Source organism: Chaetodon trifascialis, chromosome 15, assembly GCF_039877785.1.
Source record: "Chaetodon trifascialis isolate fChaTrf1 chromosome 15, fChaTrf1.hap1, whole genome shotgun sequence".
NCBI lineage: Eukaryota > Metazoa > Chordata > Actinopteri > Chaetodontiformes > Chaetodontidae > Chaetodon > Chaetodon trifascialis.
This window is the reverse complement of record NC_092070.1, coordinates 8,721,997-8,784,299: the sequence shown is the minus strand read 5'-3', so window position 1 is coordinate 8,784,299 and position 62,303 is coordinate 8,721,997. Positions and strand designations below refer to the sequence as shown.

Sequence of the window (62,303 nt, the reverse complement as noted above, 5' to 3'; positions counted from 1 at the left end):
GTACAGTACATGAATGTGGATCTGATGACACTTCTGCTACTGCTGTAACACATCCTCACACTGTCTCATTCACTGCCTGTGCCTGCAGGACCTCATCCCTCATGTTCATCTTACCTCTGCTAAGGGTCGGTTGTCGATTGCTGCAGCCAGCTAAAGTGAATTATCCATTAGCTGAACAGATTATGCTGCAAAAGTGTACACCGATTGAGTCACTGGATGCCATGAAGATGTGCTTTTGTTGCTGAGTTTTTGTCAACGTCACAACAATAGCAATATTTTTCTGATCCTGGCAACAATCTGATACGTGATTATTTATTATTTGCATTATTCGTTGCATTGCAGAATTGTTTCAAGAGGCAGACTTGTATTAAAGCAGAAATAATAGGGCTTTATTTCAAGTGAGAGTAGAAGATCATTAGTCATCATCACATGTTTAGGCTTTTGCTCTTGCTGTTAGAAGCTGTGTTGCTGTGTTGTGCTGGCAACCATTACACACAAATGGAAAATATGAAATATGGCAGGAACAGTCAAAAGGTTTTTTCATAATGGAGTGAAACCAATGACAGCGCACACAAACAAAGCAAATATAAATAAAAATTCACAGCAACATTACAGATATTTCACACATGGCAACAAGGACGTAAAATAACCTCTGATGCTTATGATGGAGGTAAATGGTCAGATAAAAATGGGCTTTAAGCTTCGGTGGACCAAAAATCAAAACAAGCAGTGCTGCATGCATATGGATTGGATCTGTGTCCGGTCGTGATAAAGAGTGTTTAACTGATATACATGAAAACAAAGCAAATACATTTTTTTTTTTTTCACTTACCAAGTGGTAACATACATATAAAATACAGTTATGTTTAGGAGATGAGGGACAGAAATGACACAGTAAACCATAAAGACCAAAGAGAGATGAGAGATTAGAAAAACAGATTAACAGTCAAAAACTCTGGAAAGAAACATGATTTAACATAAAATACAGCTTGTTGCTTCTCTTTTTCATGTGTGAGCTGCAGTTATTAGTAAGGACAAGGCACATTTTAGACTTAATATTAGGCTGTGTTAAAACTTTCCATGCTCAATTTCTGGCAGCTGTTTCTCAGTATTGACATTTTCCACACGGAAATTATCCCAGAACTTTTTCTTAGAAGTTACACCACCACAATCAAAAGATTTGACATTTGATATTGAATACTGTTCTATGTACACACTTTGAATGACACATTAAGGAAAAGAAAAGGCAGTAGTGCAGACTTTCAGTGGAGATAATAATGGCAAAAGCAAAGGACCATGTTAACACAATCAATTGTTTAAACAATGAAAAAGCTTCTATCATTGATTCTATGATAAACTGCGACCATTAAAATCGACTATCCAAGTATAAATATGTCTTTTATCATGAATGTTCTTTGTGAATACATCAAATACAACTGAAAATCAACACACTCATCAGTGCCATTGTGAAAAAGACAGAAGTAGCTCTTGACACCAATACAATTTTAAGCAATTTGCAATAAATCACATTGGAAGTGTTGACAGCTAATTAGTGACAAAATATAAGGTAGTTCTGAGTGTCACGTTGGGAGAAACATCTGTACAATCTGTTTCTTCTTTACAAGTTTTGGTCTCAAAACTTTGGTTGTTTCACAAATATCTCAAATCTGTATGCATCAATATACACGTGTACATTTGTCATTTCAAGTACATAACAGAAACAATCCTGATAACAGCCGGTCATCACAACAATTGTTTTTTTGTTTTTTTTTTTACTAAAAATACATTTCACTCGACAAATCCTCAACATGGTTTTATGGCATTTATCCTGCACACATGTTCAGTGTGTGTACAAAAGGCATTTTAAGTGAACACAGTGGAATGATTTGAATTTATTAGGCACGAGTTAGTGCCTCAGAAACCAACAGTAGTTATCAGTACTTGTGCTGATTTTCAAAAGCAATACAAAACTGACTTCTGTTTGGTAAAAGGTCAGCCTTGCCTGAGAAGTGAATGTGCCACAGCCAAGAACAGTGGCACTCCACACTTCTGGTTCGAAAAAACATTTCATATAGAATCAATTTGGCTACCTCTCGTCACACCCTTCTCTATAGGTAAAGGTCTTCCTAATTCTCACTGTGTACCACGGTCCCTGTTGCCACTGACCCCTTGTGTCTTGTGGAAGAGGGGTGTAGACTACAGGGTGCCTCCTCTGATACACGTGGGGTCACCAAACTGACAGGGACATGATCCTTCACCACTTACGAACACTGCTTTGCAGCTGTAAACGTAACCTGGAACTCTGCGGTGGTGGGTGGGTGTTTTTTTGTCTGCGCTACTACACTACTACACTACTACACTGTGTGCTCCAAATAATCAACCACGCCTCAAAAGCACCACGCTCCAAGCTCATCCTTGAGCTGTGACAGCATTTCTGCCTCTGGGCGAGAGTAGGATGGGGTGTGTCCCCTCCTGCCTCCCCAGCCGACTCCCCCAGTGCCTGCCCACTCCCCCTGGCCTAGACCACTTTCACCATCGTTACCACCAACACTGCTGTTGTTGCTGCTGCTCCTTGGGTCTGACATGGGGGCTGAACCTGCACCAGTGCCCTCTGTTCTTGTTATCTGTCATGGCCGCGACAGCGTTGTGTAGACGGGCTGTTCCCAGTGCGTAGGGCTGTGAGACTGCGGTACATTGGCTGGGTCAGTGATGGCAGTGTACAGGGGCCTCTGAGAGGGCCCCATGTAAGAGAAGGCGGAGTACAACCCCGAGGTCTGGCTGGAGTGGGCATAGTATGACCCTGAGGTCTGGTGGTCAGCATATTCAGCAAACTGAGCCCTGGAGGCCAGTGAGGGGAAGGCAGAACTGTAGTGAGGAAGGCTGAGGGGCGTATAGGTGACATGGGAACCGGCTGAGGCTGCCTCTGCGAAGTGACCCCCAGCACCTCCGGCCTCACTCTTGATCTGGGCCTTGGAGGGATCTGAGCCCAGAGGGGAGCCATGATGTTGCTGCGGCTGCTGCTGCTTGGAGAGCCAGGCTGCTGAGTGTCCACTGGCTGCTGCCAGAGCTGAGGAGATGCCGTAAGTGTAAGGAGAGGCTGGAGAGGATGTTGCAGCTGCTACTGCCCCAGCACTCTGCCCAACCCCCGGGTGCCCATTGGGGGGGAGGTACTGGTCAAACTCATTGACATCAAAAGGTTCCATGTTGACCATCACCTCATGGCTCATCTCACCAATGTCCACATTACCAAAGTCAATGTGAGGTTTCCCAGATCCCGGAGCACCTGAGCTTCCCTCTGCTCCCATGGTGCCACGGGAGACCCCATTCCCAGCACCTTCCCGTTTCCCATCCCCTGCCTTACCAGACTGAGGCTCGGTCTTGGGGGTGGTGGGAGGTGTGGGAGGACTGTGACTCTGACCTGTGGAGACACAAGACAAGATATAGTTACTGTAGTTTTCTTGGCATATTGAAGCAGTTGTCTCAGTGTGCCACACTCTCCAGTTCTATCCAGACTAATCTAATATGGTCTAGGACAGTGGGGTAGTGGTAGGGAGCAGGCAGCACACCTGCAGCATGAGGGTGATGCCCCTCTGCCAGAGGGGTCTGAGCTCCCCCACTGTGGACCACTTCCAGGTGCAGGCCCTTGTAGTGGGATTGGCTGTGGCTGACCTCACCCTCCGAATGGCCGTCTGCCTCACTTCCTGACCCGGAGCCAGGCTTTCCATTCTTGCGACGGCGCGGCTGGTATTTGTAGTCAGGATAGTCCTTCTTGTGCTGTTTCCTCAGCCTCTCTGCCTCCTCGATAAAGGGTCGCTTGTCGTTCTCATTAAGAAGCCTTGGACAAAAAGAAGGTAACTAGGTTTGATAGGTTTGTTTAAGGTGTGAAGAACAGAAGAAAAGTCTCAGCACTCAATCAGAATTTGGCCACACTGCTAGTTTTTGGCTCTTGTTACATGATGCATGAAACATGATGATGCAAAAAGCGCGGCAAAATGTTGGTAGCCATCTGAGAACTTTCAGAGCATGTGTTACATGAAGGCTAAATGTACATTCAGAAGATTTATGAAGGCTTAATATTCTGGAGTCAAGAAGTCAAGAGTCTGGATTAATGTGCATAAAAGAATATCAGCACACAGTATATGGGTCAAAATTATCTCTCACAGAAATGCTTTGCAGCATACTTTCCAGGAATAAGTTTGTTCCATTTTCAGCGCATTTATGCTTTATTCATTACATCTGTGCAGCTGCATCTAATGTCATGCCTGCTGGACAGTAATGAAGTAATAAAGGCCAAAGATGCATCCTGTCTGCAAACAAGAAACTGAGCTCCTTATTACTACTGCAGGCAGCAATGGCATGAGAAACCCCTGACCTTCCTCAGCCTCTCTGCTCATCATGTTTCTGGGCCAATTAACCAATCATGCCTGTACCAAGGTCAAGTCTTGATCTAATTCATGTTCACTCCCCACAAGGTTAATAAATTTAACCTTTCTGACCTTCTTGTCAACAAGAAGTGAGTGTTCTGTGTGAGAAAATAGAAACTGGGTAGATGGTCTGATAAAACTTTGAACTTAAGGAACCGCAGAGGTTCTGTGCTCAACAGGCAGCGATGTTGACAGCTAGCTATCTAACAGAGCAGAAGGTTTTTAGGAGGCAAACCACAAAAATTCACTTTACTGTGGCTGACCCGGGAATATTAGCAAGCTTCAACCACACTTTACATACTGTACACAAACAGATGTATTGAGTAAGAGGAGCGGGGGCAATATAAAATAAGAAATTACAATTAAAATAACCAAAATAAACCTAAATAATAGCACAATACTTTTACATTTGTAGGTTGAAGGTTTAAATATGAGCGGGCAGGCGCACAGTAACTACATACAAATGCTTCTTAACTGGCAAGCTGTGTCTATAGGTGGACATTTAGACAATGTGGCAGAGGTCTGGGGCAGCCATGTCTCCTAAAACACATCACATTTGTGGCAGTACACATTTACAGCAACTATATATTTTGCAGAAAGCATCGTGCCACACATCAAGTTGCTTGAGGCAAAGGTGTCACATTTTCTCATGAACAAGGTCACAATTATGTCCTTGTTCATAAGCAAATAAAAACCAAGTTAAACCAAGTGGTCTGAAAAAAGACATGCACGAGTTACATAATTATCAGAATATCAGGCAAAACCAAAAAGATGCTGGATAAAACAAAATGAAGCAGTGTGCTTGAACATTTCTATCTTCAAAATCCATCTACAAGTTCACAACATCCTAAACCAACCTCGTTTCTTGCCTGAAGTAAAATCCATGGAAGAGTGATGATTCAGAAAACAAAGGACAATGAAGAAGAAATTATGGGGAATTTGAGCACAGGATGCAAAAACATCAGCTGACTGGGTTTGAGTGATACTGTTTTGCAAGTCAGACCACAGAAAACTAAGCCGTTTTTTATATTACAGGGGAACTACTACCCATTTGCCTTTATCTGCCTCGAAACGTTCAGCTCTTGTCCTGTCCTGAACCCTAACAATAAACTCTGGCCCCCTTTTTTGTAATGATGTTTGTGCAAATGTGGTTGTTGAAAGCTAAATATTCATCATGGAAATTTGTATTTAGTCTGTCAACACCCCGCCAGCTGCTGCAGGCCTACTGCGAGTGTGAGCACAGTCAGAGCACGGCAGTGGCTTGACTTTCAGCCCTGAACTATCCACAGAAGTGGCCTCCTCACCTCCACAGCTTCCCCAGTGTCTTGCTGAGTTCCGCGTTGTGGAGGTGCGGGTGTTGGTCGGCCAGTTTCCTCCGCGCCGCCTGCGCCCACACCATGAAGGCGTTCATGGGCCTCTTCACGTGCGGCTTGTTCTTGCTTCCGGAGTTCACGCGCACCGGCATTGGCACGAGGGTCCAGTCGTAGCAGTTGAGCACCTGGCTTACCGCGTCGCGGATTTCCGCGGGGAAGCGTTCGTCCTCGTCGTCGGATTTGATGGAGGAGCAGCCCGCCGTGGTGTCGTCCAGACCCACCAGGTGCGCCTGCTGCTGCCGGTGTAGAGGCGAGTCCCCCCCGCCAGTCGCACCGGAGGAATGACTCGGTGACAGGGAGCGACTGTCGTCCGACATCCCGGGACTGAGCTCAACCTCCGACAAGCTCTGCTCCTCTCTGGACATCTCTCTACACACACAAGCCTCCAGGTGCGCAGGTGATAAAAGGCCTGTTCCTAAAATGCTTAGCTCTGCCTGTCGGGTCCTTGTTGTTGTCTGTCCCTACAGTGACGCACGGTTTGCGGGTGACTGCTGTCTGATCTTTGGCCACCTCTAAGTTATAATATAAACTGCCAGTCTGTCTCTACTCTGAGCCTCCGTTGCAAAACTCTGTGAGGGTTCCACATTAAAGTTCTTTCCATCCGCGTTGTTGGTATCATAGGCGGCTCAGTGCGCACCTTGGACCCCAGTTTACCTGCTAACGCACAACTGTCTGCGCCAAACTCTCCCGGTCTCACTTCCCTCCTGACTTCCCCTTCACTCTCTCCTCCGTTTGTCCCACGATTGAAATCCAACTGCAAGGACCTGAAACAGCAGAGAGATGAGTCACTTCAACAGACCAGAGGTACAATGTCAGTCCGTGCTTTCTTCATGAGAACTTCACCAACACCTGTCGGCCTATTGTCTGTATCCACACAGAGGAGGTGCTGTAATCTGGTTAGTTATGCCAAGTCAAGACCTCTCTATGAGGGAAATTTGTGTTTGACATTACATAATTTCTTTCCGTTGTCACAGTAATAAAACCTTAAACACTCAGCCTGAAAGGATTGCCCCACCCCAATTTTTCTCAATGAAACCGTCCTCCTGTGGGCCCTCTCCAGCCAAATCCCCCCCTTTTTTTAAGGTACTTTTTATCATCACATCACTCAGACAGTAAGTTGCACACTACACGCCATGCTTCACGTGAAATAATTTTCTCCGCATTTCTCCCATCCTCGGTCTGTCGATCCTCCGCGGCAGACCAGGAGCGGTGGGCTGCCAGCCGACGCCGGCGCCCGGGGACCAGTTCACCTTCGTCACCATTGGTCAGGTGGTGATCTTCTTGCATGTTTTTAGTGGGGGTTATTAAGCAGGAAACCCCGGGTGAACACGGGGAGAACATGCAAACTCCACACAGAAAGGCGATCACCAGTATAAAGGGTACCTCAAGTGATTCCTTGAGGCTAAATGTATTCAATATTGGAGACATTTTCATGGAAGGGAATCCTAACTTCATATTCATCAAAGTGTGAGATACAAATATAAGCTAAAATAGTCTCATTGGTGCACCTGGGGTCCATTCAATATGTATTTACCTCATGGAACTGAACTTTATCAGAAAGCCTAAGATTTGCCATAATATCCTCAAGATTCAAAATGGAATTCTTATTGTCGTTTATCCTGAAAGTGGATCTGCATGCCCAGTGTCAGGCTCAATGAAAATAACTATATATATGTATATGTATACACACATGTAAGTATATGGACCTCTGTTAAGCTCCTGTATAGCACAGGATGCCCCCAATCCCCCACCCCCTCCCAAACAAGCTACTGTTTAAGGTTTTGCAGTTATTCCAAGCTCCCCTGAGAGAAAGTGTTGGAATGATATGAGGCCGCAGCAGCACAGACCTTGGATTTATACTCCGCACTTCTTGGATAAACATGGCCAGGCGCTGGAAATATAAACCCCGTGTGCGTGCGTGTCAGTACGCGTGTGTGCATTGGACACAGTCTGTTTGTTGAACAGTGCCAGGTCTATCGGCGGGAGCAAAATGTGTCCTTGTTTTGTCCATTAAATCAACACCCTGCCTCGAACTTCACGTCCTAAATCAGCGAACTTCCCGTGAACCAGCGACCCACAGCCCGCTGGTTTGTGTACTGCCTCGATATCACATTGCGGGATAATTAGTGATGTCGCTTATGTGACATTTTGAAGTAGCTTTGTCAAGACATGGAATATTCCCAGTTAACACTCAGGTTACCTCGCCTTTATATTTTATACTTAAGACGCGTTCACTGAGCATGTACAAGTGCCGTCTGTCATCCAGGTCATGGTTATCCAAGACGGGTTGACACTAAGGCAGCTGGATTTGGTTGTAGATACTTGAAAATCTGTGTAAGTGTATAAATGCCTTTCTGATACAATTTAAGTATATTAACCTCTAGTTAGACCGCCTTTTTCTGAGTACCTCTGCTGGTCATCGACTGTTCTTTTACTAACCTACAGAATGCTTTTTAACTGATAGATAATGTTTAAAATGGTATTTTGCTCTGTTGGCTGACTGCACTTAAATTACAGACTATATGTCCTGTGGCTCTTGATCAAAGTTGGACATGTTCTGAAAACCAGCTTTTAATTAACGTCACAGTGGATGCCAGGAATCGTCTCCATTTTCAGCAGAGGGTCATGTAAAAGCTTTACCATCTGTTCGAGGCGCATTAATAATGATATTCGCCTGCCACCTGGTCTGCCAGGCCACCTCACAGACACGTCTCCAAAGCGTCCCCGCTGCAGAGACACCGTGCGTAAACACCGCGCGTAAGGCTCCAAACGCCTCATTGCGCACGTGTTGCCAGTTTGGAGGACACACTCTTGTTACTCTAATAAAATAAAGGAAAGAGCGATGATCAAGAATCACTTGACTGGGTGGTGATCATTTCCTTTGGTCACTGACAACATTAATCGCAAAGCATTTTATTGATAGCTTATTTTTACTACATGTGTCATGCACCAACTTCACCAAAGCAAATTCCTCGTATGTGTAAAATCGTTCTTGGCAATAAAGGCTTTTCTTATTCTGATTCTTAAACAGATAGCGCCTCAAATTAGGAACAAACAAGCGTCACATAAGTCATCTGCAGCAGCCTGCAGCGACCAATGTATTTGATTTATTGTCTAATAATATACAGTAGGCCATTATATATTAATTGTTTTCGACACAGGCCTCAAATCACGCTTCTTATTAATTTACATTACTGAGCACATTTACTGCTCGGCTGTGTGAACTCATTATCACCGCTTGACTTGCCAGTAACTTGGCCTTAATTTGCTTGTTTGGAAACTTTTTTCTTCCCCCAGTTGGTTTTACAATAGCTCTTATTTACAGTGTCATCTAGTCCACACAGCTCCAAAACAACAGTAAATATAGGACAAACCAACGCAACATGTATTTAAACCAAGAGCACTGTAATCTAACGATGGAATTTATACAAATTAATTGTTTAGAAACCCACACACACATAAAAAAGATGTCGAGGGGGCTACGTTGCCAATATTTTGCGTTGAGCTGGTTCGACTTCTAAAAACGTCTCCTTTCTTTATAAACTCTTTGAGCATCTTTCTTTTCTTACTATGAAAAATGCTCAGTGCCTCCTCAGTAAGTCGAACAGAGACAGGTTGAACTTTCAATTCTGTGTCGAGAGAGTCCAAACAAATGATGATCAACGATCAGTAAAAATCAGTTCCACCATGACAGAGGTTATGTTCATCATCATCATCATCATCATCATCATCATCATCATCATCATCATCATCATCATCACCCTTGCTAAAAGGAGTCAGAAATAGCTCTTGGGATGTTTTTGTGCTGAAAATAAATTGTGTTACAGCACTGTTCTCACACATGCATTTGAAATGCCCCAAATGTTACACTATTAAAGTTTCAGAACGAAAAAAAAAAAAAAAAAAGATCCTGAAACAGTCGTTAATAATCATCATGCAACGTTAACGGTTATCAGAGCTGAGATCACATCATCTAAATCTGAGTCGGCCGACGAGAAGAAGTAATCAAATCGCAGAGTCAGAGCAGCCACCAGCAGCAGAGAGGAAAGAGTTGGAAATGCTGAGCGCCTTACTTCAGTAATGAGAAAAGGAGGTCGCCGGTTTAGCACGAGAATCCGTGAGTTCCCGAGTTTCCAAAGTGACGCTCGCTCCCCAGCCCCCTCGCTCGCGCTGCCCGAGTATGAATGCCTGCTCTGTGTGTCGGTACCGGGGCTTAAAGAGCTCCTTGTATGAGGCTGAGAGGAAAAAAAATAAAAAGATACTGGGGGGGACAAATCTTAAAGGAGCAGCAAAACTGCACAGACGAAGGCTCGGAGATCTCTGATTGGTTGAATTAACATCTCTCTCTCTCTCTCTCTCTCTCTCTCTCTCTCTCTCTCTCTCTCTCTCTCTCTCTCTCTCTCTCTCTCTCTCATAAAAAAAAACAACTCACATCAACAACAAAAAACAAACAAACAAACATAGGAATAGGTTTTGTTACTCTCAAAGGAATAAAAGTTGATTACCGCCAGATGCAAGCGTGCGTAATTTTGCGCACGGAATTTTGCGCAAGGATTTACACAAGATTTTCATGTTCTGAAGCGTTTACATGGGGGATGTGTTGTTGCTTTATGGTGAGCTACATGTCATACTGCCACATCTGGTTATACAGGCCTTGATTTGGTGTGAACGTGAAAAGGAGTCCAGCTAACGATATCTGCGACTTTTCAGAGAGCGAAATGACAATTTCATTTTTGCGGGCTCCCTCCAGCGAATTTGGCCTATTAATATTCAAACTGTGCACGAATCCAGGACCGAAGTTCAAATAAAAAATGAAGAACAAAATTAAATCAAGTGTGTGTGTTGGAGTGTACAATTCATCACGAGTATGATATTTGACGAATCTGACGCAGTTTAATTTGAGATTTGAGAACACGCTCGGAGGCTTGGAGGGGGAAGGCTGTGGCTCACAAACAGATAAATGCCCGTTTGTTTTGACTGAACGTCCAGTTAGATCAAAGTTACTGAGTGCTGCTGAAGGTATGAAATGGTTTTATATTCACCGCCACATCACAGGTGTAGACAACATTCAGAGGCCCTTAACAAGGCTGCGTGGCGGGGACAGTGCACCTCTTCATGCCCATGTGTGACTTTTCTAATTGCATCAGCGCCTCTAACTGAGAGCCACAGTGCGCGCCTTTAAAACCAAGTGTTGGTGGAAACGCAGAAAGCGGAGACTGGCGGGGAGACAAACACGAGCGCTGTTCTTCTCAACAATGACCCCTTGTATCCCCGCCATGCGACACACTGGCACCCAATCCAAAAATCACCGCTTTTTTCCTTATCCATTAATGTTGACTGTGATAAGGGAACCCTAACCATGAGTGCATCTCTCTGTCTGTTTCTCTGCCCCTTTCATCCCCCTCTACCGCCTTTCTTTGCGTCCTTTGTTTTATCTCAGGTGAATTGTAATCATGTGATCAAAACGAGCACCCTCTTCCCCCTTAAATGAAAAAAAAAGGAAGAAAGAAAGAAAAAAAAGTGGGGAACAAAAAGCAGTTCTGTGCAAATGAAAAAAGAAAAGAAAAGGAGAAAAAAGCTTGTGTCTTCTCTTCTTCTGCCACTCTTTGTCCGCGTCTCAACAAACCGACATATAGAGAAAAATGCTCCAGGAGCGCGGGGACTCAGCCCGGGCAGCTGTGGTGGGACTGTGCGGCTCCTGGAGCTTTAAACCAGGGACCTTGTGAGAGCCACTCCGGGGATTTGTGTCCCGCTGTGGAGCGGAGGATTTGCGGCCCTACCTCGGTTTGACGTGAGTGTTTGTTTTGGACTGTGTGGGCGCAAATGATGAGGGAGAATTAACCAAGGCCCAACAAAGATTCGTGAGAGCAAAAATGTCAATTAATGTAACACGTGACTATGGCGACGGCTTGTTTGAGACAAATATGCTGGGTGATGACATGAGGCACAAACTGGGTCGAATTTAATGTTCCGGCCAGAATTTAGATACATCTGGCGCTGCGAGAAAATACGCCAGCGTGCTCCCCCCCAGTAAACATGTTGTTAAAACTACAGAAGACATAATTTATTCTTGTTTCTTAAATCCCTAAAATGTGAAAAATTAAGCTTTAATGCGGTTCAGCCTGCGCACTTCACAAATTGAATTAAGCGAAGAGAGACGTTTAGAAAAACTGCAGATTTTGTACAGAGTATTTGTTTCGAATATAATGTTGCTGCCATTTAATACATCAGTGCTACACGTGTCGATACTAAGAGTTTTATATCAAAACATTACGAATGTGTTTGTTATTTATTATTTTCTACAGCCAACTATTTTTTATATCAGGCCTAATTATAACACGGAAGAAAATGTTTTCAGTGTGAAAAACCTTTGCTTTCAGGTCTGCTACTCATGATAAAATGTGCAACTGTGCTTAAACAATTCTCATTGCATTTTACCGAAGTAGCTTTACTTTTATTTTGAAGAAAAAACTTACATTTGAAGTCGCTAACTTTCAAAATGCTAAAATATAAAGTACAACAAACCTAAAAGAAATCTAACCTAAAAGTTAAAAGACGCAAGATTTGGTAGATTTTTAAGAAATAATAACCAGACACACTCTCTATATTTGTTTGTGTGTGTGTGTGTGTGTGTGTGTGTGTGTGTGTGTGTGTGTGTGTGTGTGTGTGTGTGTGTGTGTGTGTGTGCTCCCAGTGAACAATAGTTAAACCTTTAGATTCTTGGCATAAAAAGTTGACAGACTTAAGGCCAATTTTCGACCTACTTTGTGATATTATTGAGGAGAAATGACAATCATGCTGATGATGTTCCAAAGAAATGTTAAACCCCAAAATATGAAACACTCTTAACAATAATGAATCTCCTTTGATTCTACAGAGTGAGTGAGTCCCTTTCACTATACTCCCATACAGCTATTGAGGCTCATGGAGAAATGAGATGATTATTATGATGGACACAAACAAAATGGTACAAAGTTCTCCTGTCAGGCGACGGAGACGATGATGCAGCTTGTTGTGAAGCACACATGGACGGTGACAGTTAAACGTCAGCAGGTTGTTTGGGTTGGCAACGTCAAAGCAGATGCCTGACGCAGGCCACGTGGTCTTGTGACCATTAGGCACCAGGCCCACACCCCCATCAGCGCAGGGCCAGGCCAGAATCACACACACACATCATCATCATCATCATCATCATCATCATCATCCCCACTACTCAACATAACTTCATACAGTCAACATTATGAATTCCTATTTTACGCTTTTTAGGACCAAGACTCAAATTTGATCTTTTTCAATAATTTGAATTTTTTCTAATTACACAATATTTTAGAGGGAAAACAGACTCCAAAACAAACCAATTAAAAAAAAATATTTAAGAATCATATGAACACGTGAAGCTTTAAACAGTAACAAAATCCAAACCTGGCTGTACCCAGTAATCCTGGTGAAAAACAGGTACTGAACTGACTCCCTGCGATTGGCTAATCTTTGGTGCCTCGTGATGTCACTCTATTAACAAGCAGTGACCGATAAACAAACATACAACAAATGTACAAATTTGCAATAACTGAACAAAATACTGGAACTGTAGGGCACACTGGATTTAAAGGAAGTGATGCCAGAGGAATTGCTAATATTCAGCCAGAGAAGAACGCAAACTAGCAGTGCACTTTGCATGTATTTCCTGTCATTTATTAACATTACAATGTAATCACAACCAGCTTCACAACAAAATCAACACAGCAGTTTAAAACAGCCCTTAATGGCACATGGTGCATGTTTCCTGTGAACTACAGAAAGCTATATTTTGTGTTGTATCTAGTGATGTTTAAAGTTTAAGAGTAAAAAGTCTACAAATTTAGGTGTATTATATTGTGTGCTATGGCTGGACAGCATTCTTCAGCAAAGGCACAGAGATGGGGGCATCTCCCTTTTTGCCTGTTTTCTGTTTTGGAAAAACACATTCCTGCTGACTCACAACACGCAGGAATCTGTTCAGCTGAGCCAGTAATGGTGTTAGCGTGGTGCTGTTGAAAGTCTGAGCGGAGATGTAAAAAACAACCTCAGCACATGTGTGTAGGATGGTCTATCACATGTCCTGAGTCACTGTATCATTTGAAAGCAGTTTGCGTCCCTCTCTTACTCCAGCCACACTCTGCCTCTCCGTGACACTCTTCATCTATTTGTCTCTCATTCACTCTTTCTCTCCTCTTGCATGCACCTGTGCAGGACAGAGCAGGTGTGTCAGTATTGGCCCATTGAAGTGGATCAGTCAACCATGCAGAAGGATCCGGCAGGCTGCTGTTATTGCACTTATTAAGTTATTACAAGTGTAATCAAGTCTGTCTTAATTTTGTGATAAAAGCAGCATTCAGGCTTGAGTTCCTCTGGAATAATGCCAGCAATAATGAGATATTGATGGATTCCCATTTATTTTCATGCAGGGAGGACAGAGTCAGCCATAAAACAACGCAACTGGAGCTGGTGTGGATTCAGAGTCTTGCTTGAGAAACCAGGTTCCTCGTTCTTTTGAAGCATCAGATCAGGCCTCTGTTTTAAAAGTAGCATACTGTAACTGAAAATGAAAGGCGAGCACTGAGCACCTTCAAATTCTAGATTATGGAATAGTCATGAATGTCAGTTACATGGCCAATTAATATGTCAGAGAATCTTCAGAGGGATAACCTGCCTCAGGATCTTCCCTGGTCTTTTCTACCCATCCATCTTCCTTAATAAATTCATGCAGCTGTGTTACATTTAAATAGGTCCCCCTCTTAAACGTTTGAATCCTGCCTTTGTGCTCATACCACCAAAGTTCCTATTCTTTTGTGTTCGTCTTGACTTTCTCTGAGTTACTGGTTAGGGAGGAGTGGTATGTGTGTGTGTGTGTGTGTGTGTGTGTGTGTGTGTGTGTGTGTGTGTGTGTGTGTGTGTGAGAGAGAGAGAGAGAGAGAGAGAGAGAGAGAGAGAGGGGTTGGCAAGAACTTGGACAGGCTTTCACTGCAGCTGGGGAGTGAGGTGGGATGCTGTGTGAGTGAGTGTGCGATATGTGGGTATGTGGATGTTTTTGCATGTGCTTCTGTGTAACCTTGTGAAATAGTGTGTGTGTGAGAGAGAGAGAGCGAGAGAGAGAGAGAGAGAGAGAGAGAGAGAGAGAGAGTATGTGTGTGTTTGCATGTCTATATGCGCATACATTTATATTATAGTACTGATCTGGTGGGGATGAATGGGGGTAAGACTGTGTGTGTGTGTGTGTGTGTGTGTGTGTGTGTGTGTGTGTGTGTGTGTGTGTGTGTGTGTGTGTGTGTGTGTGTGTGTGTGTTGCTACCTTAATGAATAGCCCATTGTGTGTTCTGCTTCATATCTCCTCTGGCCAGCCAAAGGAAAGAATTTAGTTACTTCAATTGTGTGAGGGGGAACATCTAAAGGAAATTGATATATGGGGGTTGAGGTGGGGTGTGTTGGGAAGGGTGGGGTTGGAGGGGGGTGGGGTTATTAGGGTAAGGGTCCCAGGTGAGACACAGAGAGAGAGAGTTTAGTTACCCGTGGCTGATCTCTGATTCTATAATCATCCTTTTGCTTGTTTTTGGGAATTTGGCTCATATTTCCTGTTTTCGCTCTCAGCAGCAGTGTTGACCATTTAGTATTCACCCTAATGTGTTTACAGTCACAGTGTTTGGTTTGAAATGCATGTTTGTGTTTCTTCAGCAGGTATGAGATGATTAACATTTTACATAAGAACTGTCTTGTAGACTTAGACTTCTTTTTAGGGGGAGAAATGATGACCTGGAAATCTGTCATGTCGTAGTATTAAGTCATGCTCATGGATCTGTGGAGGGCAGGGTCAGTCTGTCTTTCTGCCAGTCTCCATCGCTTTGGTTGAGACTAAAATTTAACAACTGTCAGATCTTGTGACTTTCCTTCAGCGCCATCAGCAGATAGACATTTTTGGCTTTTGGTGAAAAATCTCAACAACTACTGGATGGATTGACATGAAATTTTGTAGAAATACCAATGATGATCACGGGATGCATCCTCATGACTTTGGTGATCCTCAGCCTCTCTGACTCTCCTGTTAGCTCATCATGTACAGATGGATTGGCATAAAGTTCATGATTCCTGGAGGATGAATCCAAATTACTTTGGTGATCCCCTGATTTTTCCTCTTGTGCCACCATGAGATTGATATTTGTGGATTGAAGCAAAATATCTCAACAACAACTGGATTGACTACTATGAAATTTTGTCCACACACTTGTGTGCCGCTTACAATGAATTATCACTTTGACCTTTCATCCAGCACCAACATCAGGTCACACTTTTAATTTGTCCAGTACTTTGGTTCCTTCCCACATACCTGCAAAACTTATGACGTTCTTAGCTGTACTTTCTGTTTAGTGCTAATTAGCAAATGTTAACTAGCTAAAAGGCTAATCTAAGATGCTGAACATGTTAACACTATACATGCAATATCAGCACGTTAGCATTGTCATTATCAGCATATTAGTACACTGTTAGCATTAGCGTTTAGCTCAAAGCACTGCTGAGCCAATGAGTACAGCTGGTGTTACACTGAAAACAAAGCTGCTCGGTTAAATGTAAGTGACTTTCATCATCTTTGCACAGTTTATCACCCCTTGTGAGTAAGTGAAAGGTCGCATGCATTTTAGTTGCACTAAGCTGAAGCTCAGCAGTGAATAAAATTCTGCTGTCATGTCATATGACTTTCAGATAGACACAACCAGAAGCAGGTGACTACTACTCAGAGATTTAATGTTAACAATGACAACATGCACGTGCAGCCTTGTTAAGTATGAGTGTTGATAAAATTTGTGGATTAATGTTACAGAGTAAATCTTGCTATATGCATTAGTGCTCTCCATTACAACATGATGACTGACAAATTAGATTCCGTGTTTGCTAAAAATAATCACAAGTGTATGAAAAATGTTTTAAATGACAGTAGTTGGCTGGGTGTTAATACTCTGTTGAGATACTTCTGCTGCATGTGACCTTTGACCTTTGGAGCAATCAGTGCAGGTTTACACTGAAATAGACATACTGTAGGCAGAGCTACACTGAGCAGCCAATAACATACTGACAAGCATTAACCAAGCCTGGCCCAAGAAGCTGTGGGGTCCCAGGGCCCTGCTGCAGCTGTGATGGCAACAAAGGCAAAAGGAAAAAAAGAGGACGATTCAGGAAGAACAAGAGAAAGAGAATCCTCAATGCTGCCTTGTGTCCCTCGCAAACCGCCTCCCATCTCCCTGCGAAATCAGTCACATTATTCTTTTACGTGCATCTCTCTTCATTTACCATGCATGCAGTTTGAATGTGTGTATATTATGTGTGCATGTTTTTTGGCAGTAAATCCTCTCACACATCCCTACACACATAAGCAGATTTCATGGTCAGATTTGGAAAGTCCCAAACAACCCATCTCTGTAGGACGAGGGGACATGCTTGAAAAATGATAATTGAGCGGAATGAGAGGCGAGGGACGTGGAGATTGAGTCATTTGCAGGAAAATGCAGAAAATGATGTTCAAGAATTCAGTTGGGAACAAGGGTGTCCTTTGTTAGGATGTTTCTACTGCATGTCTGGCTGGTTGCTGTTCGGGACATCATCACACAGCATGATGTGCCTCTCTAAAAATGTTAAATTTTAATGATTCTCTCACAGACTGTTTGTCCCCCTGGACACAAAACAAAATCCTCATTAAATATCCGATTTAGCTTTTGTCCATTTTACTTAAGTACTGTACGTCAGTGCTGCTTTGACATTTGTACTTCACTTGAAAATTTCCATTTTATGCTACTTTATATTTCTGCTTATTTGCCACATTTCAGAGGGAAACATTGAAAGTTTAACTCCACTATTGACTTGACAACTGTTTGCAATTCAATTCAATTCAATTCAATTCAATTCAATTCAATTCAATTCAATTCAATTCAATTCAATTCAATTCAATTCAATTCAATTCAATTCAATTCAATATTCCTTTATTCGTCCCTCGAGGGGAAATTCTGAATTTCACAGCAGCATCAATGACAGAATAGAATATTAAAAGACAAAGTGCATGCAGTTAACACAAAGTATATACAAAAGGATGTACCGGGAATAGTATTTACAGACGATTGCTGTTAGAGAATTTTCATACACAACATACAACCAGTTTCTAAAATATCATTGTTACAAATGAATAAATGAGTCATTGTAACCCAGTATAATACAAGGTGCCTATTTTGCCTAATACTTAATACTCACTCAACATAGTTTAAGATTTTCTATACAAAACAAATGATCATCTTCTAATAAAATATGGAGCATACTTCCCATACTGCATGGGCTTGAATATGTGCCTATCCTACAAACGCATATCCACATATCTGTACATATCTTTTTATGCCTGTTTTATCTCACTCAATCACAAATGCTGTATTTTGAAGTTGAATTAACATCTCTCTAAATGAGCTTCAACAAAAACTGCCATTCTAACTTTCATGAAAGAAGGATTTATTGCACGAGTGCTCTGTTAGACTGCAGTAGTTTTAGCTTCGTGTCATAAGCTGGCAAATCAGTCTAAATGGCCTATTTACAGTGTTTTCAGAGTCAGAGTTTATAGATGAAAGAACTTTCTCAGAAAAGTAAAAGTAATTGGCAGCGTTGGTCATTGCCGTCCAGCCAAAGGTTTGATAATGGTTCCCTTTTCTGCTTGTATCTGTAGTTTTGGCGAAGAAGAAAAAAAAACTTAACATACTCTACAATGTTGCTATTGTAAGTACTGTGTACATTTCACATGCTTTGTACACAGTTCAGTTTTATTTCGTGGAAAGTATTATTACTTTTTCTACATAATATTGAACTTCATTGTACGTACTGTATATAATCATTGTTGTTTGAAGACAGCCTCTCTGACAAGTCAGACAAATAAAGTAAAAAAATTCTTTTGAGATTTGGTTGGCAGTTCATTTTCAAGTTAATTTTGCACTAAAGGAACTAAAGGAGGTCATTTTTGTCTTTTAGTTACATCATTGTGCAAATGAAGAGCTGTTCTGAGTCATTCACATCCTTGTGACTCAGTGAATAAACTAAGATGAGCTGGCCATCAGTTTCTGACAGACTACATACAACCATGATTCCAGAAAAGTTGTCCTCATCAACTTAATTAGTTTTTGTAATATCTGCTTATTCTGAATTTGGTGCAGCAATACGTTTCAAACATGTTGGAACAGGAGCAACTAAAGACTGGGAAAGATGTGGAATGCTCCAAAAACATCTGTTGGGAACATTCAACAGGTAAACAGGTTGATTGGTAACAGGTCATAGTACCATGATTGGGTATGAAAGGGGCATCCTGGAAAGGCTCAGTCGTTCACAAGTGAGGATGGAGAGAGGTTCACCTCTTTGTGAACACATGATTGTATAAAGGATGTTACTACATGGGCTGAGGGACACTTTGTTGTTGGCAAACAGTTTGCTTGCAAATGATTACATCCTGTTTTTTTTTCATGTTTTACACAGAGTGCCTACTTTTTTTTTTTTTTTAGAATCAGGGTTGTAAAAATGTCTTGTATTAGTAAGAATGAATGCTGGATCATCAATCACTGAATGCTCATTGGAAGTGTCCTCCGTGGTCACTGTGTAGTCCAGATGTGAGAGTGGATTGACATGCATTTTATTTCTTTGTCTTTATAGGACAGAAGCTGTTTTGATGTTGGATGGAAAAACACTTAGGGAGAACAGGAAGAGGGGTGATGATTCTTAGGGGGAGATGGAAAAGGACGAGGATGAAAAAGTCACTTTCCAATCATGAGTTTTTCTCGGAACATTGAATTAAGCAGCGTGAACGGGTGGGGGCCTCGAGGGTCTGGGGGCGGGTGGCCGCAAAGATGCCTGAATGAAAGAGTTTGTTGTTTGATGCTGGGAGAGGGAGATGAAAGGGGAGAGGGAGATGGTGAGCTTGTTGGGCATCAGTCCCCTCTCCCATCGCCTCCTCACCCTGCGGCCCTCCCTCACTCTGCCCATGTGAGCTAGAGTTCAAATACAGGGCCCACAGCTGCTCACATAGACGCAGCGACACATGCACATATGCAGACACACAGAAGTACATACATGTCCACATGCACACAATCTTAACTAAAACGTACAGGCAGACACGCAAACTACATGCAGAAATGTGAATCTGTATACGTGTCGCCTACTCAACCGTTTCCAGGCACACACACACACACACACACACACACACACACACACACACACACACACACACACACACACACACACACACACAATCACACACAACACGCAGACTGTCATGGCAGGTGGTGGCAGGATGACAGGGATACAGGAGAGAGGACCCAAATGCAGATACCTGAGGTAGAGCAAATGCAGTTCAGTGGTTTTACTCACACAGTGAGGTACCGAGGCTTACGGGACGGCAGGTAAGGGTCAAAACCAGAGAGGCCAGTCCACACAGGCAAACAAGAATCAAAAGTCCAATAAAGGTCCAAAACGTGCAGGAAACAGATATCAGGGACAACAGAAGAGGATACAGATGCTAGAGAGCAAGGCACGAAGCAGACTTAACGGTGTGGCGAGAAACAAAGGAGGTGAACTGGTATATATGGCGAGCGGCTGATGGGGGTGTGAGGTGAGTAGTTGGGTGGGGCAGTCAGGTAATGGGAAATGCAGGGAAAGTCAGAGGACATCTTTTGGACAGCTAGAGGATGGAAGGTCTAAGGAGCTGAAGGACAGAGCTTGGAGGGCTCCATGTCACTTTGATTTGCATTTCTGTTACCAGTTTAAGCACATCATGTTGTGCCGAGTTGCCCCAGATGGACCATGTCAGGATTTGGGTCAAAGTGCATCATCATTCAGGGACAATTCAGTGACATCTTTAAATAGTCCTCAACTGCTAGCAGCAGACATAACAGATACTTGATCTGATTCAATCCTCCAGTCATGATTTTCAAGCAATAAGTTGTAGGTGCCAAGAAAAATCTATACATCATGAAAAACAACAAGTAGCTGCCAACCAACAACGGTTGCACAGTGCGATAGTAAACTGCGCTCAAGGGCTCAAACACGTCATCAGCAGTGCTGTGCAAGTTACTGTAAATTAGTAATTAGTGACAGTACTTCTCTCAAGAGTAACTGAATTATTTTACCAATTACTGTATATAAAAATAATTAGTCACTAGGGAAAGTAACTTGTGCATAAAATAAGATTAGATAAGATAAAATAAAACTTTTTTTAATCCCTTGCTGAGGAGAGCTGAGGATCACATGATGACACAGACAGTCACATGTGCATGCAGTCCCTGCAGGTGCACACCAGTCGACCGCTCACAGAAAGATCTCACATACTGTGGAGAACACATCAAGAGTCAAAAACTTTATTAGCCATTAAAGGTGTCAATAATGAAAAATCATCTCTGGCTCTTGGTGCGTAATTCTAAAATACCACATCTATTCCTAAAGGTCAAGAATGAATAACCACACTCAGACATGTATTAAATACACAGTGCATCTTGAAAATCAGTATAAAGCGTGCAAAATCTTAAGGTTATTGGCCTACAGCAGTCAAAAGAAAGTACTTGAAATAAATATAACAAATGATCTCACGAAATACCCCAAGGTGAAATACAAGAATCAAAAATTCAACCATTAAAATGGAAAAAAGAAAAGATGATTAGACAAGTCCATTGTAGCGAAGCTCAGGAAATGATGTCTCCAGTCAGGGCCATCCCTTATGCTGCATGAGGTGTCTTGGATGGACGCAGCAAATATAAACATATACCATCATGAAAATGTTCAAACTTACACACGATGCAGAGAGGCTGCAGGTGTTTACACTGTAGAGTACTCTGCTGCATTCATTGTCAATTTTGTCAGCTTGAGTGATGGACATTTTATGTTTTCAGCCTCTCTAATCCTATTACTCGCATTCAGTCTGGAGCATCCAGAACAGATATAACATCAGTGTAAGGGTTGAGGTTATCAGGCCCAGCACACAAAGCCACCCTTGTCGTGGTCAGCAAGAGATGTTTGTTTCTGCTCACTGTTGTGATCAGTTGCATTTTCTCTTGATCAGTTGAGATAATTCTGTTTACCCGACATCTAGTTATGCTAGAGCCTGTCAATTCGTTTAGCCTGCATAACCTGCATGGATGCTGAAAGCGTGACCTAACGTTTGTTTGAATAGGATGTTGATATGAGTCAACAGTTGAATGTTATGACACTTAGAATGGAAATGCCTTCTCACAGTTTTAGCTAACTGGTCTCATGGTTCATCTCAAAGTGCAAGAGACTCAATTCAGTGATGAAGAACACATTTTGTGTCCTAAAACTCAGTTCAGTAATAAGATTGAGTTGAATTAGATGGCTAGTTGACTATAGACATGCAGAGCTTGTATTGCAGGTACTGGAGTCACTTTGCCATGATTTTTTTGAAGTGTACAGGACTCAATGCACAAAACCCAAAACCTCCAACATGAGAGCCTTTGATCACCAGACATTGAAACTTGTTAAAGGGTTGGCAAAAAGAGTGTGTGTGCGTGTGTTATTGGATAGCTTTCAGTTCAGTTTTAATACTTCGAAAAAAGAAAAAAAAATCTGTCTTGCCTGAGCCCTGACTCCTAGAAATTGCATTTATAAAGATCTAATTAGCAACAGCAAATATGTTTTGTAGGGCATTTAACGCAGACCAAATTACATTTATTAAATTAAATTAAATTTATTAAATTACATTTATTTATTAACACAATGAGGAATAGTTGTTAATTAAGATACTTGGGAAGTTGCAAAAATATTGACACAGAATTTATGTTCAGATTTTTCACCAAAATAGGCAATCTTGCAATGCACTATCCACTCGTAGTTTTTATAGTATTATCAAGCTTTTTATGGACCTGTTTAGGCTCTGACAGCATTTGGTTAATGTTCACAGTCTATTTTAATACAGAAAAAGTCAGCAGCAATCATGATCTTTCCCGAACCTCAACTGAAATGCTTTTGTTGACTAAAACGTTTCAAAGGTAATTCTGAATGCAAAGTCGTTGTGTATAAATGTCATTTCTAGCAGATAGGGTTACCTGTCTTATTCCACTTAATTCCATGGAAACAATAAAACAACCTATGACATAAAATATTTTCCAGTGTTGTGATGGACGAAATAACAGAAACACCTTACACTATTTCTTGGTGGATTGTAACCTGTTTGACAAGTTTTGCCATATCCAACTCTTGAAAAGCAGGTTGCCAGCCTCATTCTTCTCCCTTCTAGGATGGCTGTCTTTGGCCAAAAATATTTTGGGAATCTGTAATTGTACACCCCTAATCCAGCAACAGGGAGACAGGTAGAAGTGAAGCACAGGCTGGAGATGGCTGAAGAGTTTGCAGGACGAGTTGTCAAAGATGAAAGAGGCGCATGTCTGAAATGAGGCTTTCCATGGCTAGAGGATAAGTGAGGATAATGTCGTACACTGACTCTGATAGATGCTTAGTGTCTAAATGCTGGAGTGAAAGCAAAACTAATCCAAGCAAAGCAGAATCAGAAGCAGCTGATTAATTAACAAAAGGGACCAAACGACACTGCGAGCACACAGATTTAAGAATTAAGAAGAACATGGAAACAACAGGAAGGAGCTTGAAGGGGGGGGGGGGTCACAGCAGTAATGCTGGTGCACAGTGGTGCACAGTGGTGCAGAGTGGTGCAGAGTGGTGCAGCAGTGCATTGGGGAAGGATGGAAAAGAAGAGACAGAGGAAGAGGAATTGGAAGGGTGTAAATCCCAGGGGATGGAGAGGATGAGAAGATGATGGACACACACACTGGCACACACACACACACACACACACACACACACACACACACACACACACACATCCCATAATTAGCATGCTAACAGGCATTTAAATGTCCCACACAAAGGCTCACTGTTGAGCGTTGGTTGCTCACTTTGGAGACAATGCACAATAGGAGTCAGTGGGAGCCCCCAAATCACCCTAATAGCTGATGTGGCCCAGCATGGCTTCTCCTGTTTTACCATTCCACCGATCGCACTCATTCACTCACTCACTGACTGGCTAATGAAAAGCCGATGGCCTCGAGGCCTGAGGTTACTGAGCAGCTTGCCCTTCCTCCTTTCCCTCTTTTCATCTTTTCCTCCACCGACAGAAATGCCTCTCTAGTTCTCCTGAGGTTCAGAGGTCCGGTGGGTGGGCTGCTTTTTACTGCCAGGGTCCTTGTGCATGGGAACAGCGACTGGCTGACCGACAGAGATGGAGGATATATAATTAAAGGAAGATCAAGACAGGACAACCATGAGGGCTGAAAGGGCAAATCTCTTATTAGCCTGACACTGGCTGATTTTAACTTAATTAAAACCTGGACAGAAATGATTTGATTATGGGATAGAGCAAACAGCTATGAGTGCTTCCTATCAAAATGCAGATGTGACACAGTGTCAGAGATCGGGACTTACAGTGAGCTGTTTCCTGACAAACTCCTCTGTATGTCGCATCTCCTCCAAAGCAAATCTCATAGAAGCTGATGGTGTGACCACCCTGCAATGAGGGTGGGCCTGTCTGCAAGGGGCTTTAGTCTCACTGAACCCCCTGTCAAATTCCTCAGTAGGAGAACCAGCCACTGTAACAAGTGCACTTTAAGGACACTTTATTTCAAGGGGCATGATAGATTGCCATGTAATTACAACAACAGAGCGGCCATGTTCCCTTGATAGATCCTGTTAGCATGTCTAATGCCAGCAGTGTCTTCAGTCTCAGATTTTTCCTCTTCTTCTACTAAAACTAACTAAAGCTCAAAAACCAAGAGAGAGAAAAACTGTGAGACCACAACACCTTAACACTGCAGATATGCCTAAAATCTCAGCTGCCTGTCACAGAACAAAATGCACACTGATCAGACAGATGGTGACGTCTTTTTCAGTCTGAGTTCAGATTTCTTCCATTGGCTTCTTTGGAATAGCCGAATCGTATCCACATACTTGTGTCATATTAGAGTTTCTGCTATTTTAATTACCTAAAATACTAATTTTTACCTACTTGCATAAGACTATCACATGAATTTTAGTTTGTTTGTTTGTGTGGTTTGTTAGTTCATTGGTTATGGAGATGTACACAGAACCAGTGATGTAGCCGAGGCTAATTTCCAACACCAAATCATTCCAAATCATTATAAAATGACATGTTATGATTCAAAATTTAAAAATCAGCGCATATAATAATCAAAAATAAGAACAACCATCCATGACAACACACAAACATAGAAACAGAAAAAACAAAGCAGAATGTAATACACTTATAACATGAACTCAAGTACGTACATTTATAGCCCAGCTCCTGTACAACGCTCAGCAATGTCATTGATATATAAGCTGAGCAACAAACGTCCGAGAACTGATCCTTGTGGTGTGCCCATTAACTTTCTCTGCATTCAAATGTAGAGTGACCAATCGTGACCTGTTGACTCATATTTGGTAAATAAGAATGAAACCATGTTTTTGTTTGAGAGAAATTAAATTTAGTGCTTTAGTGCTAATGCTTTTTTAGAGGTATAGAATGTCTGTACCATCTACAATCCCTCTATCCAAGAAGCTTTTAATATTTTCAGCTAGTTCTGTTGAATGCTTGGGTCTGAAACCAAATTGATTTAGATGCAAGAGATAATTATCCTCCAAGTACAGTATGTTATTAATTGTTATGCTACAGTCTGTTCTAAGACTTTGGAGAAAATTGAAAATGTGGAAATTGGCCTATAATTTTGTCACCAGTTTATCTAGACCTGACTTGAAAATGGGGCCAATCCGGGCTGTTGTCCAGTGATCGGGGACTCTTTCTGTAGCAAAAGACAATTTTTGTTGAATGGTTCTGCAAGAGTAGACGAGTGAGAATACTGTGTCTAGATTAAAGACACCTGTAGTGTGTGAATTAGACAGATTGGTAATGATTTTGCGTACTGTATCCTGACTGGTCATTTTGATATTGAAAGAGCTCTCTGGGTCTTGTTGTCGTATCATTCTCTAGTTGAACCGACTGAAAATTTCAAGTTTGCAAGTTCATCTATAGAACCAATAAAAAGCCATTTTCAATCTCTGTAAGGCCTGTCGCTGTGGTATTCTCAGCCTTAAGCTCCTTAACAGAGCTTTGTTTCAGAGGTTTAGCATTTACCAAACTGTGTGTTTGTGTCCAAGCATTAGAACCTTTCCCCTTGGTGCTTTCAAACAACCTGCTAAAGCACTGTGCATGTGCAACATGCATTTCTTTGACCATCTTCTTTCTTAGGGATTTAAAAGTTATGTCAGTGATTTTTATTTCAGGGAGGTTTTTCAAGGCCTGATCTCTGTTTTTCATTTGAATCAAGAACATCCTTTTCAACCAAGGCATTTCATGGAAATCGCCAAGGACATTTCTGTCTGATGAACTAACTTCAAAGATACTATTGAATGAAGTTTTGTGTGATGGAAAGTTTTGCATGACCAGCACATCAAATGGCATTTGGGATGAGACAGTAATGTGTGCAGCCAAACATTCCAGTTCCAGGATTCTATTTCCATTTTACAGCTTTTAATGGTATCTTTAACATACATTATTACACCTCCACCTTTCACTGAACATCTATCTTTGCTTTTAGCAATTACAGGTATGTCTAGTAGTTCCACTGCAATATTAGACTTAAGCCATGATCCAGAAAGAAGCAGGAAGTCCCAGTTTGAAAGAATCAGGAGATTGTGTATTCGATCACTTTTGGGCAACAGGTTTCTAATATTTAGATGTCCTCCAAAAACACTTTTTGGCTCCAATGTCCAATCCCAAATAATTTGCTCATATGTCCACACCTGGCTATAGGGTGTCGAGTGTACTCCATGGTGTTTGGATGTCATAAGTCAGTCAGTTTTAAAACTGTCAGGAGATCGAGAGCTGACTGGACAACAACTGGCACACTTCTGAGCAATTCTGGCTGTATTACTCAATCCTGTTACTGTGTATTGTCAACTTGGCATCTACTATTTGAACATGTTGCTTGTGAACTATGTTAGTACAACTGTCTGACAATTGTCCAGCAGGGGGCACTGGCGTCCAATGCATGAATAGTTAGCTACATTCACTTTGCAGGTCTTAGTGCTCAATACATCATAAAGTCATGAAAGTTCCCTAAAAAACTTCATGTTTATGACCCCTAAGAACATGAAGAAATAAATTTATACAGGTGTGAAGACAATCACAATTCACGATTTTTTAACCAAACTCCCTTGACTATCTCTTATCCAGTTTAATGTGTTTCCACATGATGAGTTTGTCAAAAGCGTGGGTAGCATAGACCTCTTCTTCAGCCTCTAAATGATTATCTGATCGGCTAATTCGATTGAAGTGTAATGTTTTAATAGCCACCTCATCAAAACCTCAATTTTTGAAAAACAACCTCTACAAGAGCGTGACAGACTGAAAGATGGACAGAGTATTCAGAGTTCCTCCCAGAGTAACTCAAAATACTTAGTTAGTGTAGGAAGGTAATCATGAGCTTTGAAACCATTAGTTCTGAAATGCATTTCCCCTTATTGTGAGTTTTTTTCATCAAAATTATTTGATGCACCTGGAAAATTTGTAGAACTACTGCTGTAAATCAAAAGGCCAGGATTAGTGAAACTCACAAAGAGATTAAATTTGCCTGCATGCTCCTTTAACAACTTGTTTGATATAAAGAGCAGCACTTCCATGACCGCAGCGTCAGCAGTATGCAGTATTTGCTGATAATTCATGAGCGCTAAAGGACTTTGAAGTGGCATGTGATGATGTCTTGAGCTCTAAGGCATCAGTATGTTCTCTTGTGAGCTGTCACACCCACCGCAATATGTCAGCCCTTCCTCCTCACACTGCCAAACTTTCCAGAAAATTCCCAGTGTTTTTAGCTGCCCTACTGACACACACAACTAGTGGAGGCAAAACCCCCCCCAAAACAAACAAACAAAAAAAACAATTTGACTTATATTCAATGGGATATTAATTATCTTCTTATCTCCTCAAAACATTCTTAAATTTAGATTTTATGATCCAGGTTTGAACATTTCTGCTGCTCCCACAGTACACCGCTAGAGGGAACACATGGCTAAGTGTTTTCTGCAGAGGGCTTCTATGATAGAAATGGCTGCAGAGGCATCTAGTGGCTCTGGAACTTCAACACATACCTGTATTAGAAAAGATGCAGTTTGGTTCAAAGGTTCAGTCCGTGGACGGGCATTTTGTACATATTTTACCAAGATTAAGTTTCGAGAAGGAGGAATGATTTTAATTATATTTATTCGCAACATCAAAATGTATACAAGGATGAATAAAGTGCTTTGTACTTAAGATTTTCTCTCTTCAGCTCATTTTAATTACTTCAGTATTTTGCTTAGTGTGTGTATACCTCCAATCACGGGCTGGAAAACCATTAGATTTCTACAAAGCAGGTAGAAAAGGAAACAAAATAGTTTGTTAATGGCATTTACAGTGGACAGTTTTCCTGTACTCATGTTGAACTCTGAATGAGTAATACAATTCAAAACCAGCATTACAGAAAGACTCTTACACACTGCCAGTCAAAACCTTTTAAACGTTGTATTTTTCACATTTATGGGTTGATCTTCTGCAATTTCAAAGTGAATTCACATTGAATAACCTTCAGGGCATACAGACACTTCAGAAAGTATGTAAAATTTTAAATCATGCTTTCAGGAGCTCTAGAAATAAACATTAAAGTGGAGCACTTAAGACTCTCAAAGCAGAGGGACCTTTGAACATCTGGAAACTGGACATAACTCTGATTGAAAATGTTCTGGTAGTCCTGCAATACTGTTAAAAAGATCAAATGCAAAACATTAAAATAAGATTACAGTACACGTTCATACAGTACAGTACAGCTGTCTGTTACAATGGTCTAATTAGAGTCATCTAGGTTACTTACAAGTTACATCTGCACATAGTTATTTACAGCCCATTGTTGAATACACTGCTTTCGAGTAAACGTTAAATGCAATATAATTATCCTTTGGCTGGCAGTGTATGTTTGTCAGTAAAATGGTTACATATGCTTAATAAGTTCCTGAATATTTAGCAAGTTTGCGATGAAAATTCAGTCGGTCAGTCTCTGTCTGTCTGTCTGTCTGTCTGTCTGTCTGTCTGTCTGACAAAGTCAGACTAGTCAAAGATGCCTGCTTAAGCAATATGACCAGTATAAACAAATTCACAACTGAAACAAACAATAGAAGTCTTTCAGAGATGAGACTTGCAGTATCACGAGGTGCAGAAGATAAAATGTTCTGACTGACTGGGAAAAACTTCGCAATATAATGAATTATACACTTAATTAATTAATTGATTAATTAATTAATTTTTGCTGTCATGGATAAATGGTATTTAAACATTTTTTGTATCAGTTACCTTAATGGGAAAAAATGCCACATTTGATAGTACAATCTTTTCAAAATTACGTAGATATACTCACTCTATGATATTTCTCTAACTTGTATTTAACACCACTTGCTTTAAAAAAAAAAAAAAAGTCATTATTTTGCCTGACATATAGTTAAACTTGACTTTGTCCTCACTATCCCAATCCAGTGATTTATTGCACATTTGCAGACACTCCTCAGCCTCCATCCCTTTGTTTCCCGCTGTGCTTTATAATGTCTTCACACCTTTCTACCTCTCAAAGACAATGAGTACACTTTAACTGCATGCACCCCAATTCCCAAATGATAAATCAGAGGCGCTCTCTGTGGTTTACCTCCAGACCTTTGGCGAACAGCAACAGCACAAACATGAATTAAAGCCACTTCTCAGTATTGTTTCTGTTTTCACTGGCTGCAGCCTCCACAAGAAACAAAAAGTTCTGAAGTGATCCATAAAGTCAACAAAAGGTCTACTTTTCTTTATATTGATAACATAAATAGATTTATAATAGTTAGAAACTTTAGCTTCTATAATCTAATGAAAAGATTTGTTACTGCTAAATTAAATATTCTGTTTTGTTTTTGATATATTCCCTTCAAACTCAACTTTGTTGTCAGGAAGAAAAATGGGTTTTTAAAATAAGATTTAAAATGCAGTGACATTTTCCTAAATTGCAATAAATCAAGATGTTTGTCAAATGTTGTTGTCTTAAGAAATCTTTATCAAATTCAGAAAAAAACACTGCTGCTGCTGCTCTTAGTGATTGCACAGAATGGTCTTGTTGGTATACTACACAGCAAAAGCAGTAGATTCTCACTAACGTTCGCTAAGGTGCCAAAATAAAGGGGATTTCATATGTTTCAAAGGAAAATGTTTAAGAAATAGGCAGCCTCACATATGTGCAAATAGCAGACTTTGTAGGGAACAATTGCAGGCATGATGACCACTGAAGCCTATGAACAACATGGAGATTATCAAGCAGAGGTCCACCATGTATCAACAACACATCCTAAAAACTGACCATGGAAGTCTTGACCTCAGTCCTCTTTGAAAAGGAAGAGAGTCACATCAAAACTGATATTGCTTTCATAAAATCTCTCGTTCATTTAATTTAATTCTTAAATAAATTTTAACTATGCAAAATGTACATACAGTCTAAAACATGACTCAAGTTTCTGGATATTTTTCTTCTATTGTGCTTTCCTTTGGTTATGAAACAGTAATAATAAAAGGGAGCCAAAAGTCAGTGCTTTGTCAGAGATTCTTTGTCCTCCTGCAGAATCAGTCTGGTTGATTGTTACGGCTCTTCAAGGAATGCAGTTGTATGTGCCAAGAGTTATTGTGGAAAACTATTTCCTCTGTTGTTCCATTTCTAATCTGAATGAGAAGAAAACAAACAAACGTATAGATATGAAACAACACTGGCAAGGCAAAGGGGGTTTCTGTTTCTATACGTGCAGTCCAAAGATGAACATGTGACAGTCCGCTCTCCCTGCGCTCTTCAGATCTCTTGCTCGCTTTTGTAGGTCACTGGATCAAGAGGGATGGCAGTCTGTAGGATGTCAAACTCCATCTGGTTATTGTCCATGTCCAGAACACACATGACACTGTGACTGCTTGACGTCGTGGTTGCAGTGTCCTGGAACATGCTTTGGAAGTCTACAGAAACTGAAGTCCTCCTCTCCTCCGCTCTCTCCTTCCCTACAGTCTGAGAAGAGTCGAAGATGTCATCCTCTTCCTCCCCGCAGCTCAATGCCACCTCGTTCTCGTAACAGAAGGCGCTCAGCGACCGGGGAATCAAGTCTTCTGTGGTTCTGCATGCAGAGACAGGCGAAGCAGTAGAAGAAGCTCGGCTTGCAGCTTCGTCAAGCTCTTTGGCGCTGAGGTGTGGCGTTGACGGCACCTCGTAAGTCTTGTGGAAGCGAGCGTAGTCTACTTTGTAGCGGTCCCGGTCCTCGTAGATCACCGGCTCAAACCTGTGACCCCAGAAGATCTCTCTGGCAAGGTAGGAGCTACGGAACTGAGTGGTCATGGCCGTGGCCTCCACCATCCCCTCCAAGATCACAACAATTTCAAAATCATCTGTCTCCAGATCGGCTCGGCTTATAGTGTACAAGGGGCTGTCTTTATCTATCTCGTGGACTATAACAAGTGGGGATACTAGAAACAGCCTGTCTGTGCCCTCATCATAGCCCACATTGAGGTCCATCTGCTCCAAGGGGATAAACTCGCCCTCAGCTGTGACATATGAACGTATGAGCTGGGCGCGGACATGAGCTTCCACGATGTGGCTCTTCCTCAGGTTGCCCACCCGCCACATGAGGCACAGCTTGCCATCGCGCAGGGCAATGACAGCATTTTTTGAGAATATAAGGGTCTGGTTCCTCTTCTTTGGACGTGCCATCTTAGCCATGATGGTGCCAATCATGAAAGAGTCAATGATGCAGCCCACGATGGACTGAATAACCACTGTTAGCACGGCGACAGGGCACTCCTCTGTAACGCAACGCCAGCCATAACCGATAGTGGTCTGGGTCTCCATGGAGAAGAGGAGTGCACCAACGAAGCCCTGGACATGAAGTATGCAGGGCATCCTTTGAGTCTGCCCTCCAGCTGCATGTCCAGAGGCAGGTCCGTGCAGCCCCCCCACCGCCAGCACATCGCCCTTCACCATAAGGTGCTCCTCAAAGTCCCCATGTGCCAGGGAGACACTGTAAAAGATAATGCCAAAGAAAAGCCACGACACCATGAAGCTGGTGCAGAATATAAGCAGCAGGTATCTCCAGCGGATGTCCACGCAGGTGGTGAAGATGTCAGCTAGGTAGCGCTGCCTCTTTTCCTCCATGTTGGTGAATAAAACATTACACTGTCCATTTTTCTTTACAAACCGGCTCCGTACTTGGTTGGAGCCCCTTGTCAGAATCTTCCCGTTGTAGTTGTTCATCCCTCCTTGTTCCCTTGTGCTGTGCACAGCAGCAGAGGCTCCTGAACTCCTCCTTCTGTCTTCTGTCTCTGTGTCGCAGGACGAGTGCAGATGGAAGGTGGGGGAACTGTGGCCGTTATGGAGTCTTAAGCTAGCGATCTTCTGGCCTTCCTCCTCTGGTAAAATGTCTGACACAATGCCGTACCTGTCAGGCCAACAGAGAGGAAAACATTCAAAAATTTGGTAAAAGAATTTGGTGATATTAGATTTACACAAATACATTTAGAAAACAGAGTGAGAGTTCAAGTTTTCTTGCAAAGCTTAGAAGCAATAAGTGCCTTTTGTTAGACATGTGCCGGCCTTGACTTCCACCGCCGACATGACGGAAGTTCCCCTCTGATCACAGCTCCCACAATACATGCAAACTGGTAATAAGATAAACAGGAATGTTCACTTGCATATTTCATTCATTTATTTGAATGATTGATGTGGGTCAATAAACTAATGCCTCATTTTAAGGAAGAACTTCCTCAAACTCGTGTGTTTCACTGAAATGATTTTAGTTATATTATGATCCAAGGGCTCCCATCCTATGATTACTAAAAGATTTTGAAAACCCTGAAATAATGATGAATAAACTAAATGTGTAACAGACTGCTGTTGGAATCATTCCATTGTAGAGGAACAAAGAGCAGGAAGACACCTTATAGAGCCAGTAATCTTATTGATCCTTGTGCCATTTAAAGCACACCCTCTCATAGACAGAGAGATAGAAGATAATATCTGACTCATTAGGAACAGTGATAAAAGATCTATTTAAGTCCCATACACAAACAGTCTCTGAATCAAATCTAAATCTGTCTGCTTGAATTGACCAAACTCTTAGGTGTATCAACCAACCTAACCCTAATCTCTCCTTTACATGGAGGATTATAAACTGGGAAGGTGAGTTCAGTTTAGCTATGTGAGAAGGATCGCTGTCATCACAGATTATAGGATTATATCTGAGCCGGTGTCAGTCAGGCAACCCATTTTGAGATGGATTGACATATATGTTACTGATCATATGTAAATGAATATCAACACTCTGCTAATCACTCATTAACCTACAGACAACATCACATGTTCGAGGGTGGAAATGTGCTTGAAAACATCGTAAGAAAGAAAACAATATGACCAAAGGCCATATCAGAAATTAAGTGGTATATAATTAAAATACTGTTGAGGCTTTTAAACACACTCAATTAACACACTGGTGGCCATTGGTATAACAAGACTTCTTGTTCTCACAGCAAGCGATGTGTTGCAGCTGCCTGAAGGGAAGAGCTCTTTGTGCTCGTTAGGACAGTGTAGGACGGCCTTGGCCTTTTTAAGGATCTGCTTGCTGTAAATATCTCTGAGCTGTGTCTGACTCACCCCAACTAGTACACCAAATGAACAAGCCCATTCCTACAGCCAGTAAGCCCGTGGTAAGACTTCCGGACAAGACGTTACTGAAGCAGATAAAACTGCATGTGTAAAGCAGAGTCATCACAAGGCTGCTGCGATGCCCTTTGCCACTCCTGTGCACAATAACTGGCCTGACAGATTTAATAAAAATAGATAAAGACATCAAGTCCAAGGATTCCAAAGTCCATTCAGAACTAATGTTGAAAGTGAAGTGTGTCCAGTAATATTAATCAACAGGTAGTCAGGATGGCAAAATAGTGCTGTGGTTTGACACTTTTACACCCTTATTTCTAATTTCAATCAGATGTTACAGCAAGTAGAGAGACAAAAAAGGGTCTAGGTAGCAAAGGAAATAACGCAGGGATGCTGAAATTCAAGAGTAGATGCTCAGGCATCATAAAACTCAACAGGACCACTTAAGAAAGTGCAGAATTAATTTCACTATTAAAAGTCCTTGATGGGCAGCTGCTTCCAGATTGACCGTCTCACCTGTTGGACCTACTTGTTCCCATGGCACCAATGATCACTGGTACAGGTCCTGGGCAGGAGGACAGACTCTGTCCTGCTCCCAATGGTCAGGTCTCAACCATAAAGGTGGTGTGTGGTCCACTGAGAAGACACCTGCAGGAGAGAATCAGCCCGTGTCAGTTCATTTAAGATCAGCATGATCAAATTACAGCAAGTTTATGCACAAAAAAAAAAAAAAGATTTAACAGAGAACACACTTCCGTAAATGCAAAACACTGCCTATTAAAAAAAAAAAAAAAAAAAAAACCTTATCCAACATTGTTTCATCACATTTCACCAGTTCATGTAGTTAAACAATATACTGTGGGCCTGCGCTTCCAGTCTGGCTTTTGCGTTGTTGATTCTGCGAAACGTCTTGAGTAACTGAGACCCTGTCTGACCCTGCTCTGCACAATAGAGTTGTAATGTTGGATGTGGGTGTAAAGTGGCGTAATTATAGGTCATGCATACTTTGCTTATACAGTTAAGCAACATGTTCTCTATCAGCCTGTCTGTTATGCTTCAGATTAAGCTTAATGGTGTGCATCCAACTCTTACATCCTCACTCTCACTCACACTGTAAACAATACACTTTACTGTGTCTGGTTTAACTGAAAAGCAATCGTTGACAGCTTTCTGTCTCTGCTCCACTCAGAATGGAGTGAGGCGAATCTAAATATTCAAACTCAGCATCGCATTCAGACTCATTTAGTGTGTTCACGCTGAGCAGCTCAGTGGCAGAAGTTGGGATTCTGATGAGACAATGATGATGAGATGATGATGATGAGATAATGAAAATAAGCTTCAACATGCGGCCATTTTACAGCTTGTTTGATAGTTTCAGTGTGACAGCAACTGAGGCAGTTATCTTACATCTTCCTTACTTTTTTTGTCTTCTTGTCCTCTGACTTCTTGCACTCTGTCTTGTTGCTGCTGTAACATGTGAATTTCCCCCATAGTGGGATAAATAGAGTCTATCTTATCTTAAATCTGGGATTCTAGCATCATATTGTTACTGTATGTTTAGCTATATCTTTAAAGTGATAGGTATATCTGTGCGGTCTGTAATCAATGTGGCTTCATATTCAACTTAATGGAACAATATCATTGGTGTAACAGCAGGACAGCACTGACAGGTGTTTGAGTCCTGAGAGTACAGTTACATATTAATACACATGATCAATTTTAATCATGTGAGTTTCTTTATGTAAATGCCTTTGCTTTACACCTGCTCTTAGGAGCATTTATAGACTACATCTGTGGTGAGTTCACTTGCAATCCTTAGCTAATAGTGATACAATTGTTGTAACGGCAACTCAGCCATCAAAACCACATACAAAAATAAACTTTCCCAGTTTTTAGCTCAGTTGTTGGCTGTCAGAAAGGTTTGCTGGAGCTTATAGTCACAGATAGACTGATCTACCACATCGTCTTACTTTGATTTTATATGTTTAAACTGAGTCAACCTCAATAGGCCTTAACACCTTGGAAAAAAAAAACATGTTCAAGTAAGTAGATCTCTATCTGACTTCGACTTCCCTGCATAACAACACAGATCTGATTTACAATGTAGAAACTTTTCTCCAAGACAGTCCTGAGTCTTAAATGACAGGAGCACAGCTTTTTTTTTTTTTTTTCCCTGATGACATAAAACTGTCTGTCCAGAAATACTGAGAAAATCCTGTCACATAATCTTTCCATCTTAATACCTGTGACACAAAGCAGATAGTAAGTCCGAGCTGAAGTTTGGAGTTGTAGCTGGGTTTTTTTTTTGGATTTAAGTGTCGGTCAGGAACACACCAGCTCCCAGGAACAACCTTGGCATGGACATGTTTTAGGTGTACAGTACTTGTCCTGGTCTTCAGAACATAAACTCATGTCTTTCCTCATGCAGACTGCCTTTGAACCACCAACAGAAAATCTCAAGAATAAAATGTGACATCTGCCACAAAGGTCATGGTGTCACTGACTACTTGGTGAGGTTTGGGAAAAGATTATGTTTTGGGTTAAAATAACTACTTCCTTAAAACTATCAACGACGACCACTGGTTTCACACTGGAATCCAATGGGACTTTCTCGCTCTTTATATCACCTTCATCCTTCTTAGTTTGAAAGTTGTGCTGAGTGTCATGAAAAAGCTGAGTATTCATGTCCAGGTGCACAAATCTAATAGATTGAATTTTGTGACTGTTTCACGGTGATGGGTTTGTTATTGACCTAAAGAGTCTTTGCTCCGTGATGGAAGGCCAACTGTGGGAAAATCCATTTCTGAATAATCTACATCTATGTGAAAAATAACATGCTGTCAGGGGTAATCAGTCACTCTTTCACAACATCTGGGGTCCCTTTGTATATTCTCTAGAGAGAACAGACTTCAGCCCATATCATGATAGCACTTTGAGATACACTAACCTGCATACCTGCAATGTCACAATCCATCACAGGTTTTTATTTTCAACATCTGTACATTACTGTCAGAGGTCCTTAAACTGAAGTGCATGATCCTAACCTTTTTTTGAGGTGGTCTGTGTGTGAGTTAAATTTTCTACTGGGCATTTCGTTCAGGTATATGGTATGCATGTGATAAGTTGTTGAAAAAAAAGGAAAAATATTAATTACACATAATCAAGAGCAGAGCATCTATACTGTATATAGTTGCTTCTCTGCAGTGACACTCACACAGACATATCTGTATCTGTATGTTTGTGCACTGTGTGTGACGATTATATTTTCATGTTTTTGTTCCCTTCATACAGGTGTGCTTCCAAACAACAACACAGCTTTGAAATAAGTTGTTCTGCCTCCGAGCCGTATCTATAAAAGGAAGGTCAGACCAGCCAGCCATCCATCTTCAGTGGCGTCTCTCTTTTGGTGCAAAGATTTTATAACCTCTAATGAAGCAGGAGGCCGGGAGAAGTAGAGTGCAGGTACCAATGTGTTATAGCAGAGATGAGACACACACAATACAAACCAGTTAGTGGTCAGCAGGTAAAACTGGGGACTTTCACTGAAGCCAGTTTCCATAGGAACACAAATCCTGTGGCATTTGGGGGACGGAGAGAAGTGGAGAGTCACCAGAGACGCGGTGGTGTAGGGGGGTAGTATACAGTATTAAGTGCTCTCATAACATGAGTCAGAGGGGGAGGGAAGGATGGGATGAGAGAAAGGGGCGTAAGGGCAGCAATACAACATCTACATTTGATTTTAAGTAGTTTCTAAATAAAGTGTAAGAGGTGACGCTTAGTGGAGACTTTTCTGATCCATATTACTGAGTGAGGGAGACACAAAATGTGTAGACCTGGGTCAAAAAACAGTTTCAAAAAGCTTTAATGTTTTAATTTATTCCACTTATCTTCCTAATGACTTGTCCTCAGGACACTGAGAGCAAGAGGATTTAGAATAATTATAATATTATATAATCACATAAAAATATATAAGCGTGTCAGATTTTTACATAGTTTTAAGAAATTATGTTGAGACTTGTACATGTGTGGTACAAATAATGTTTCTACATATTAGTACTGAAATGATTAGTCAATTAACATGTTGACAAATGAATCAATGACAATCTCAGATTTTAAATTAAACTAAAATTCATCATTTACATGTCTTATCAAAACTGCTAAATGTTTACTGGATTCTGCTTCTTTTCTGTGTTTTCTTTCTTCTAACAAAAAAAAGGTAAATTGAATCTATTTTAGATTATTTGTTGTTGTTTTTGGGTTTTTTTTCATATTTTTTTGTAATTTTTGTAGACCAAACAATATTTTAATTCAATGTTTCAAGTGAGTAATGGATTTCAAAATAACTTTTTTCTGTGCATGTATAATATTGTCCAGTCTTTGTTACCATATTGTATCTACGTTAATATGCACACTTGTGTAAGAGTTTGCAGTGTTGTGGAAGTCTTTTACTGTATCTCTGCATCAATAACTCCTCCCTGATCTCATAAATCACAGATTAATAGTCATAATCCGTGAAATAAGGAGCAGAGTCAGAAAGTCTTGAAAATAATGAACGATTTCCTGGAGATGTCCTGACTGATAATCCCAGAAAGGAACAGAGAGAAAGACAATGACAAGCAGGTTGGTTGGGGGGGAGAGGGATTAAGATGCAGAAGTGTCTACTTCCCCTAAAGCCTTTGGTAATCGCCCCTGATGAGACTATTACATCTGCCACAAAAACATATTATACATCCAGCGTGAATACCACAGCTCTATGCCCAGATATGGCATCTGGAGGGGCAATTACACAAAGTGGTCTGAGTCATGTTTCATTATGTGCTGGTTAAAGCTGCTCATTGAAAAGAGGAAATTAGGCTTACTGTCTATGAAAGGTTTGTATGAAATCATCAGATGTATCCAAAGACCAATTATGTTTCTTAAACATGTGTTTCTGCCAAAAATGATAATAACAGTAAGTCTGACTGGCACTGGCATGAAAAGCACAGAGTAATCTTGTTACATAAATCTAGTCTATTAAGGGACACACGTATTTGCTAAACATTTGTGATGTAATTTAACCAAGTTAAGGACCCGCTGAGTCCGTCTCACTGATGTGATTCATGCTACAGGCATGAATGCGTTGGGATGCTGCGACTGTAGGTGACTGTTTTCAGTCAGTCATTCCACTGAGTGGATTCACTTCACTTCCTTGTGTTTTTCCTTTGTGAAACTGTCTTGTACTATGTGAAAACTAATCAATATGTACTCTGGTTTCACCTCTGCTTGTCACGAGCCAACCCACAGAGAAGCCTCAGCCAGGGCAAAGTTTCCCACGCTACCATCACATCCCAGACAACCTCCGTGTTGGCTTCAGTTCGCAATTTATTTCCCCACACTGTCTTTTCCGTGTTTTAATCTTTACAAAATGTGTTATAGATCAGTTGACACAATACAAATTGATCATTTTGTAACATGTCCAACTGTAAATCATCCACCAGCAGCTGTAGTGCAAGTACTTATTCACCTTAACAGTCCTGGTTGATGCTGTTTTACTGAGTGGCCCTGAAATGACCATCAGGGCTGTCTGATTAAAAGACAAGGTTAGGTCAGGGTAATGAAATCGATCAAAGATAGAACAATAATGTTTCCCTCAACAGCAAAATAGTTTCTTATTCAAACTAAAAAGATGGCTTTTCTACCCAGGACCCCTGGGATAGAGTAGTATCGTGAGGCCTTTCCTTTCCCTTTTAAAAGTTACAGAAGCAGATTTCTATACACAAAAACAAAAACTAACCTACAAAGTGGTCTGAGAGTTAGAAATGATGGAGAAATAAAATTTGTCTGAAGCTGATGACATCATTGCCTTGAAGTACAAGTCATACCTGCTGCACCTTGATATGTTTCCAGCTGATACCTTAGATACCTTGATACCTTGCCTCAGAGATTTACAGCATATGACGGAGAAGTGTGACTGTTCACCTGATCATACACGACACAGCAGTTTCCATGATGCTGAGCTTTAGTCTCTCTGACGCAGTGCTGATTTTCCTGTGATAAGTGTGAAAGAGCGTTCTGTCTGAAGGTTAATCTAGAACTGCTCTGAATGTCACCTGGAGGGCAAAGTTGTCAAAGTAATGTACTCAACAAAAACAAAAAAAAACTTTATCCATCAAGTTATTATCATGCACATCTCCTGATACCGAAATACTGATTGGTAATTCGGCATAAGTGATACTCACCCTGCAGTTAGTTGCTGTGTTCTGTCTTTTGGTTGCAATTTAACTTCCTTTGCTTCTTAAAATCCCACCGTCACAGTCCAGGGCAAAGGTCCCACATCCTTAGATTCATGTGATCTGTGATCCCTTCTTTTATTCGTCCTCTCTTTTATTAGTTCCTTCTTTTAGTTTCTTCCTCATCTCTTCTTCATTCTTTCATCCCCGTTGTTTCTCCCTTTTAATCCGTTATTGTCCTCCGCTGCCTCCTTCACTGACTATAATCCTGGCTGTGTGCGCTCTCCTGTGCGTACTCATACACCCCGGGCTGAAAATGCTGTGTCAATCTCCCCTCTGCAGAGCATGGCTTTGGAAGGGAGGGAGGGAGAGAGGGATGGATGGATGGATGGATGGATGGATGGATGGAGGAGGAGGAGAGGAGAGAAATGGAGAAAGAAAGGCAAAGAGACAAAAGGAGAGGAGATGAGACTACTGGGGGGCTGCCACTCTTTTCTGTGCACTCTAAGCATGTGTAGGTGTTGAATAATGCCTGATGTGCTCATGCGAGCGAGCGAGAACTCATTTGAGTCATGATTTCTCTGCTAACTCTTTCCGAGGAACAACAGAGATGATACTGTAACAGGTGGGAGACATAGGAAACATGGCGGCTTGGAAGTAAAGTGGTCGAGTTGGCATCACAGTTCAAAACTGTGCCTCCCCACGATGATTACAATAACACTGGCCTGTTACTGTAAATTTGCCTGTAAACATAATCCCATTGCATTCACTCCCTCACAGCTGTGCCATGGATGGTTTCCAGCCCCTTATCGCTGGTGGTGCAGTGACCTGACTGTCAGTGCATGTTAGTGGTTCAACACAGTCAAAACTCCACAGCCTTGCAGCTCTGTTAATACACACCACATCAGCGCAGAGTTACACAAGGAAGAAAAATCCTGGTTTGAATGTTTCAAGCAGCACAGCAGCAGCTTGCTTTGCTCTTCGTCATTCTGTGCTGAATCGCACTTTGACTTGAAGTGCTGTGATGCTGCAGTGGGCCACCTGTCACATATTGTGATCGTCCCATAATGAATGTAAAGAGGGAGAGTCAGTCTTTAGTTACACTTTGACCGCTCTGAGCCAGCTGAAGTGACCCAGGACTGAGCAGAACATCTGGATGTTGGTCAACGCTAGAAGTGCTTTTTTTGTAAATCAAACTGTGAAAATGCATGTTTTGGACACTTAGCATGTTTTGGATACAAGAGACTCGGATTACGTATTGCATTACTCATGTATTAGTATTGTATTTGGCTGGAGTATCTTTCAGCCAACCTCTCGGTTTGAGTGGCTGTTGAACATTTTAGTGACAGTGGAGAGATGACAGAAAATGACGGAGGGAGAGGGGAGTGACGTGCAACAAAGGTACCTGTTCGTACACAAGCTGGACCCTTAACAAACACAATGAATGTGCATGAGGAATTATAGCTGCACAGTGGAGACCATACCTCAAGACTGTACTTAAGTTACAGCACTGGAATAAATGTACTTTCCACCTCTTTCTTTATCAGTGCAGCTGCACCAGGTTCAAAATATCAGTTAGAGTGCTGGCTTTGAAACTAAGTATGAAATCTTTACTTTTCTACCATTGATGTAACCATCAGAAGTTAGTTTGTAGTGTCTGAAAAACAGGACGAGCGCAGCAGCAGACCTCAAAACCAGCTCAACGATCTCAGCATCCCTTTGTGTGCCCTCACAGTCATTCTGCTGGCTAATGAAGATTGACACAGCCTCATTATGCTCAATAAATGGAGAGCCCCCGAGACATTTTCTAGTTTAATTTAGAATTCCCCCATCCAGAATCCTCCTGACTATATGAAATATGAGGTGAGCAAAACAGTTTCTATGGAAACCGCCCCTCTCCCCATCCTGCCCTCACCCACAGCTCCCCTTTAGCCCCCTCATCACTCCCTCCTTCGCTCTCCCTAACTCGTGCTCTCCATCCGTCCCTCTCCTTTCTAAATTATAGAGCAGGGGGGTACCTCTTTTCAAAAACTCTTCCTCTGAATAGGGATGTGGGTGTGCATCTGCCCATATGACAAATCCACAGAGGAGGAACGAGGGGGCGGATGGAGACACAGCACTGTAAGTAGTGGCAACAGTGAGGTAAACAGAAAACAGAAACTTGAAGGACGCGAGGGAGCTTCATGGGGTAACATGCACACTAAGGAAGAAATAACACTCCAGAAAGAAGTCTGTTTGAGTTGTGCAGTCAGGAATGACATAACAGGAACTGTTGTGCCAGTTAACCATGACAAGGACTGTGTGAGTAGGAATAGGAACGACTGATGCCTAATTCAGCACGGTTTTAGCACTACACAAAGAGAGAGGGATAAAGCAAGAGCACCATTCAAGGACTGTGACCACGTATCAGGTCAGACCACCAAAGCGGTCTGATGTGGAGGTCAGAACGGGTCAGCTGATCTAAGCAGTGAACCTAGAACAGGAATAGGATGATATTATTATGTTATTGGCCATTTCTCTGAGTGAGTTCATGAATTATTACACATGTAAAGTTGGAAATAAAACAGAAATGCAATGTTAGGAGTTTCTCTGTCTTGACCCTGAAAACTGGTCTGGAAAAAACACTTTCTGCTCACTTTTTTTACTCCATGCCATAACGTGCACATCAGAACATGTTTCTTTGTAGCTGCAACAAACCAAAATGGGCTCTGCTACCCTTTGAATAAAAGTGATTTCATCATTGTTACAGTACATTAATAAATTAGTTTTTGATATAAATCCAAACTATTCATACAGAAATGCTTCAAAGCCTTAAATAGGACTTAGATTGTTATGAATAGATGCATAGTCTTAGAAAATTGTGATCAAGCACAAGCTTTGAAAGGAAGCTCCAGGTGGTTAAACGAAACTCTGCATGATTATCAAAATGATTATACCTATTAGTTATGTTAAGCCTCATTTTAAAGATAATCACAGTCTTTACCAGCTATAGTGTCAGCGCTCACAGCTGAGGGGAGCCTTTGCCATGGAGCGTTGGTGGTTTAGAACACAGTCAGACGCTAAATGACGGGGCACCATTACAGTAAGAATGATGGGCTGCGTATGATGGGAGAAAAGGAGGAGATCGAGGGTTGCAGGCAGACAGATCAGACAGCCACTCAGTCCAGCATCTGAGGAGGAGGTGGCCAGGCAGACGGACTCCTCAGGGCAGACTGGACGGTGTGTATGTATAAATAGCTGCTAATCAGTCCTGGGTGTCAGATTAGTTCCCATAACCTTTTGCTCAGCACACGCTTATTATGGTCGTCTGTGTGGGTCAGCTCTGTCCAGAGGATGTCCTCTACAGTACATTCGTCTGGAATAAATCACCCATGAGAGACTAACAAAGCATAGTTTTACTGCATATTGTGTGCGTAATTGGCTGTTTGTGTCAGATTTCAGATAATATGAACACATCTGCTTGAAAATAGTACACAACTTGAACAACCCAGTGACAGAAAAAGGGACAAGGCTTTGTTGTGGATGCTTCAGGGGTGTATAAGGAAGCTGTGTACTCTTCGTTGGTGTGTGGTGCCCCCTCACTTCTCTGCACCACCACCACGGATGTACTCCAAGTAGGCTGAAAGCATTTCCTCTGTAATCTCATGTGCCCTGTGCTGATTTCACTGCATCAAGCACGAGAGAAAGATGCAGCAGGGAAGGATGCAGTGGGGAAGGACGCAGCGAAGAAGGAAGCGTGTGATGTCCAGAATTGGGCTGCAATTTGTGGATTAAGAGGGAGGATGAATGAAGAGGTGGAGGAGGTGGGATCTGATAGGATGGGAGAAAATGAGTGATGAGAAATGGAAGGCGAGTGGTTTTAGGTTTTGACAATGATTCAGATAGCAGAATTAGGAGGAAAGGGAGATAGGTGGAGCAGAAGTGTCAAAAGACGGCGAAGAGAGAGGGTGGAGCGTCCTTTAAAACCCTGGAAAGCATATGAACAATGCTACAAGCCCTCACGGGATGAAAGGGTTTTGGGATAGGATTATTCTATATCCAGTTTTATCTTATCTCTTATCTTATCTTACAAAGTGCCCCTCAAAATAATAATAGTAAATCTGACTACTTTTAGACTCACTAAATGAATGAATGAATGAATGAATGAATGAATGAATGAATGAATGAATGAATGAATGAATGAAATAAAATGGTACAGCTTCAATTTACCGGTTTGGGATTTCCTTTCAATTTCCTGATAAATCTCGTGGAACAAACAAGAGTAATTTGATGCAGGAACAATAGAGCCAAAGTTCTGAGTACACTTAAAATAATAAAAAAATAAAAAAATAAAAATAAAAAAACACATTGCTTTAATGATGTCCCACCTATCGAAGAGAATGGCGTTCTTGTTCCTTATTGCCTGCAGCGTGTCGCCATCTGCTGCAATCTTCTTCCCTTTTGCGTCAGAGTAGCCACATAAATTCAACGCCGTCAAGTGATTTTTCCTTCCAAATAAAATATCTTTCAAAACAACGAATCGGACGACAATATTCACCACTGTTAAATCCTTGGTTAACTTAATCATTTAAAGTATATATATATACTTTATATATCATCGCGATTAATTCTCATTAGAAGCCCGCGTCTACTGATGCGAGTTTTACTTTGAAAGTTAAACCCGGAAGCGGATATTTCCGTTTAGTCCAGGCAGTCTTGACGCTGGTGGCTGCTGTCGGAGCTGTCAGCCACGTCACCTCCCCTGAAACTAGTTTCCTCTCAGGCAGAGTTTGAGAGTGGACTCATTTGACATCTTCTGAATTTATCTTCATGCCAGTAGAAAACGAGCCAGGCAGCAGCCGGACAGACTCGGAGTTATCTGCCCAGCTGTGAGCTTCTTTTTCAGCTTCTTAACTCGTCTTTTCATGCTTTCTTGAACTCACGGAGCGCGTTCGCTTTTTGTGTCTGCGCAGCTCGACCCTGTCTGCCGAGGACGCGTCAGGCCCGTCAGGAGTTTTTATCACAGTTTTGTTATTGGGGCGATAAACAAACAACATGAACATCTTCCGTCTGGCGGGTGACGTGTCACATCTGGTGGCTATCATTATCCTGCTGCTGAAGATATGGAGGTCCAAATCCTGTGCTGGTAGGTTGACTCACACACTGGCATCGCTGCGCTTTAATGCTCTGGAGCCTGGCGCGGTCGCATAGCCTTGTTGTGGCGGAATACATGCAGATTTACAGTGTAGATACAGCAATGAGTCAGTGATCACAAACACAGAGTGAAAGGGTTTTGTAGATAGCAGCCAGGTGCATTATTGGACGGCTCTGCATCAGGCTGAGTAGTTGTGCATGAGAGGAAGCGACGTGGCAATGTTATCAGAGCAATTTACTGCCTGCTCCACCTATGATGCAGCAGCTTGCATCTATAAATCTTCAACACAGTTGTCTTCTTTCGCTGTCAAATCCTAAAATACTAACTTTTTTTTTGTCATATCTGTGCACTGTTCCTGGACCAGAGAGTGGCCAGTGGTCTGCTGGGGTCAGCTGCTTTTGACTGCACATGAGACAGTGATTAAAGTCTTTTTGTTTTTTCCTCTGTAGGTATCTCCGGGAAGTCCCAGGTGCTGTTTGCACTGGTCTTCACCACCAGGTACCTCGACCTGTTCACGGTCTACATTTCTGCTTACAACACGGTCATGAAGGTAAGAATGTGTCTCTGCTCCAGCTCATACAGCTCAATCCAGGCTCATACACATATAGTTACTATGCAAAGCATGCAGCACCTGCATAACAGGTTGCATGTCTTACTACCAGTGTTTCACAGTGATCTATTGGACTACCGTGGCCAGTAATCGATATTGAACTCTGCTCTCAGGTGGTGTTCCTGGCCTTGTCCTATGCTACTGTGTACCTGATCTACATGCGCTTCAGGAACACGTACGACTCAGAGAATGACACATTCCGCGTGGAGTTCCTGTTGGTGCCGGTCATCGGGCTGTCCTTCCTGGAAAACTATGCTTTAACCCCAGTGGAGGTAAATTACACTCAGATGGTACCTTCAGTAAAATTTGCATCCAGGTGCAGAAATGTTTAAAATCACTCAGGGGGTATAAACATGCCGCTGTGTCTCCATCCTGCTGACTCCATCCAGGTGCTGTGGACCTTCTCCATCTTCCTGGAGGCGGTGGCCATAATGCCACAGCTCTTCATGATCACCAAGACCGGTGAGGCGGAGTCCATCACCACCCACTACCTGTTCTTCCTCGGCCTCTACCGAGCCCTCTACATAGCCAACTGGGTGTGGCGCTACCACACGGAGGGCTTCTTTGACCAGATCGCCGTGGTGTCCGGCGTCGTGCAGACCATTTTCTACTGCGATTTCTTCTACCTTTACGTCACAAGAGGTGAGTCGAGACTGTTACAAAGAGAGTGACAGAATCAAAACTATTGGCTGTGGAGACTTGTGGCTGGTTTAAACTGTGAGCTCTTTAAATCAACAGAACTGTTTACATGGTCTGTTAGCGTTTTTATTATGATTATAGTCCTAATAGCTAATAGCATTTTCTCATGGCATAAAATAGCTTAATTTAGGAGACATGAATGTGGAAATGTTTGTTATTTTGTTAATCCTGCTGTTCCAGTTGAGGAGGATGTCCCTCTTGGCAGTAGTTAAAGCAGAGTGTTGCTCTGGGCGGGATGCGGGGAAACAGTGGTGTTAGCTCACCTGGTAAACAGGCGAGAGCGAGAAGATGAGTTTTATGGCTTCAAAAACAAACTCGCTCACCACGCCTTCCTTGTTCTCCCTCTTCATCCTGTTTGCAGTGCTTCAGGGAAGAGGAAAGATGAGCCTGCCGATGCCTGTTTAGAGCAGGCGCCCGTGCCGTTCAGCCGCCCGTAGGTGCCTGCTGCACTTCAGCATCTGGACACAGTCCTCGCCCTTCAACTGTATATGTATTTCCAATGGGACTAATGGTCGGACATCATTCTGTAGACCAAAACAAGTGCACCTCTAGAAGATGATTTTCTGTCTGATTGGTACTTTGTGTGTGAGTCTGTAGTTGTGTGTGTGCATTCATATATCTTTTTTTTTTCTTCATAAGATGCAAATGTGACACTGGATTAGTGTCCCTGATGTGCAGGTGGAACTTAAATTCAGGCAAGTGAGTAACACTATGGAAACTGCGCATTTGTTTTTACTTTCACTCTTCGGTTCTGAGAGACTGCAAGAATGTCAAATCCACAGAAGTGTAAATGAGGTTGGCTGTAGCCTTTACGCACGGCACAGACTGTATGTAGCTTCAGTTTCCACACTGATACAGACCCAGTGTGTCCTGTGTCTACACGTCATCCCATCACCAACACACGTTTGACAATCTGGGTCTTGCATGATCTTTTACAGTTATGACAAATACTGTTTGTAAATTTATAATCTCCCACAAACGCTCTTCATCTTCTCTCTGTAACACTCCCTGAATAGTATTATGTGCCTTTGATATCTTTCCTTATTGCCATGTATGTTACTTTTTGTACTTCCTCTTAATCATGGTCTTTTATGTTTTGATGTGTTTCTTCATGGGAGAAAAAAGGGCTAAGCATATTGACATGTCTTAAATGAAGCCAAAGATGGAACGGATATCTGCTGCAGTGAAAGTCATGTTTTTTGTTTTTTTCGGAGTCGCTTCCTTGACCGCAGTGTCTTGTTGCGTCTGGGATAAAATTAGGGAAATGACATGTGTGTGTTGAATAAAAGGCTGACCGGATTTTGACGCTCACAGATGTTTTAGACACAGTAAGTTGAACAGCACACCATTTTTCTGACATGACGTTTATTATAATGTGAAATCTGTCAAAGATGTAGCTGTGTTCTTTGTTCCTACAACACACCATGTTCACCTTGCTGAAGGGACCACACACACATGCACACACACATACACACACATATATGTACACATGAATCCTGGTTTAATAGTGCGGTCTGAGAGTGCTGGTGCATTGTGTCGACATTAAAGAAGAAGAGGACATCCCTTTATTAGTCACAAACACATGCAGAGTTACAGAGGGGGGAAACTGCACACCATGCTCATGTGAACTTATTTTCTCCGCATTTAACCCAACCTGGCAAGTCCTTCCTCCGTGGCAGACCAGGAGCGGTGGGCTGCCAGCCGACAGCGGCGCCCAGGGACCCAGTTCCCTTTTGTCAGCATCTTGCATGTTTTTAGTGGGTTTTTTATGGAGGATACCCCAGGTGAACATGCAAACTCCAGACAGAAAGGCCCCTTCTTCCTTGAGCAGCAGGCACCGAAGGCATGGTGGAGGACACGCCCCCCCCCCCGACGCCCACAGTGGGAATCGAACCTGGGACCTTCTAGCTGTGAGGCGACAGTGTTACCACCGGAGAATTAGACATTAGATGTGAGCTGCACAGTGAAAAAACATGGCTGACCGTGGGCTCCCTCAATGCAGAAACGTTTTCCTGTGTTTGTATAACACCTTACTTCCTTCTCTCACCGCTCCCTCCACCACTCTTGCAGCTGATCGGATGGAGAGCGGCGAGGCTGCCAGAGCGGCTGCCTTCTCCACCACCTTCACCTTCTTCACAGCTTTCCCTTTCCCCTTGTCTTTCCCCACGATCCCTGCCCCCTCTGCTGCCCCTCTCCCCAGCGCAGTCACCAGCTCAGACCAGAAAAGCCTCTCTGCCCTTTTCCTGGCCTCCTCTTCCTCCTTCCTCCTCTCCTCCTCTTCCCCCTGCCCCCCCTTGAACTCTGGTCCCTTCTCCTCCTTGCCTTCAGCCTCCTTCTGAAGGGACTCCACCTTGTGTCGTCTTTCTCCTAGAATCCTCTCTTGTGCCTCTCTGATGGCGCTCTCAGCCTCCTTGAACATCTCGTTGCTGTAGCAGCTGCCTCCATTATCCGCCACAATCTTATCTATCTTCTTCAGCAGCTGGACGACCTGTTGCGGGCACTCCACTGTCTTGTCATGTTGACTGTTATCGATGACATGATACCCCCCCCGGCAGCCGCTGACAAACTCTGACAGCTCATTGCTCTCTTCCAGGAAGTCCTCGATGGCTTTTCCCTGCAGCTGGTCTCCCCAGGTGAACAGCACCATGGTAAACCTGGTGGCTCCAGGCCCAAACATAGCCTTGATCCACTCTAAGGCGTCCCTCTCCTCCTGGGTGAACCTGCCGGGCTGCAGGGTCACCAGGAAGGCATGGGGTCCCGGAGAGGACATGACGACACACCGTCCCACCTCTGCCATGACTTCCTCAGGGGACAGGCATGTGTGGAAGAAACCTGGAGTGTCAATCACAGAAATACTCCGCCCGTCTACTGTCAGCGTCTTTCTCTGGCACTGTGTGGTGACAGAGCAGGGGGACACGTCGACCCAGAAGGCAGACCTGCCCAAGATGGTGTTTCCTGAGGAGCTTCTGCCGGTTCCCGTCCTCCCAAGCAGAACAATCCTCAGGGGTTCATCCTCTGATGTCGGAGGTGATGCCTCACAGACTGTGGCAAAGTTAGTCAAAATACATCATTCTCATTTTAGAATTATTTGACAGCAGTAATGTAACACGTTTAAAGCTGATTTCCCAAATATATTGCATAACTTTCTAAACAACATGTAAGATTTCAGCTCATATTAGGGCTGCTTTATGTATTATGAACTAGCATGCATCATGTTTTTAATGACTAGCGTTTTTTATGTGGATAATAGCCGACAATGACTGGCACAGTGGCCGATAAGCTTGTTGTGATGCAGTCAGACTTACCTTCGCGTGACGCAGCATTTTCAGATGACGACATCCTGTTAGACAACAAAGCCGTCAGTTTTGGGTGACCGTGAGTAACAGGAGACGGATGTTTGTGTTGGACTGAGAAACCCTCTTGCTCTTAATTGTCATTATATTCCCACCAAACCGCAGAGAGCATCAGTGCAGGTGCAGAAGCTTTCCAGGGAGGAGCAGAGAGGCGCTCCACGCTGCCGCTGCGACGCCGTGACACTCTGACGTAAAGCGATCAGGAGGTGAAGACCACCGAAGCAGACCACTGCTATTGAAACGGAGCCATAATTATACAGTAACCACCGGTACTGATGCTAACTTATGGTAATCGCATGAATTGAGTTGTACAGTCATGATGTTGTAATTTCTCACTTTGACCACTGGAGGGCAGTGAACACTCAGCTCCACACTAACTGTAACCACCACAGCCTACGGGCCAGGGGTTGAATTTTATATAACTCATTTGTTAAAACTATATTAAGTCTTAAAGTTATGCATAAGTATGGACATGAGTGACAATGAGCCACTAGGTTTCAGCAGCCAAGCTTCATTCAGCCCACCTCTGCTCCGCTCACACTCCACCTCTTTCCTTGGATCAGCCCAGAGTTTGGTGGAGTCAGTTAAAACACACAATAACACAAACATCGTATATCTCAGCCTGAGTTTGAAGGCTTCAGTGAATAAATGAATGAATAATGAAAGATCAGATTTAAATCAGACACCATCCTGAAACTAATCTCAAGATTTTATGAAGTAATCATCGATCCAGAGGAACTCAACTGAACTTTCTAAAAATGTTGCCCTGAAATCATAGTGGAAAGAGCAATAAACTATAAAATGGACTTCATCTTCAGTCAAATTCAAACAAATTCTGTCTGTGGTTTTGAGCTTTTTACTGACCTCTGAGGAATTGAGACGGAGGATAGCTGAGGGGCCAAAGGACTTAGAGTCATGATTATTGGTTAGTTAGTTATATATGCTGAGTTCAATTCAGTTCAACTCAATTTCATTTATATAGCACCAAATCACAATCACAAGCAAGCTCTTAGCGAGTCTAATCCTATAGCAGCAGAACTAGGGGCTGCTCCGAGGCAGTCTGAGCCAGCCCTAACTGAAAGCTTTATCAAAAAGGAAAGTTTTAAGCCCAGCTGTTACCAGTTTATTAGGAAAACCTAGAGCTAAAACTAATGCAGTCTAATGCAGCAGTTCAGTCCCTTTTCTTGATGCTGTTTTCCAGTGTTTAATAACAACATGATGAATTTCTAAACTGTTCCAATAAAATCAGATGAAATATATACACAATATATATAATTTATTAATTGATTTGAGTGGCTTCAGCAGGGGAGGACAGTTCTTGTCCAGCCAGGTGTCAGGGCTGACCTCCTGTGTGAGGCAGCTGCACCTGGACCGTCTACAGGTGACGTGGCTCCATCACACCTGTCTGAGTGCGTGGAGCCTCCGTCACACGTGTCCTGGGTGCCTTTCTCCTGTCTCTTTTCCTCTTTTTGCCCTGTAAATGACAACAAACAGACCATCTGGTGTCAGCTGATGAAGACTCTTTGCAGTGACTGTGTTTAATTCACTCTCGTGCAGTGACGCGTGAGCTCAGTGTACTTACGTAGTTTTCCCTGCTGGTCCACTCCGGGTGTCGCTGGGCATGGAGGAGTCGTTCTCTCTCGGCCTGCTCGTAGTATTTGGCCTGCTCCTCGTTTGACAGAGACTTCCACTGTGGACAGACGACAGCACAGTGTCAACACACACATAAACACCAACATAAGAACATTCACAGACACAGAAATATGCACACGAACTATTTTTTTGACCAAACTTTGATGAAGTTTGTAACAGTGAGTGAGTGAAACACACAGAAGCAGCACACTTACTCTGTGACCCAGGACCCCGCACAGTCTCACTGTGTGGGGTCCTGGGTCTGCTGACGTCGGCCTCAACGTTCGGCCTCTGCTCCTTCATGAGGAGCATGAAGGCATTTGGCGGCTTTTTGACGTACGGCCGATCGTCCTGCTGCTGGGTTTCACGCTTCCTCTTTCTACGGGACAAAAACAGAGTGAGAGCTCATGTCACCGCTGTGGAAATGTTGAGAGAAGCTCAATAATACAAGACGTGTGTAAATGTAACCTGTGCTGTGCTGTGCTGTGCTGTGCTGTGCTGTGCATTAAAGTCATTAACAGACTCTGTGGTATCGCAGATCATCATTTGTTGTTCATACATTTACACTGGTTACAGTCGATACTCCCTGCAGAGGTAATTATTAGTCCTTGGATGTTAATAAGTTGAGTTGACAGCCATGTACAGTATGTTGTAGTACCGAAGAGGCCAGCAGAGGGCGGACTGAGAGTGTTAGAGCTGTGAAGGTCAATGTTGTTGTGCACGCAGAAGAAGCGTGTAACGTAACATGTAACGTGCTGCAAAATGGTTCAGTAAAGACCAGGAACATAAGTTCAATGTGTGGACAGTGGATTATTCTCACTGTGCGGGGTTTGTAACAGTGAGTGAGTGAAACACACAGAAGCAGCACACTTACTCTGTGACCCAGGACCCCGCACAGTGAGACTGTGCGGGGTCCTGGGTCTGCTGACGTCGGCCTCAACGTTCGGCCTCTGCTCCTTCATGAGGAGCATGAAGGCATTTGGCGGCTTTTTGACGTACGGCCGATCGTCCTGCTGCTGGGTTTCACGCTTCCTCTTTCTACAGGACAAAAACAGAGTGAGAGCTCATGTCACCGCTGTGGAAATGTTAAGAGAAGCTCAATAATATAAGACGTGTGTAAATGTAACCTGTGCTGTGCTGTGCTGTGCTGTGCTGTGCTGTGCATTAAAGTCATTAACAGACTCTGTGGTATCGCAGATCATCATTTGTTGTTCATACATTTACACTGGTTACAGTCGATACTCCCTGCAGAGGTAATTATTAGTCCTTGGATGTTAATAAGTTGAGTTGACAGCCATGTACAATATGTTGTAGTACCTAAGAGGCCAGCAGAGGGCAGACTGAGAGTGTTAGAGCTGTGAAGGTCAATGTTGGTAATGTAACATGTAACGTGCTGCAAAATGGTTCAGTAAAGACCAGAAACGTAAGTTCAATGTGTGGACAGTGGATTATTATATCACCGATGCAACAGACACTGATTCTAATAATATTCATGCAGACATGTTTGGTAGACAAAGAACAGACTCCTGAAATCAAACAATAGCTGATAGAAATTAAATATAAGAAGACTGTGATTTGATGAAGAGTCTGGCTTATTGATGGTGACCACTGCCACAGATCAAGAGCCAGTCAGAAAAAAGAGAAACATCCATTTTGATCCAAACTGTCCAAAGCAAACTTACTTTGAGATGGAGGTGATGGGTGGAGCAGCAGCAAAGGCAGATGGAGGGAGAACCTGTGGACAGTGGACAGACGACAGCACAGTGTCAACACACATAAACACCAACATAAGAACATTCACAGACACAGAAATATGCACACAAACTATTTTTTTGACCAAACTTTGATGAAGTTTGTAACAGTGAGTGAGTGAAACACACAGAAGCAGCACACTTACTCTGTGACCCAGGACCCTGCACAGTCTCACTGTGTGGGGTCCTGGGTCTGCTGACGTCGGCCTCAACGTTCGGCCTCTGCTCCTTCATGAGGAGCATGAAGGCATTTGGCGGCTTTTTGACGTACGGCCAATCGTCCTGCTGCTGGGTTTCACGCTTCCTCTTTCTACGGGACAAAAACAGAGTGAGAGCTCATGTCACCGCTGTGGAAATGTTGAGAGAAGCTCAATAATACAAGACGTGTGTAAATGTAACCTGTGCTGTGCTGTGCTGTGCTGTGCTGTGCTGTGCTGTGCTGTGCTGTGCTGTGCTGTGCTGTGCTGTGCTGTGCTGTGCTGTGCTGTGCATTAAAGTCATTAACAGACTCTGTGGTATCGCAGATCATCATTTGTTGTTCATACATTTACACTGGTTACAGTCGATACTCCCTGCAGAGGTAATTATTAGTCCTTGGATGTTAATAAGTTGAGTTGACAGCCATGTACAGTATGTTGTAGTACCGAAGAGGCCAGCAGAGGGCAGACTGAGAGTGTTAGAGCTGTGAAGGTCAATGTTGTTGTGCACGCAGAAGAAGCGTGTAACGTAACATGTAATGTGCTGCAAAATGGTTCAGTAAAGACCAGGAACGTAAGTTCAATGTGTGGACAGTGGATTATTATATCAACAATGCAACAGACACTGATTCTAATATCTTCATGCAGACATGTTTGGTAGACAAAGAACAGACCCCTGAAATCAAACAATAGCTGATAGAAATTAAATATAAGAAGACTGTGATTTGATGAAGAGTCTGGCTTATTGATGGTGACCACTGCCACAGATCAAGAGCCAGTCAGAAAAAAGAGAAACATCCATTTTGATCCAAACTGTCCAAAGCAAACTTACTTTGAGATGGAGGTGATGGGTGGAGCAGCAGCAAAGGCAGATGGAGGGAGAACCTGTGGACAGTGGACAGACGACAGCACAGTGTCAACACACATAAACACCAACATAAGAACATTCACAGACACAGAAATATGCACACAAACTATTTTTTGACCAAACTGTGATGAAGTTTGTAACAGTGAGTGAGTGAAACACACAGAAGCAGCACACTTACTCTGTGACCCAGGACCCCGCACAGTCTCACTGTGTGGGGTCCTGGGTCTGCTGACGTCGGCCTCAACGTTCGGCCTCTGCTCCTTCATGAGGAGCATGAAGGCATTTGGCGGCTTTTTGACGTACGGCCGATCGTCCTGCTGCTGGGTTTCACGCTTCCTCTTTCTACGGGACGAAAACAGAGTGAGAGCTCATGTCACTGCTGTGGAAATGTTAAAAGAAGTTCAATAATACAAGACGTCCATCCATCCATCCATCCATTTTCTCCCACTTCATCCGGGGCTGGGTCGCTGGGGGAGCAGTCTGAGCCGGGACGCCCAAACTTCCCTCTCCCCAGACACTTCCCCCAGCTCTTCCGGGGGGATCCTGAGGCGTTCCCAGGCCAGCCGAGTGACATAGTCACGCCAGTGTGTCCTGGGTCTTCCCCGGGACCTCCTCCCGGTGGGACATGCCTGGAACACCTCCTTAGGGAGGCGTCCAGGGGGCATCCAATAAAGATGCCCGAGCCACCTCAGCTGACTCCTCTCGATGTGGAGGAGCAGCGACTCTACTCTGAGCTCCTCCCGGGTGACAGAGCTCCTCACCCTATCTCTAAGGGAGTGCCCTGCCACCCTGCGGAGGAAACTCATTTCAGCCGCTTGTATCCGGGACCTCGTTCTTTCAGTCATGACCCAAAGTTCATAACCATAGGTGAGGGTAGGAACGTAGATTGACCGGTAAATCGAGAGCTTCGCCTTTCAGCTCAGCTCCTCCTTCACCACGACAGACCGGTACAGTGACCGCATTACTGTAGCCACTGCACCGATCCGCCTGTCAATCTCACGCTCCATCCTTCCCCCACTCGTGAACAGGATCCCAAGATACTTAAACTCCTCCACTTGAGGCAGGAACTCTCCCCCAACCTGAAGGGAGCAAGCCACCCTTTTCCAGTCGAGAACCATGGCCTCGGACTTGGAGGTGCTGGCTCTCATCCCAGCTGCTTCACACTCGGCTGCGAACCGCCCCAGTGTATGCTGAAGGTCCTGGCTCGAGGGAGCCAGCAAGACAACATCATCCGCGAAAAGCAGAGACGAAATCTGCCGGCTCCCGAACCGAACCCCCTCCAGCCCCTGGCTGCACCTAGAAATTCTGTCCATAAAAATGATAAACAGAACCGGTGACAAAAGGCAGCCCTGCCGGAGTCCAACATGCACCAGGAACAGGTCCAACTTACTGCTGGCAATGCGGACCAAGCTCCTGCTCCGGTTGTACAGGGACTGTACAGTCCTCAACAGAGGGCCTCCAACCCCATACTCCTGGAGCACCTCCCACAGAATGACGCGAGGTACATGGTCGAATGCCTTCTCCAAGTCCACAAAGCACATGTGGACTGGTTGGGCAAACTCCCATGAACCCTCAAGCACCCTGTGGAGGGTATAAAGCTGGTCCAGTGTTCCACGGCCAGGATGAAAACAGCATTGTTCCTCCTGAATCCGAGGTTCGACTATCGGCCAGATCCTCCTCTCCAGTACCCTGGAATAGACTTTCCCAGGAAGGCTGAGGAGTGTGATCCCCCGATAGTTGGAACACACTCTCCGGTCCCCCTTTTTAAAAAGAGGGACCACTACCCAGTCTACCAGTCCAGAGGCACCGTCCCCGACTGCCACGCGATGTTGCAGAGACGTGTCAACCAAGACAGTGCTACAACATCCAGAGACTTGAGGTACTCAGGGCGGATCTCATCCACCCCCGGTGCTTTACCACCGAGGAGCTTGCAAACTACCTCAGTGACTTCAGCCCCAGTGATGGATGAATCAACCTCCAAGTCCCCAGTCTCTGCTTCCTCTACAGAAGACATGACAATGGGATTGAGGAGATCCTCGAAGTATTCCTTCCACCGCCCGACAATATCCCCAGTTGAGGTCAACAGCTCCCCATCTCCACTGTAAAAAGTGTTTACAGAAAGCTGTTTCCCCTTCCTGAGGTGCCGAACGGTTTGCCAGAATTTCCTCGAGGCCGACCGGTAGTCCTCCTCCATGGCCTCCCCAAACTCCTTCCAGACCCAAGTTTTTGCTTCTACAACCGCTCGAGCTGCTGCACGCTTGGCCTGCCGGTACCCGTCAGCTGCCTCAGGAGTCCCATGAGCCAACCAGGCCCGATAGGACTCCTTCTTCAGCTAATACAAGACGTGTGTAAATGTAACCTTGTCTGTGCTGTTCTGTGCTGTGCATTAAAGTCATTAACAGACACAGATTCTAATAATATTCATGCAGACATGTTTGGTAGACAAAGAACAGACTCCTGAAATCAAACAACAGCTGACAGAAGTTAAATATAAGAAGACTGTGATTTGATGAAGAGTCTGGCTTATTGATGGTGACCACTGCCACAGATCAAGAGCCAGTCAGAAAAAAGAGAAACATCCATTTTGATCCAAACTGTCCAAAGCAAACTTACTTTGAGATGGAGGTGATGGGTGGAGCAGCAGCAAAGGCAGATGGAGGGAGAACCTGTGGACAGTGGACAGACGACAGCACAGTGTCAACACACACATAAACACCAACATAAGAACATTCACAGACACAGAAATATGCATACAAACTATTTTTTGACCAAACTTTGATGAAGTTTGTAACAGTGAGTGAGTGAAACACACAGAAGCAGCACACTTACTCTGTGACCCAGGACCCCGCACAGTCTCACTGTGTGGGGTCCTGGGTCTGCTGACGTCGGCCTCAACGTTTGGCCTCTGCTCCTTCATGAGGAGCATGAAGGCATTTGGCGGCTTTTTGACGTACGGCCAATCGTCCTGCTGCTGGGTTTCACGCTTCCTCTTTCTACGGGACGAAAACAGAGTGAGAGCTCATGTCACCGCTGTGGAAATGTTAAGAGAAGCTCAATAATACAAGACGTGTGTAAATGTAACCTTGTCTGTGCTGTGCTGTGCTGTGCTGTGCATTAAAACTTACTTTGAGATGGAGGTGATGGGTGGAGCAGCAGCAAAGGCAGATGGAGGGAGAACCTGTGGGAGCTCATACAGCAGCTCTCGAGTCCTACACAGATAAAGAGAGACAGACAGACGCATCAGACAGTTGAAAGAGTGTGTGTGACGATGCAAACTGAAGCTCAGTCTCTGTGTTCACTCGTGTGTGTCTTTGCATTGATGTGTGTGTGTTACTTACAGCTGTCCGACACAGCGCAGGTTTTGGGTGAATCCGCCAGTGATCCTCACCACTGGTACATCATTATTCTGGAGACACAAACACACAGAGAACAGGGGCATCATGTACAATGGGTTCGTACGCACAAAACGTGGCATATGCTCTTTTTCACGGCAAGGTTCAGATGTGTCAAGAGTGAAATGACCGTGGAAATGTGCGGTGCCTCACGCCAACTTCATGGCTTTAGAGGTGATGCTGGGGTGTGCACATCAGAGACACACGAACAATTAACACTGATGAAGAATTAACACACACACACACACACACACACACACACACACACACACACACACACACACACACACACAAGTGTCTGCAATTACATGAGTGGATATAAAAGCATGCGCAAAGTGGTGCAAAAAATACCGTTAAAAACAATGGCTGCTTCGAAGATATTGCAAATGGTGCAATACAAAGAGAGCGTGTGTTCAGAGACAGAGAGGATTTACTGGTACATGATGACAACTGGCTCATCAGCCGCTTTAAGTTCCCGAGGGCAGCTCTCCTTGAACTGTGCGCAGAGCTGCGGCCGGCCAAGGAGCGCAACACAGCGAGGAGCCGTGCGCTGCCTCCATTTTTACGGACGCATGTTCTGCTTTAGTTCAAAACATTTATGGAGCAGATACAGTTACTTTACAGATATGGATTTTACATGAATTTAACTTCTCAGCAACATATAAAGTTGTTAAATTTGTCTTCAAGTGGACCAGCTCTAACATTAAAATGCCGCTTCAATGCATCACAATTAATAATCTTATATAAACATATTTAGCTAATGTTAGCTGCGTGCGTTCACTGAGAGTCAAGAGGATCTATCTAGCCTTAACTCTGAGTGATGGATCTGTTCCTGCATGTCAAAGTATGACAGTTAGTTTGCTGTTGAAGTACTTACTGAAAAGGTTTGATGCTCAAGGATCGCTCGGTTTGGTTCTCTGAACTTCTCTCAATAAAATATTGCTGTGTTGTCGATGCAAAAGTGTGACACGTTCTGGTGAAATGAAGCGGCTCTCGCTCTATATATACACTTGGTTTAGAATGGACAATAGATGTCATGTGTTCTGATTCTGATTCTCTGAGTCCATTCTAAAGCATCACCTGACAGCCAGAGTTCATCTGTAAACATGGTGCCCATTATCAATGTCCCCATGTCCTTCTCTCCCCGATGGAAAACTCTTGATTTCAGTCCATGTGCACTTTAAAAGTTGTCCACTCTGAGCTGCAGGGACAAATGTCCACACTAAGTCTTCATTATATTCAACACTTCATATGTGAGCTGCAGCTCAGTGTCCTGAACGTAACATTTCATTAAAAAAAAAAAAAAAAACCCAAATGTTGAAAACACTGAAACAGATAAACAAACACTTTCAAACACAATGAAAAAAACAGGGCAGAGGATAAAACATTTCAGTGAGATTTAATGAGAAACTGACCACATCATTTAATTCTGAGCCTTGGGCATATGTTGAGATGTTCATTAACACCATTTTCAACAAGCTGCATTTATTTAACAATGAAACATTTGTTTTTTTTTAACACATCTGTGGACACAAGCATGTGTAACACCTGATGAATCCAACATTTTCCATATAACAGAGGCATTAAACAATTTAAAGGTGAATAAATACATTTCAAAAGTAAAGTTGAGGTCATTTGAAAGTAACAGACAGTCATATAATGTGCAGTGTGAAGAAGCAGCTCCTCTGTGTGGACGCACAACACTTTTAGGCTGTGAATCATGTGGTGTGCTCCAAAGACTGAACTGAACTGAACATTTCCTCTACACTTCATTCTAGAGACGCCCTCTGGTCACAGGTTGCAGAGTCAAGAGGCCAAAGTCCACAAACTTTATGATGTTAATTTTTTTATTTATTTATTTTTTTAAAATTGTCATTATGAAGAGTAGCAGTGGAGAAAGTCGAAATCTTTATTGAAACCTTGAAACACCTTCCCTGACTGTCGAAAGATGAGATCTTGAGTGTAAAATCTACAGAAAACAATAACAGTGTCCTCACTGAAAGATCGTTTTCTTGGGTGAAGCCGGAGAACTCTGCTCCAGTGAAGGGGTCTTCATCTTCATCTTCGTGAGAGAAGCTTCCACACTGTCTGTGAAGTCTATAGACAAGCACTGGGGTGTCAGCAGATGCGGTTGTTCATACTGTATAAACACAAAAGTGCCTCATTCATGTACATTGCTGCTGCATCACTGACAGCGCTCCAACTCTGCAAAGACACCAGGAAGGGTGAAACAACCTCAAAGAAACCAAAAAATAAGCAAGCAAGTGTATTCTTCAGATCCAGCTGAAGCGATTAACACTAGTTCTAATGAACAGCCTGATAAATGCACTCTGTATTAAGATAAGATAATCCGTACTTTACTGATCACCACACAACATGCCATGCATCGGTGAACACAGCAACACACACATGTCACGCTGAAGGTGAAATTATTATTCAAAGTATTCAAAGCTGTCTGTTTTTTTGCTGAAAAATGGGCCACATTTCATTGTTCGGTGGAAGAACAGACAAACAGGTTTGACGTTTGATGTTCCCCGCCTAGAAATGACTCACCCATGTTTAGAGAGGATTTGGCTTCGTTACAGTTTTTACCATTGGCAGTGAAACTGCAATTATGAAGTGAAAGCTGACTTTTATTGATTTATTTTGTTATGAATTAAATGGAAGTCCTGAAAATAAGAAGAAAGCAATAATAATTTAGAACACTGAGATGAGTTTTTCCACATTTTAGGTTAAGATTTTAATTAATTTCTTAAATTATTTCCAAAATTTTGTTTCATTAGTGCATTTTTTATAATGTATTCATGTGGTTAGTAAGATTGGTGCATCCAACATGGCTCTTAATACTCAAAACATCACACATACATAGTTTCCCTGTTTGATGAGCGCTTTATTGTTCAGTGATCATTTCAAAGCAAAATGTCAGAGCAGATATGAAGTACAAAGGCTTTTTCACATGCAAACAGTGAATGACACATACACATTTGATTAAAACAAACAGTGAAGCCTGAAAAGACTCTTTTTCTCAACATCCCCTCACATCAAATAATATTCAGACTCTGAGAAGATAAAGGTGCTTCATACCTTCTTCACAGCAAGTGCTTCCATGAACCAAGTACAGTGTAAAAAGTGCAGTAATGACAGCAGTAAATAAATACAGAAATTCTCTTTTTTAGGATTGTCTCTGTTGACCTCTAACATCCTTCTATTGCAACTGGATCAGTTTTGTGTCTCTGTCTGTTGACCAACACAGCTCATTGTTTCATATGATGCTTAATGATGGCGAGCATTCGTGATGTGGTTGTGTTTTACTGGGGCCGCAGATGCATTGATTTTGGGTAAGCATAGATGCCTGTCTGTCCCCAGAGGTACATCTGGGAGTCCGCCCAGCTGCTTTGTGCACAGCACTGAATCATCCCCTCTCCCTCCTCTTCATCACTGGATGCTGTCCCATCTTCCTCCTCGGAGCTGCTCTTTCCTGTGCTGTCTCCCCTTGGGCGAGGCATCTCCTCTTCCCCTCTCCCAGTGTGGCAGAGTCTGCAGATTCTCAGTTTCTTAGTGGGGTGAATGTGGTCTATCACAGCTCGCTGTTTGGAGCACGAATTGCAGACCAAAAAGCCACACTTTCGGCAGTGGTGTCGGCGTTTGGTCGGACTGAACTTGTTGAAGCAACGCATGCATCTGAAGGCGGCCCGGTCTGGAATCCAGGTAACAGCAAAGGTGGAACCAGGTTTGCGGCTGCCTCCCTGCAGCAGGCTTGACCGGCAGGCTTCGATGTGCTCCATCCAGGCCCGCTTCTCCTCAACTGAAGGGGCGGACACAAAAAAGGACTTGCAAGGTGTACGGATCAGCCATTGGTTCCTCAATTCCACACCGTCTTCCATGTCCTCCTGCTGGATGTCCTCTGAAATGACAGTGAAGGACGGATTGTCAATAAGTTTGTCCACCAAGACAGTCAAATTTCTGTGTTTTTCTATCTGAAATTCATATCATGATCATCTCTTCATGACTCAATCAACAACACTGCAGGCAAAAGTTTAGAAAGTTATATCCATATGTTTTGACACATCTGCCTTTGAAAGTGCTGCAGCTGCAATGGTGGTGGATGGATTTTCATTTTGTGATGTTAAAAGTATAAAAAAGATAAATTTTACAAACTTAAACATAATTGTTATATGGAGCCCCTAAAGTGCCAGGAAGAAAGATATATATATATATATATCGTGCGCACGAGACGCTAAATCGAGCGCAAGAGATACTAAAACGTGCGCTCGATTTAATTAACTAGTTCATTTATACAGACAGGCGGCAACACAATAGACAGCCGGGCTCCGTTGAAGCGGTGAAGTACTACACCTACAAGTACACCTACTTCAAGTACTAGAAAGTTAATTTGATTATATTACGAGTGTAAATCATTCTGGAAAGGGACAACTAGGTATGAAGACAACCTATCCGCATGACGGCAGCTCAGTGCACATTGAGTGCGTTTTTGACTGTGAACATCTGAAGTGGTCACTGCGGAGAGCCGTATGCACGGACGAGTCAAAGCGTGGGAAATAACTGCATCTCGAGCGCACGATTTAGCTAAAACGTGCGCGCGTTTTAGTATGTCGTGCGCACGATATAGTTTTTTTTTTCTTCGTGGCACTTTAGGGGCTTTGTTCATATGAAAGAAGCTTCAGTCCTCTGTCCAATTTTCTTATTGTTAATATTGGATTAGTCGCAACAAGCAATTAGAATTAAACCATCTAAAGAGTGCAAAGTTGTGAAAGCAATGACAAATACATGCATTTGTCATACAGTCATAGAGTTTGAAAGGATAGATCGTTATCTTTCTCTTCAATGGACATTTTCTGTCTGT

The 62,303-nt window shown here is 42.9% G+C and overlaps 5 protein-coding genes across 6 annotated transcripts in view; 1 reads left to right on the top strand and 4 right to left on the bottom strand.

Moving 5' to 3' along the window:
- Positions 1-1,950: 1,950 nt before the first annotated feature.
- Positions 1,951-10,012, bottom strand: sox10 (SRY-box transcription factor 10). Of its 2 annotated transcripts, none has more exons than XM_070980850.1 (4): positions 9,871-10,012; positions 5,729-6,561; positions 3,567-3,835; positions 1,951-3,418 (listed from the first exon to the last, which is right to left on the bottom strand). In XM_070980850.1, exons 2-4 carry the CDS (start codon positions 6,160-6,162, stop codon positions 2,628-2,630), a joined length of 1,494 nt encoding a protein of 497 aa, XP_070836951.1. In that variant the 5' UTR covers positions 6,163-6,561; positions 9,871-10,012; the 3' UTR covers positions 1,951-2,627. The 2 variants fall into 2 exon arrangements, with proteins under 2 accessions (XP_070836951.1, XP_070836952.1); XM_070980851.1 differs by having other exon boundaries at positions 3,675-3,835; positions 9,871-9,983.
- An 18,086-nt stretch (positions 10,013-28,098) lies between these two features.
- LOC139343035 (ATP-sensitive inward rectifier potassium channel 12-like) lies at positions 28,099-40,168 on the bottom strand. The gene is made up of 3 exons (XM_070980421.1): positions 39,813-40,168; positions 34,111-34,242; positions 28,099-32,377 (listed from the first exon to the last, which is right to left on the bottom strand). Exons 2-3 carry the CDS (start codon positions 34,131-34,133, stop codon positions 30,751-30,753), a joined length of 1,650 nt encoding a protein of 549 aa, XP_070836522.1. The 5' UTR covers positions 34,134-34,242; positions 39,813-40,168; the 3' UTR covers positions 28,099-30,750.
- Positions 40,169-44,475: 4,307 nt separating this feature from the next.
- LOC139343048 (ER lumen protein-retaining receptor 3) lies at positions 44,476-47,418 on the top strand. Its single transcript, XM_070980439.1, has 5 exons — positions 44,476-44,928; positions 45,387-45,487; positions 45,661-45,819; positions 45,937-46,189; positions 46,608-47,418. The coding sequence occupies exons 1-5, from the start codon at positions 44,838-44,840 to the stop codon at positions 46,649-46,651; spliced, it is 648 nt and encodes a 215-aa protein (XP_070836540.1). The 5' UTR covers positions 44,476-44,837; the 3' UTR covers positions 46,652-47,418.
- A 181-nt stretch (positions 47,419-47,599) lies between these two features.
- On the bottom strand, positions 47,600-49,938 carry LOC139343042 (GTPase IMAP family member 7-like). Its single transcript, XM_070980432.1, has 2 exons — positions 49,552-49,938; positions 47,600-49,288 (listed from the first exon to the last, which is right to left on the bottom strand). The coding sequence occupies exons 1-2, from the start codon at positions 49,583-49,585 to the stop codon at positions 48,240-48,242; spliced, it is 1,083 nt and encodes a 360-aa protein (XP_070836533.1). The 5' UTR covers positions 49,586-49,938; the 3' UTR covers positions 47,600-48,239.
- A 10,377-nt stretch (positions 49,939-60,315) lies between these two features.
- plekhf1 (pleckstrin homology domain containing, family F (with FYVE domain) member 1) overlaps positions 60,316-62,303 on the bottom strand; it is a 2,306-nt gene continuing 318 nt past the window's right edge. Inside the window, exon 2 of the mRNA XM_070980433.1 lies at positions 60,316-61,343. Coding sequence (XP_070836534.1) covers positions 60,748-61,343 — 596 coding nt within the window. The 3' untranslated portion in view covers positions 60,316-60,747. The remainder of the gene's footprint in view (positions 61,344-62,303) is intronic.

Excerpts from the sequence above, each read along its gene's own strand:
- LOC139343035 (XM_070980421.1), bottom strand. The coding sequence starts at position 34,133 with ATGGGAACAAGTAGGTCCAACAG. Across the intron at positions 32,378-34,110 it reads GGAACAAGTAGGTCCAACAG|GTACGGCATTGTGTCAGACA; the intron begins GTGAGACGGTCA and ends TTGGCCTGACAG.
- sox10 (XM_070980850.1), bottom strand. The coding sequence starts at position 6,162 with ATGTCCAGAGAGGAGCAGAGCTTGTCGGAGGTTGAGCTCAGTCCCGGG. Across the intron at positions 3,836-5,728 it reads ACACTGGGGAAGCTGTGGAG|GCTTCTTAATGAGAACGACA; the intron begins GTGAGGAGGCCA and ends TTTTTGTCCAAG. Across the intron at positions 3,419-3,566 it reads GCATCACCCTCATGCTGCAG|GTCAGAGTCACAGTCCTCCC; the intron begins GTGTGCTGCCTG and ends GTGTCTCCACAG.
- LOC139343042 (XM_070980432.1), bottom strand. The coding sequence starts at position 49,585 with ATGTCGTCATCTGAAAATGCTGCGTCACGCGAAG. Across the intron at positions 49,289-49,551 it reads AAATGCTGCGTCACGCGAAG|TCTGTGAGGCATCACCTCCG; the intron begins GTAAGTCTGACT and ends ACTTTGCCACAG.
- LOC139343048 (XM_070980439.1), top strand. The coding sequence starts at position 44,838 with ATGAACATCTTCCGTCTGGCGGGTGACGTGTCACATCTGGTGGCTATC. Across the intron at positions 45,820-45,936 it reads ATGCTTTAACCCCAGTGGAG|GTGCTGTGGACCTTCTCCAT; the intron begins GTAAATTACACT and ends GACTCCATCCAG. Across the intron at positions 46,190-46,607 it reads CTACCTTTACGTCACAAGAG|TGCTTCAGGGAAGAGGAAAG; the intron begins GTGAGTCGAGAC and ends TCCTGTTTGCAG.